Source organism: Pagrus major, chromosome 13, assembly GCF_040436345.1.
Source record: "Pagrus major chromosome 13, Pma_NU_1.0".
NCBI classification, from domain to species: domain Eukaryota; kingdom Metazoa; phylum Chordata; class Actinopteri; order Spariformes; family Sparidae; genus Pagrus; species Pagrus major.
In genome coordinates this window covers 8,422,124-8,490,358 of record NC_133227.1, presented here as the reverse complement: position 1 = coordinate 8,490,358, position 68,235 = coordinate 8,422,124, and the positions used below count along the sequence as shown (strand labels likewise).

Below are 68,235 nucleotides of genomic sequence, written 5' to 3'. Positions count from 1 at the left end.
CATTCCCATCTTCTTACCTTTTGGTTCTGGAGTCAGGGCAACTGGGCACAGTTTGTCAGCTCATCCAAGTTAACTGTCTTTACCAGCTTAGATTTCACAGCCATAAGAAGATAGATAGATTGATGCGTATAGCCTAGAGAATCCCTGTCAGAACACCAAGACAGACATTTTAAAAATGGTACTGTCACGGTTTAATTGGGATGTCTGGTCTCCTCACTGTAGCCTCTTGGGGCCACTAGTTGGGCTTTAAAGTTTAAGTCTTGCTGTTAAAATTTTACATTCCAAAACACTCCTCCTTGTATTTGTACTTCAGTAGGAATGCTTCGAGGGACATGAGCAAGACAAGGTAAAAAAGGATGAACTGGGATTGAGTTACACTCCAAAAAATTGGGTTCTCCTCCTCTACACCCATAAAACACTTTCAAAGCAAAGTTCTCCACCCCCGACACTGCTGACCAGAAATCTGCACAGATCTGACACTGTTCCGTTGTGTCATTAAGAATTTACAATACAGTTTTAACCATATATCAACTTGCTGTCTCCTCATGAATGTAGAGCATAAATGTATCATCTTCAATGAGGTGATCAGATAGAAATCATTTCAAGGTACTTGAAGGTGTAATATGTAAGAATTGGCCAGCTGCAGAATTCATGGACCTGGACAGGCCGGGGCTAGCTTGTTAGCATGCTAGATATCTCTGCAGCACAAGAGAGTGCCACAGACATGAGTGCTAAAACCCAAAAATAAGGTAGCATTTGTCAACTTCCGGTTCCCTCGTCTTGAAGTCAATTGGTCTTTTGAATGGGTTTTTGGTTAAATGCCTGAAATAAGCTCTGTGGTTATCACAGGCTTAAGAGATTTTGTTCTACGACATAAAATATGCCAGTAAATACCCCACTCATTCATGTGTCTTGAAAAAGGCAGTTGCTACCAAGTGGCTGACTGAGACTACAGAAGCTGTCGGAGACATTAAATGTCGTCACGCTGAGCACAGAGACTCACCTACTCACTAGTCTGTCTTCACGGGCAAACTTTAGTTGCAAACTATTCTAACTCTAACTGTACAACTTATGGATTGATCAATTCATTAATAGCAAACATATACTATAGTGTAGTAAGAAGCTTAATGCTGGTGACGTTGAAGTGAAAATACGTCATCTCTACGCCACTCTATACATAGCCTAGACGTCATAATGTCAAACCTGTTATTTCTTCACATTCTGTTGATATTTCAGTACATTTTTGAATGTTTTCGACAAAAAAATCTTACATTTCCAGATCCAGATCAGTACTCTTGATGGTCTTTTATCAGAAGGTTGTGAATGCGAAAGTAGTGTAAGTTACACTCTGTGTTGTATTTAGCAGCAGTACATTAAAATAGTCTCTCAAGGCTCTGACTGGTTGTAGTCAGACAATCTGTACAACATGCCCAGATTTTAATAATACATTGCCTCTAAAAATCAAACTGGTTCACTGAGATAACACTGTGCTCGCAGCAAAACCGAGCAGTGAATGTGGCTAACTGAGCAGCGCAGCATGTGCAAATGTGTGTTAACACTGGTCAGCACACCCCCTCGAGGTCAGCAGCCATGCAAACACACACCTCACAAATACACACATCCACACAGAGTTGACAATTAGTGTTCTGGTGCAATGTGCTGCAAAAACTGCAATTTGCTGCAGGTCACAGGGGTATTCAGGAGCCGAAGAGATCTCTGTGAGCAGGTGTGACCTCAGTGTGGAAGTATTAGTGTGTCACGAGGTGGGGGGGTTGGGGGTGTGGTGGGGGGGCAGGGTGCACCAGCAGGTCACGGCACATTTCCTTCCCTCTCATTACACCAAAGAAAGCAGAGCCTACCAAGACCAGTAATTCATTTTGTTCATTGTTATTCACAAATTGTGAATGAGAATATTTCCCATTTAGCGCCTCTGTCTGGAACAGTGGGGAGTGATTACCAGCTACAGCTAAAATATCGCTTATCAGCCTTTCATTTTACCCTCATTATTCTTCTTGGACCAGTGAATAAAGTTGTCACAGTGTTGTTACATTCTGACAGAAATCCTTGAGACTTCCATGACTTCCCCCGGAGGAAGTGATGCTGCCCTTATCAAATGGAGCAATGCAGCAAGGTCCCCTTACACTTTGATAGAACACTGACAGAATACTGATAGAAATCTCCCTTTGGATAGCAGTCACCCTCCTAAGCTCCAATTTAAGTCGTAAAGGTCACACGCGGAATATGACTGTAAAATTATTAATCATCTAAATGCATTGCAGGGTCTACAGGGAGCTTTCATAATACATGAAAGGGGAGAGCTCATAGCATGTGAAGGAGAGATGAAAATAAAGATATCTGGATAACAGTATTTTGTGATACTAATGACTCAATTTTGCTTTCTTTCTGATAAGAAATATTGCTAAACCAAGCCTTTGAAAACATTGCCATTCATCAAGTATGTGCATCAACAGGTTTATCAAAACACTTGCCTTATCGTCAGCATTTTCTTCGCCTATTTGATATGCACAAGGATGTAGCCTTTGGTTAGAGGATTCACACAGATTTCCCAGTTTGTTCTTATGATCCGTGCTAATTAGGTGCAGTTAGATGAAGCCATCTCCCTCACTGCCGCAGACAAACGAGTCATGAATTAGAAATCCAGTGTTTTGACATAACGTCTTACAGGAATAATATTGCTCGTCTCCAAAGAATAGGGTAAACAAATTTATTTAATTGGGAGTAATACAATTCCATTCACCAAAATTGCCTGTTATTTCTGTAATGCTTCTTTTTATCTCTTTAAACCAGCACTGAGCGTGACAACTTTATAGTTAGGTTCTGCTCTGAGACATCAACCACTAACAAGCACAGAGGGCGGAACAGGGCTGTTAGCTGAGGGCCGAATGATGTCAAGCAATCAATATATCATCTTTATTATATATTAGTGAGTTCAACAAGGCTATAATGCATCATATTTCTTCTGGTTAGTGGCTCACCTTGAAAAGAAGACAGTTGAGTATGTGTTGTGTAACAGATGGAGCTAAAAGAAATGTATATGTACATCATGGATGCTACATAAGCTGCGTTTACATGGACCCTAATATTCTACTAGTAATCAGAATAAACTAAAAGAATAAAATCGGAAGAGACTGATCCGACCCGACCTGATCTGAATGAATTTTCAACCAGATCGAGACTGGTGGTGTAAACCTTTGATATTCCGATCAATAGGAAAATCTTAACCTTGTAAACGCTTATTCAGATCGTTTTCACCAGGAGGCACAAAAACATGATAGGAGCAAAACAAAAACTGGTCTGATGCTTATACAACTTATTTGTTGGAGGTCTTAAAGGAGTTAGAGATTGTTGAACATGGTAGAAAGGCCTTTGAAAAGATGAAAGAAGCTGGAATCCACCGAACCATTCACCAAATCAAGAATCTATTTCTATATGTATGCTTAATTTGCTTATAGACACTGTACAACATCAAACTTGAGTTAATAAGAAAAATATGGTTCACATATTTACATAAATAGCTCAGGTGACTTGTAGTTGTTCAACCTGTGCATGTGTTGAATTATTTAATAAAAGTGAAGCTTATTCAAGAGAGAATTAATTAATCTGTTATTCTTTGTTGTGCTCCCTTGGTATCTTTCTTCCTGGATGATTTAGATCATCAGTGATGTAATCCAAAACCAAATGAGTCAGTTCTCTTCACCTCGACTTTAGAAGAATAAGTAATGATAAGCACTGCGATGATTTTGCGCCTAATGCAAATCTGCTTTGCAGAAGAGGTTTTCACCACAAAGCTTCAGCTACACAAATGACTCACTACCGTGTCTGTGTGTGGCTTCCTGTGAAGATAGGTCATCCTGTTCTCTGTCTCACAGTCTCTGCCCGATTCTTTAACCTCAGTCGACTGTCAACTGTTTCTGTCTTTGCTGAATCCCCCCGATGGATTCAGGCTGATTGATCGTAATGAGTTTGGGGAGCTCAGACATGGCTGGAAGTGCACTGGGAACGGCCTTCTCCCTCCTGCTCCTCGCCTCTATTATACAAGGTAATCCTGGACCACATGTGCTGGTTGCTCATATAATACACCAGCAAAGATGCGATATTCACCATGGGTTTGAAATGTGTATTGGCTTCTGATGTGACAAGCTGCCTGAGTATAATTCTCTGATTTTATCTGCCTGCATCCCAGCAGACTGTAGTATGTAATATCAACTGCAAAGTATAAGTGATTTTGTCTGATCACTTTTCTTGCTTCCAATGTTATCTGTTTTTTTGCTTGACAGGGTTCCAGGATTTAAAGGTGTTCCATTATGAAAAGATGGAGGCAGTGGTGGGTCAGGCCGTTGCGTTACCCTGTACTATAAACACCAGTTTGAACCTCAAGATTGTCAATATTGAATGGAGTAAGAATCTACATGAGATCACAAAGCTGGCTGTGTACAGCCAAGGACATGGAGAACATCTATTTTGGCCTAACGTCAGCATCCAGATTGACAACAAGACATTGGGCTCCCACCTATACCTTCGTGGGGTGTCAAAATGGGACAGTGGTGTCTATACTTGTGAAATGGCAACCTTTCCTCTGGGCAGCATCAGGAGAGAAACACAGCTGGAGGTCAAAGGTAAGATGAAGGCAAAGACATGCAAAGTCATACCTTCGTTCCTTAACCAGACGCTGCAGTCTGCACAGAATTTAACATTTGGATGATGTGCAGTAACTTTCTATCTAATTGTCCATTGCAAATAGTTCTTGTTGCTTCTGATTGCATCAGAGCGCTGCTCCACTGCCAATCTCAGCTGTTATTTACTTCTGAGCAAAAGCAATAATTGCAAGAACACATCTACAGTAAGAGCTTTGTTTGCAAGACTTTTCTTTTCTTCCTTCTGTTTGGCTTATTGTTTTTTCCCTCATCAGTCATGTTGTCCAGTCCAGCCTACATTCCCTTCAGCTGTGAGTGAACTGGAGGGATGTTATGGTCACAAAAAAGGCATTGGAAAACTAAAGGAGGTGTTGTTTATGTGAACTGACTTAAGTCAGTAATCTTTTGCTGACAGCTAGAACTGCAGTTGATTAATCAATTGGTCAATTGAAAAGAACATTAAAGCAATATTTTGTAACTTTTTTACCTTAAAAAACAGTTTCATAATCACGTTGATGGTACAGTGTCTTGTAATAAGGTGAATGGTGTCTCTACCACTTTTTTCTACACTATGTAACTTCAGTGAGAGGGTAGGATCACAGCGTTACATACATGTTTACTTCAAGATACAAGTTTACAACACATATGAGGAATGAGTTTTGTTTGTAGTTAGCACCTACATTACGTCTGACAAATTGTTACACATCTGGGATTTGTTTTTTACGACTGATGTTGGTTTTAGTTATTTGTCAAGCAAAAATGACAAACATTTGCTGGTTCCAGCTTCTTAAATGAAAAAAATGACAGTACATAAAGAGTTTTTGGATAAATGAAGCAATTTGAAGACGTCGCTTTGGGCTCTGGGATGTTTTGCTGAACATTTTTCATAATTTTGTGACATTTTTTAGACTATACCAAGGCTGTGGGCTAACGTTGTCTTGCCATAAGGTTTCTATTTGGCCTGCCAGATGCTTCTAGTGAAAAATAAGAAATACATTTAATTTAAAAAAAAAATTATAATATGAATCACTGTTTATGATGGTCTTTTTTTGTGAGGTAGAAAGGCTTTTTAAATATGCAGGATCCCTAATTATCCCTGAGCATGGCGGGCAGAGTGAGTGCAAAAGTCAGGCAATTAAGGAATCTTGGTAGTACTACATAAGCCCTGAGATGCAAGTGAAAAAAAAATTAAAGAAGGCAAAATAGTTTTTCATGTGTTCCCAAGTCATGAACAAAGGAGAGAAAACAATTTAGATCAGACTTAGAAAATAGATCGCCAGATTATTATGTTTTTTTCTCACTTTTTTTCACACTCTCAGGGCAAAACAATAGGTGCTTGCTTTTGGCCAGTAGTCCAACATTAAGTTTCAGTTTTTGCTCTCCAAGAGAAAAAGTTTGGCCAACCTTGGACTAAACGATTTATCGTTAAAATAATGGGCAGATTTATCAATAATGGAAAATAATCGCGAGTTGCAGCTTTTCTGGGAGCATTTTTGTGTTGCCGTTCCAAATCAATCTCAAATCCACTCTCTTTTAGATGCTGAAATAAAGTGTGATGCGAACAGCACTATCGAGGTCCACGCTGGAGAAAATGTGACCATTCACTGCACAGCGCTCCTGAATGCACAGTACAGGTGGACAAAGGTACAGTCAATCAGCTCATTTCTGCCATTCTGCTGAATTTTACTTCATTCACAGAACGTCAAGATGATTTGTTTACCTCTGACATCAACACAAAAAACACATCTCAATTTGAAAGGTATTCATGTGCTACATAATCTTGTTTTGCACTAGAACAAGAAGCTGGTGTCGGAGAATGAATCTCTGGAGCTCTCGTGGGTGACTGATGCTCACAGAGGGGCTTACATACTGACTGTCAACACAGGAAACAAGAGTCTGCAAAAAGAGTTTACCATAACAGTGCTCACAGCAACCACAAGCTTCGTGACAGGTGAGCATCATCGTTTCCCTCACCGCCACTTTTCTCTTTGTGTCGCACTCAATTTCAGCATTTCCTCAGGGCTGAATTAACAATCTAGCGGAGGGCCCGAGAGACTGAGTGACTTAATAAACTGCACTGGACCAGAGAGCTGATACTTGACTTTTGTTATTATCGTGTGGCTCACTCAATTTTAATTTTAATTAGCTGAAAGGAAAGAGTGAGATTCAAAGGATTTCAAAGCTGCCGGCAATGTTTTGAGAACGTACCAGCGACTACAAAACTTTAAGAGTGAAACTTTCAATTATTTGCTGCAAATCAATTGCCCCGTGGGAATCAGGGTTAACACAGATCTAAAACAGCATTCACAGTGTTGAAATGTAAAACAACCAAACCGCATGTCACCTGCCCCCACCGGTGATACAGCTTGGTGTAGTGCTGTGAGTAGGCTGTGTTTAAGTAGGAAAATAATCCCCGGTTGTCTACTGTCTCATCCTGTATACATGTTTGTAATGAGAATGTGAATACACAAGAAAAGACAGGGCAACAAGCCACACAGACGTCAGAAGTCACTTCCTGCTGTTCCTTTCTGTCTTCTTTCAAACCACAAGAGCAAACACACTCAGCAGAGTCTCTGCAGCGTCTGTGAATCATGGCATGGGGTGAGAGCACAATCTGTTGGACAGACTGGAGTAGTACAGCCCAAATGAAGGGTTGAAAGATAGTGCATTCAATATGGTTTTAAATAAGCAAAATGTCAGTCTTTCAGTTGTGACTCACAGGGGATGCAAGGTGAGATTAAAAATGGATCTGTCCAAGTGTATGTATGGGGTTACACATAGTAGCAGAGACAGATTAACTGTACTTGTTACTTAGATATACATATGCAGCATAAAACTGAATTTGCAATTCATGCCCAGCATTTTGCCTCAGGAATCCGTGCCCATGGCTTCACAGTCCAGGTTACTGAATGAGCTCTTTGCCTTATTTTACCTTCTGATTATGCAGAGTCCATGTTTTAATGATGTACCACTGTGCACTGGGTATTTTAAAGTTTTGTGGTGAATTACTGATACTTCCTCCTCTTTATTTCATCTGCCCAAGGTGAAACTTGTTAAAGGAGCAGATGTGGTAATGCTAACCTGGCTGTAACAGCTATTTCGAGTTCTTGTACTGGAACTCGGGTATGACAAGGGCTGGGTATTGAACTTAGATATTTTTATGACCGAACTGCCCAAATACCATCGTGGATCGAAAAATGTCTTGTCATTTGATACCAAATAGAAAGTTGATTAAGCATATTTCAACAGCATGTTCAATGTAGACTTCCCTGCTTTGCTACTTTCAGATCGTGAGACACAGTCAGCACCATCTAATGTAACTGAGGAGGGTTTGATCGACTCAACACACAGCAGCCCCACCACATCACCGACCCCTGGGCTTTCAACCGCTGACACCAATGTAACTTGGAGTATGGGCACTGATGCAACAGATGTTACTCCAAACCCCAGCAATGTTACGACCACACCTGGAGAGCATATAAATGATACACATATCAGTGTCACCTCAACCCCTGCCACACACACTGACACCTACCACTTCAACACCTCCACTGATCAAGAGGTAAATGCGACTCACGCTTCAAACTCCACTTTTTCTGACCAATCAGTGGCCAGCAATCCATCCACAACACCAAGTTATGGTAGTACAGAGTTCAGATCAACACAGGAGACGAGGAATGAGTCCATGCCACATACAGTGCATGCACCGTTCAATTCCTCAGCCAGCCCGGAGGAATCCAGCACCCTGGGAAGCATTACAGAAAACTCCAACAAGTCTGATGCAACCCCAAGGCTTACTGTCGGAAGTACGCCCAACACTGAAGGTAATAATAGCTTATAATAATAATAATAATAATAATAATAATAATAACAGAAAACTTCCCTTCCACGAAAGCAACATTTCAAGGATAGAATCTGTGACTCCATTAAGATGATCAGGAATGCATTATATTAGGCTTCTAAGTGCTGTATCGTAGGCAACTGGCCGTGTTTCAGATTCTTAAAGACCAGGTGTGAATGGTTGTTAAGCTGTCTGGGGAGGAAACTCAGTACTGCGTCTTAACAACCATTCACACCTAGACCCCCCTAGCCCTAGCAACCCACATGAAGGCCGGTTGGGTCGACAACCCACAAGTGGCCCTAACGACTCTGAAACTCAGAGCTCACATGTGTCCTGAACGACTCTGTAAGGACACTCCCACACAGATTTTAAAAGCCTGCAGCTCCCCTCCAGTTAGTTAGAACTGAAGCAGCCTTTTGGATGATAGGTGAAACGTCTTCAAGACACTGAAACAAGTCCAGTTGCCTACGATACAGCACTGAGAGTTACCATGACCTGGATGACTGAGAACCGTCATCAACATTATATTATGCGTTTCCTCTTTTTGTCTGAGACCCTGAATAATCCAACATCCTGTTGTTTGGCTGAAATGGGCTTTTTAGTGATGCTCTCAAATTGTTTTGGGCACATCATTTTCTCTGCTGCCAAAAAACGGCTAGCATTGTTTGTGGCTAACGAGGTGAGGCGAGCAGGTGCAGCAGCTGGTAAGTAAGACAAACTGTTTCAAAGGCAGAAAAATAACTGCAGACAACAGAGTTAAATGCTCAACAGGCAACTCCCCTTTGAAAAGTACAGATGAATATTAGTCGCAGTTTCTTCGCCTTCACCATCTGCATCTTCATCACATGTGGAGGCTTTCTCAGCCTCAGGCTAGCTCACCTCTTTAAGGTAGAAAGAGTGTCAGCTTCTACGGTTGGAGTCCGAGCAGTCCTGTGGGGGAGGATTGCAGGACACACAGGCAAAAAGTTTTTATAGTTTTACATTTATTATCAATATTTATCGGAGTCTGCTGGGTTTCACCAGAGCAAGCCGGTCAATATTTTCTAAACATATCTTTAGCTGTTGCTGTCCTCCAAAATGACACTTTTCCTCTCTCTGAATATGCTTCTTAGATACTGATGGTGCACGGAGTCATCTATTGTTGCTGTTAATCATCGTTCCAGTGCTGGTATTGATCGCTGTGGCTGGCTTTATCTACAGGAAACAAATGATACAGCAACGGTAAAACTCTTGTTATCCCTTCAAGCATCCTCTACAACTGCTTGCACTTATTCAGGGTCATGCACCGGGCAACCCTGAAAGACGTGAAAAATCAATGGAACTAAGTAACTTTCTAGCAATACCACCAGTTAATATTTGTTCTCTCTCTCTCTCTGTCTTCAGGATGGATTTGCCGCCTTCATTCAAACCCCCTCCACCTCCGGTTAAGTATACAGCTGCAAGACAAAGTGAGATTTCCACAGAGCGATTCCCCACATCAAGATGTAACTCTCTAGCATATGAAAACAGAATCATTACTCCTGACACATTGCACATTGACCGCTGATACATTACATGTCGTAATTGTGAGGATATGATTGAGGAATTGCAGAATTGTTAAATGTATTATGTTCAGTTGCGGTCAGTTTCGAAATGCAGTTACAAAACAGTTGCAGGCAATTGTGCAAATGTGGGCTGCATGTATATCTGATGTGGGTTCTTTGTTATTGTTTTTAAAATGTGTGTGTGTGTTTTTATATTTCCATCAAATGTTTTAAAATTCATGAAATGTTTATGGCTAGTTTAATGTCACTCTGAACGATTACACTGCAGGTGCTGGTGTTATTTACTTTGTTTTTATGACTTTTTTTTGCAATATTACACATTCACTGTGTCTGTCTAATCATTTCTTATTAAACTGCTATTGTATCATATGCAGCAATAAACACATATTCTACACTGTTGGAACAATATGGCTCATTTACTTTGTGTCCTTAAATTAAAATATGCTATTATTCTGTAATGTGATTGATGGTTTCCTGCCGACAACGCCGATAACATCCTCTAAGGTAGCTGTTTAGTGCTTGTGTTGCAAATTGAACGGAGGGTATACATCAAAACCTATTGTTGTCCACATGTACCACAGGCTGACACTTGAGTTTGCAAAGTTGGCCTTGAACCACAAACCACTAACGAATATAACGACCACTGGACACCAGCGTACACACAAATAGGAAATGGGCGTTAATATAGAGTTAAAACAATAAAGCTTTTCTATTTGAGCATTCATGGTTTTATTCTTATTTTTAATGTTTTATTTGATTATTTCTTCGATGGTTTACTTATGCAGATAATGTGAAGACCAAACTAAGTGGACGTAAATGTGTTTCTCTCTCACACGCACACACGTCTATTCAGCAATACTGAGAAAAAACCTCCCACAACTGCTTTTTTTTTCATTTCATTTTCCGACCACAGCAACAAAACCACAATGTACTCTGTGTATGCAAGACGTAAATTCCTGAGACACATAGCTCTGAAGACCCTTGCACACAGATTATCCATATAATGCATGAAGGTCTTTTGTACTGTACTCTACATGTGCTTGTTATGCATGGCACAGTGGGGACTCGTTCACCGTCTGGGAACTGAGAAGATGGCGTAACCCCAATTGTATTTATTTTAGGGTTTAGACCACTTCAAATCATGTTCAGTAAATTAGAGCTAGGACCAGGAGTTTGTTTGAATCATTCTGAATTTCTCCTGAGCGTTTTCGGGCTTTTTTAGGATGAAATGTTTTTTTCTCCTTATATATTTGTTTGATATGTGCAGACATCTCAAAAATGTACACACTTTTAAATGAATATTGAAGCTGCCAACAGATGTTCACAAACCATTGTCATGTTTTGATAGTTGTATGTTGATCTACAACATCGTATTGTTTTTCACAATGGTACCGAGACCGTGTGCTTCAAAATGAGGTTACATTGTTTCCTGTTTGTAACTGAAGAGCAGCCAGCGTTCAAAGGGTGGTGATAACACAGAGGTAACTATGGTAAAAATAGACTACAGTGTAGCACACCTCACTGACTGAACACTGTGATGCCCCAAAGCCTGAGAGCGTCAGACAGACAACCCATTTTGTTCAAGACGGCCGGAATATGACAGGTAGGATCAGACCAACCATTGGGACTTCTAAATATACATTTAGATTTTCAAACTTGTACTAACATTGCTACATTTAACATATACATGTAAATATTTGCGATTGTAGAAATGGTTTTACCTATAAAAGAGGAAAAGCTGAATCATTCTTAAAGCATGTGTCACAGAATATGGCAGAACAAAAGATGCAAGTAAAGACTGAATGATTAAAACAAACAACACAATAAGCGGACAATCCTAACTTTCGTATGTAACTGTATTCTGCTCCGTTTATTGTAGTTTAGTATTCACACATAACGTTGTTGTGTTGATGTCAAAGGAAGTATGCTTATCACGTGGAGCTCCTTGAAACTCTATTCAAACAAATTATTTATTTTACCTTGATAAACATTAGGACTCATTTACAGTAAAACTGTGGTTACAACAGGAAGAATGAATTTCCTGTTGAATTTTTCGGTATTGTTTGGCAGAAACTGCTATATTTCCATTAAGAAAAACAATCACTCGACTGGGTTTTTTGAAAAAATGTCCTTAGATCCATATGCAGTAACACACAGTAGATATTCTTTAAGCGTACGTTAATAATTTAAGAATAATATTCTTTAAATAGCTGAAACTTTCTGTTTTCTTCCAATCCCTCCTCTCAAAGGTCAGGGATTTCAATAGTCAAGCATTGTTGAAGCATTTGACTGCACGTTTGTTTATCACCGTTTCAAAAGTGATGACACATTTTAAAAAATTCTCATCTTTTCTGTTTGTTAGTAAGATGTTATTGAGATACAGAGGGAAATTCCAAACATTAGTAAGAGCTGATAACAAATCTGAAATTCAACACACCGACTTAGAAAACTCACTTTTTGATTCCAAAGGACAGAAGTTTGAGGTTTGAGGTGTTAATGGTCAGTTTGTGTTTGTCTTATAGATTGTAACTACAACAATCTAGTGTTGGCGCTGGCGCTGTTATCCCTGGCCTTCTTGTTCTCTTTTTGTCTCAATGTCATCTTCTGCATCAGACGAAGAGCCATTTGGTGCAGAGGTATGGATGGTTATTTATAAAGTTAATTATATTGTTTTGCTTTTTAAATGAAGCCAACATTGATTCTGACCCTCTGCCAGCTTTCTGTTAGTTACTAAATATTTTATTCATACACACACAGATGAGTGCAGCGACCCACACATTTATGACGGAGAAAGGTATGCTTTTTATTTGTTTTTATTAGTATTATTTAATCCAATACATCTTATTTGTAATAAGTAATAACATATTTTTTTCTTTCTTATGTAAAAATGACATCTTATTCTAGAAATAAACCGTGAAAATTGTTCCTTTATGTCTTTTTGAAGCCCGTCACAGGATGAAGGGCATTATATTCATAACCTCAATCATCATGAGCTGCAGGAAAATCCCCACAATCATCATGAGCAGCAGGAAAATCCAATATATGGCAACATCAGCACAGACAGAAGAGGTGAGCTCAGGCCTGCATTCTGTCACCTTTTAAAAGAAATGAGGTGAAATGAATGCGTTTTTCTTCTTTTCTTTTCTGAACGCCAGTGTATCACTTAGTATTTCACAGAATTAGGTTTGTATGCGTCGCGCATGGTGTCTACATAATTTATCTTTTAAATAATAATTTAATATTATTGTTTCATTTTTCTGTATTTGTAGAAATGTATTTTTGAAAATGCTTTGTGGCTAAGTCTTAGATACGTTTAAGTGTACGCTGAAATAAGCTGAAAGTTCATTTGGGGCGATTCTATGCAGTTTCGATAAAGACACTAATAATTGCATTTCGAAAAAATGTTTCTTGGGGTGCCCCAGTAGCTCAAATAATGAAGTCTGTGCCCCATGTGCAGGGAACTGTGTCCTCGCCGGAGCAGCCCGGGCTCAATTATAACCTGTGGCCCTTTGCTGCATGTTGTCCCCTCTCTCCCCGTCTCCTGACGCTGTTCACCTGTCCTATCAAATAAAGCCATGAAAGGGCTTTTTTTTTTTTAAAAAAACTGTGAAGATCCTTTTCTACCTATTGTTTAAATTTTTTTTTGAGTTCCAGTAATTTGCTGCTTTTTGTAGTAATTAAGTTGGGACATCAGCCTTTAAAAATCTAGATCATAGATGTGTGTGATCAAGGGCTTTACTTTGTGTTGGAAAGTGGTGGGGACACAAGGGCTCACATTAAAAAAACATTTTTAAGTCTTCAACATATGTGATTTGAGGCAATGTAATAAGGGGATTGTATAAGGTCAGAGTAAATAGTAACGTACGGGGAAAAAAATAGAATAACTGTGCATCAAAATTCATTCAATCTCATTTGTAAGTTAACATTTCATGCTAGCTATTTTTTTATATTCACATTTTACTAGTAATGCGTAATATGTATATGAACGTGGCTTGTGAACGTGGCTTGTTGAACAGACATTGTAATCTTTATGCACTCTTTGTCCAGATAAAAATATGATAAGACCTTGGGGCATCTTAGTCTATTGAGATATGTGAGTATAATACTGCTTTTGTTCACTAATGTGATTTTAGTGTTTAAGCAGGAGACAAGATAGCTTTGAAAAGCGATGCACGCCGCTCTTTGTGACCTTTTAACTAGACTGTCAGAAGGATTGTTTGAAAAGCAAAACGTATGCAGCTATTGTTGTGTAGACTTTGTCTCCTACAACTCCTGGCAGCAGTGCTAATGAAATACATTTATTATAATGGAGTAATAGTGTGTAAAACAAACAACCAAAATCATGTTTTACTTGCTCAGGTTCTGTCGAGGTTTGCTACGAGATGATGACGAGTGTGCAACACACAAGAGATCGTATGAAGGTATGTGTGACTGTGTATTCAGACTGCTGGGTTGCAACGGTACAATACCTCTCGAAGTTGCTGCATAGTTTTCATCATTTACTTTATGTGACCGCGTATGATGTATGTTATGTTATCATACATTTAACAGCCTGGGTAGGGACTGACGGCATTGTTGCAGATTGAAACAAAAGGCAAACTTGAAAATGCCTCTGTGAGCTGTGATACAAGGTTCATTTTTCACCTGCTTGATGTTAATGTTCTTGTTGTTAGTTCTGATTACACCTGACTTGCACATGTGTTTTCGTTGTTGTTATTTTTAAACCTGTTGCATCACCAATACGGATTATGAAATGAATTGAATATAACATGTGCTAAAGGATACAAAGGATAATTACAATATATTCTAAGTCTCTTGAATTGATTTTGCAAATGCTACTATCATGCAATATTTGTTGTTTCCTTCAGACTTCACACAGAATACTTGTTGGTGCACATTTCATTTTAAGAATACACGCACAGTTTAAGGCCACTGTGACAGATTTGCTTTCAAAACGGAAGGCAGCTCACATCGGAGACACTGTGGTCAACAGAGATGTGAACCAATGCACACGATCAAGCAAGAAATGTTCTAAAAATAAACTTGACTCTCAGAAATACTTGAGAACATACTGCCACAAGATTCCAGATATAGAATATGCATTCAAGATGGTGTGAAGTGCTGCAGCTTTTTTGTTCATCACACCAAAAAAAAACATTTAACCAACAGATTTTTGTCTTCATTGTCTGAAACCAGTCTCCAGAGCCTGACCTGAATTATGCCTCACTGGATCTGAAGCTGGCAAAAAATAAGCAGAGGAAGAAGAAGCATTGCCATCAGCAAGGCCAAGCTCAGAGGCGAGGCAAGCTGCAGAATCAGCTGTCACTCCACCTCACGGCCCCTGTGAACGCTTTCTTCGAGGTGGAAGCGGACATGGATGCTCAGCTTCCTCCCAGAGACACCAGCACCATGGTTTCACACAGTAGCATCTACCTGAACAGTCAACAGATCGCCCAAGAGACGGAGGACTTGGAAAGAGAAAGGGGTATAGACATGGAGAGGGAGATGGTGGGCTGGGAAGGTGGAAGTGGAGAATGGAAAGTAGAGCAAGAGAGTGAGGAACGAAAAGATTATAGTAGTAATGGGAGCGTATGTACACAGCTGTCAGAGGTGGAAGCTATTCAGAGTGTCCGAGAAGATTAGACAGACATCATATTAAGACTGTTTTTTTATTTAAAACTGTTCAGAATTGAATAGGCCACCTGAAAAAAGACCCCAAAAAAGTCCATAACTGTGCCTAGAGCAATGAAAACTATCTCATACTCAATATTCAAAGGGCTTGTTGAGCAATTTCCTTTCTGATGCAACTCCCTCTTGAACTCTCCACATTGAGCAACTGGGTAACAAAAGGTGTACCTCTCTGCGCAGGAGAGAAAAGGAAACTCTGCGTATGACATTTAGAGGTCAAGGGCCACGTGGAAATTTCTAAATTTGTCACGAAAGACGAGGAAAACAGCAAATCATCACAGGACACGGAAGATCTTTCACTGTTTTGATCAGACAGACATCAACAGTCTGTCTCATAGAAAGGTGTGAAAGGGGAAAAAAAAATCTTTACATCTGTTTTCCATGCTGTGGGTGGTGGCCAAGCCAACTCTCTGAAGTAAATGTACATGTACATGTGAATCTGCTTTATAGTCGTGTTATGACTGAAGAGAAAATTAACATAAATATAAAAGTGAAGGTGAGCAGAAGCAAAAAGGGGGAAAGCTAATGCAATGTATTTTTTTCCCTGTGGGCATATTGTTATGTAAATGTCACCCACAGAGAATTTTCCGCGTCAAAGTTATGATAATGGTCATTAGCTTTATAATCTACTGCACTTATGAGCTAATGCGCCATCTGCTTAAATGATTATTTCCCTTTCAATAATCCCCGCTCGGAAAGGATAATTTACTGCCCTGCTTTCTGCTGAGGGGACTGAGCTCTGAAGTGATGTCTGCAGCCCACTAACCGTTAAATGACAGTTTTTCAATAGCTGACCGTGGCCTACTTCCCCTCTATGGATTAATTTTTGGCCGCAGGCAGTTTGGATGAACTGTTGCAGACATACAGCATGGGGAAGCGACAAAAAGGACACACATGAGCAGAAAGGCACTATTGGTAACTGAATAATCTTATAATATTAATTTTTCAAAATATGTACCACTGCAAAAGAGACCAGCACTTTACCTTTGTCATATTAACGTTGAAATAAGTAACGTTTTATTGTAAGGAAAATAATAAAAGTAGATTCTGAAACAAGTGAACGTGATTGACACTATGTATCTGTCTCTACATTACATTTTGTCACTGTACAGGGCTCCAGGTTGCTACTACTTTGGTTGCACATGCGCCTGAAATACAGTTAATCATTTCTTTTTCTTTTTTTTTTAACAAATGAGGTCATCAAAATTCCTGTAATTTACATAATGTGATAAGAAATGAAACCTAAATTATGTGCTAGTGCCCCTAAATGAAAGAGCTAGGTGCACCAGTGCAATCAGTATGACAACTTAGTCTGGAGCCCTGCTGTATGTCAACTAGCTGGATTGCTTGACATGACATAATAAAGGGAAATTTCCTTTTATTCAGCTCAAACAGACAAAAAAGGTTTTAAGGTTCTTGCGACAGCAGATTGTGGAAGGATGAAAGGAAAAAGGAAACTCATTCTCAGCTTTGTTCCACCTCCTCTCAAAAACAAAGGTGTATATCAGTTAGAGTTACACAGAAATGATACTACAGTTAAACTGAAAGTGACATCTTAAAGGATAGGTTCACAATTGTTCAAGTCTGTCCTCATACAAAAGTCAGGTGCCCAACACTGAAACAGGTGTTGATAATGGAATCATTCCTTCTGTCCATAGTGGACATTAAAAGACCCCAGTGCACTTTCAATTGAAGTGATTCTTGTTCTAGTCCCTTTTCTGTGCAAAAATAAGTTCTTGACTTTCCCCAAAGCTAATGTGAGGCTTCAGCAGTCACATCAAGTGGATATCATCCAAAGTTATTGTCTTTTTGGCATAAAATTCCCTTGTGGTTTCCGGACAGTGTCTCCTGGCTGAGCTGCAGTGGAGGGATAATAACACAAAGAGAGAATTCTGAACTAAAAGAGACTTGCTCTGTCTATCTTAGACTGCTGAGGCCTCATATTAGCTTCAAATAATCTTTGGAATGAATTAAAAGTGTGTCCAGTATGGATAGGAGGAACGAATACAGCCCACCAAACCTGTTTTCAGTGTTATAGGTGTCATACAGGCACTTATTGTTCAAGATAGACTTGAAATATTGTGAACATATCTTAATGTATAGAAATGATGTTACAGGCTCAAAAAGAATATTTTTACAAATTAAGCTAGACCATCAAGTGACCAAGCTGCAATGACATACTTCTGATATATTGTGGCAGTAAAGGCTAGTTGGCATGGCATCCTTTCTTATTTACAACAATGATCTCTTAAAAAGAATGATGGGAGGGGGAGGAGGAATGGTGGGTTACAAAGGTCATCAGCTGGGGACATTTTAATGTATGGCTGGTTATTTGTTATGGCCTTAACCTTTAGGGTAGTGAATTATAACACCTGTCAGATTACACCAAAGTAACTGGCCAAAAAATGTGTACTTTTTCATTTTTTTCCTTCCATTTTTGAGAGACTGTACTATGGTATAAATGTCTTTGCATTCACCCAAACTCCTTCTTATCTGGGCTCACACAGTCTGTCAGGAAATTAATGCTCTCGGTTCTTGAAAGCTGCTTTTAAGGGTTTTTGTGTCCGTACAATGAAGCTCAGCTGCCTTTGCTACTGAGTGTTCGCTGTCATATCTACAAGGAGAATGTGAACATGTGTGCTTTTAAATGTTTGCTCATCTCCTCCATATATATATATAAGCTTATTACCCAAGTTAATTTCGACCAAATTATAGCCTAACAAAGTGAAAATGTTAACTTCCAGTTTTTTGTGCATTTCTATCAGTGTTTTGGGGGGAAAACATCTGTGAGTACTTACCTATTCAGGCTCCATGAAGACAGTTAGCTAGCTCCTCAGCTTTCTGACTGACGTTAAATCAGCATTAAACAGGCAGGTCACATGTTGTTGAGTGCCAGCAAGAATAAGGCTCTTATTAAATTGTTAATGGCAAACAGTGTTCAACTTTTACCATCTTGCTAGCTTGGAAAACGGACAACAACAATTAAGAAACAAGTTTCAGCCGTGGATGCTAGTGGCCAGTGCTAGCTTGGTGAGGGGGTGGGTGGGACTTGTAGGCTAACATCTCCCATCTCGTTTTTAGAGAATTAAACTATTGAGGAGAATATGGACAAATTAGCAAGACATTTGAAATTAAAATTAATATACTTAATTTAATATCTTTGTTTGGCTGCCAGAATCCAAGCTGAATAAATGGTTATAAGAAATATGTCTCTTGAAATGTCTTGTAATCACAATCATAAGAGCTGTTAAACGACTTGGCATGATAGGTTTTTCAACACGTACTTAACATATAATACTTGTGTAAATATAATATAAATTTAATATAATAATTCTATGTATCTATCCGGAAAAACAACTGCCAACAACGTCGTGCCGTACACACGAAAGGCCAAAAACGTCACGTTTAGGAAACCGGAAATGGCATCGTTTTTTATGCTAGCGAGTGAAGCGTCTTCCAGGGCGGAGACGATCTTCGTAACAAACATGGCAGCGCGCATGTGAATGTCATGCCATCCTAATCTATCACCCGAATCAGTTGATGCTTGGGTGCGATTATCGATACGTTGATGCTGACATGTAAAGGACATCTTGCGGAATTGTGCTTTGATTCACCTCAGACAGCTGAGGACCGGGAAAACTACAACTTACTCGATTTATTAGCTGACCGGCTCTCGATGGTAGCATTTTAGCTAACCAGTAGTGAAGACAGAAACATGATGGATCCTGACCAACAACTGAGAAACGTAAGTCACATTTATATGCAATGGCGGCTACATTAGTGAGCTTGCTTGTATACGAACAGCTTGATGGTGAGTTTGGGTGATTTTGTTTCTCACAGCTGCGGGATTTCCTCCTGGTTTACAACCGTATGACTGAAACCTGCTTCCAGCGATGCACCAGCAACTTCAACTACAGAAACCTCACCATGGACGAGGTAAGGATACTGGGAAACGTACATACCCTTCCAGCTATATGTGGAGACACTTATACATACAGCTGCGCCTCTGACTGTGATTGTATTCCCGTGCTTTGTGGCTCATCGCAGGTCCTTTAACTGCTACGTCTGATCATATAGCACTACAGGACATGGCCAAAAGTGTGTAGACACACCAACATTACACTCACATAGTGTATGCGAGTGTTGAATATCTCAACCTCTTGTCTAGGATGTCATTGTATGCTGTAGTTTTGAGATTCTCACCGATTGACACCAAGGAGCCTCGTCCAAACCTTGAAAAACAATCCCAGAACATAGTCCACATACTACTGGCTGAGCAAGCGATCATGAACACATTCTGTATTTATTCACTCATCACCTCTGATCACTGCTTTCTGTCCAGGAGCGCTGTGTGGACAGCTGTGCAGGGAAGCTGATCCGCTCCAACCACCGGCTGATGGGCACCTACGTGCAGCTGATGCCTCGGATGGTGCAGCGCCGGATGGAGGAGATGGAGAGCAAGGCCGCTGAAAACGCGAAGGCAGCAGAGGCAGCGGCTGCAGCAGCAAACGTGGGGCCTCCTGCCACAGAAGTCTTACCAGCATCTGAAAGCCCCGTCATCCCACAAATCTCTCCGCTGTTGACTCCCCCAGTGACTGATGTGGCACCAGACGCCCTTGGCTCATTCTCAAAACCAGCAGGATTAGATATTCCAGTTGGGCTGGACGCTGCTGTGTCCAAACCCACAACAGCCACAGAAGGCACATTATCAGCTGCCACAGCACTTACACCTGCGACTGAAGCCATGAATCCATCAGTGCTCAATGATGCTGGCAGCGGACCATCTTATAGAGCACGCTTTCCTCCGCCGCCAATAGCTGGGCCCCAAATTGAGTTTGACAGCTCAGCTCCTGTTTTTACGCCATCTAAGCCCCCGTCCATATCGGCAGATGTGCCTGTGACGGCAGTAGCTGCACCTACACTTCCTCAATCCATAGAGAGCCTGCCAGTCCAAGAGAGAGCTCAAGAGCTTCCACCTCCATCAAGTCAATAATAATTCCCAGTCTGGGTCAAGTTAAATACATGATTAATAGAGTGATATAAATTATAAAATTATTATATATGATATCATCATGTCATACAACCTTTTCTGGTAACATTCTCTGAAATGTGAGTATTTTCTGTGTTTTGTTTTGTTTTCATATTATACATTTCTGATGTTTTTAACCTGTTTTACAAAATGAGCAACTGGAAGACCTCACTTCCGACTCTCTTAACTCTCTGTTCACTTGTGATGGACATTTACATTGTTTTTGACAGAGTAATCAAATGAAAAAAACAATCTTTAATTGCAGATTTAGTGCCATTTGATCCCTCCAAAAAAAGAAATATATGGACAGTTTTGCGGGCAAGTGGAAAAAACAAGAAGGAAGCTGTTATAAAGGTGTGTGTATCTGTGTATGTGAGTGTGATGGTAATGCTTTTGCCAGTCAAGCTTCAAGCCCCAGCCTGCAGCCTGGCCTGATCATATAGGGAGTTCAGTTCAGACTTTCAGGAGGCAGAAGGGTTCAGTCTGATGAGACCTTAAACACACTCAGACCTGATGATGACTGTTTTGTAAAATAAATGCAGAAACGGGATAATCTTCAGTAATAAAATTGAGAGTATCCATGACTTTTTTCATGTTTTCTTTATCTAAATGCTTCATTGAAGACCTCCTGCATCTTTGGTTTGAAAACAAAGGCCCTCCTGCTGCCGGATGTCCTAACCCAGCAGTGGGTAGGGGCGTGTGTCACATGCTCTGTGAGTGTGAATCCAGTTCACATATCATCACCTCTCTCTCTCTCCTCCCATAATTTCCTGCCTATGCACCAAACACGCTATGTACTCTTTAATCAAGCAGCAGAGCCATGATAAGCCATCTCAAAACAGCATTCCCGATGGCTTCACTCCTCAACCACAAAGTTGGTTTCACTTTATTGTCACTTTGATATGCTTCTCAAATTTGTCTCGTGTCCCAAGACGTACACTGTTTCACATAAATAACAGAAAACATTAAACCGAACATATTTTACATCAGATATTATGAATAAGTGGCTGCGGTGCAATCAGTCTAATCACACAGGAACACGGAGGTCTGCTCTGGTTTGACAGACTGAGGAACAAATCAGATCCACAGTCTGTTCTGTCGAGCCTGTAGGACTGATGTTCTTCAGCACAGCTGAAATATATACTTCAAGTCAGTGAGATTCACAGCTTCTGTCAGGAACTGGATGCTAGAAGACAGATTTGGTAATTATGCAGCTGCACATGAGAGTATCATTTTTCTAAAGAATACATTTTTCAATATTAAGAGTCTCCTTTGAAATCGTTGACAATCGGTCTTGCTATACTGTAATGTAAGTGTGAGGCAGTTATAAGTTGGGAAAAAAGTAAGATGTATGAATTATCTCCTTAATTAGTGAACTATAGGGACAACCAACTGAAGGAAAAGTTTAATTAGCGTATATTAATGATACGGCAATGAGGCCAATCAATGTACAAACTTTCTACTGGAAAATATTGCAATTAGTACGCCTCATATCTTAGTCTTATTATGTCTGTAATGATGAAATTTAAGGGATCCTTATCAATAAATGTTATAAGTTATAATAATAAAATAAACTCAAACTCTGATGTCGGTATCGGCCTCAAAAATGCAGTGTCAGTCAATCAGGTTTCAATACAGTAGTCGTGGTAGGAGAAGTGTGGGTGTCACTAGCACTAACATTAACGATAGCTTCGTTCTATTCATGCGTCTCATCAAGTCATAAACCAGTACCTGGGGCCTGACAATGGAGCAGCTTGATGGAATTCAGCCATTGTTTATTTTATTATTCACACCTGTGCGAATCAAAAGGGCTTATCAAATCTAAATAAACATGATTGGGTGATTAAATATCAAGGCTGACCAATAAATCATCGAAGCTGATATGTAAGCAAATATTAGCTCATGATAGATAAATGGCTGTCGGTAAGAACTGCGGCACATAAACTGCAAATATTGACAGTACTATAGACAGTGTTGCCACTGCCAGTGCACAGTCTGGCCACCAGAGAGCACTAATAGATACACTTATAAGCCTGACTCACTGATGACATTTTGACATGTCACAGGAGGAAATGCACAGTCCTGTATATATATAATTATAGAGCCGAGCTGTCATTAAAGTTATTAGTGCTCCCATGGATACAACATCAGTCACAGTGTCCAGGTCAGTCAGAATACACCCTTTTACACTGACTTGTCAAAGCAGGAAAAGCACAGGTGTGACTAATAACTTTAACGATGGCTGCATTCTATTAAGTGTTCCAGTAAGCCTCGTCAGTGAGTGCACGTGCACGACACCAGAGCTCTGGAACTAGCTCATCTAAATGGAATGCAGCCATCATTAATGTTGTTTTCCTGCGTTGACAAGTTAGAATGTCTGCTGTTCTTTAATAAGCTAAAGCAACCATGATCAGATTTAAGATGTTATATTTGACAAAAAAGCTAATGTCAGAAAATATTGGTGAGGTTTCATTGGATATGTCACCCTCAAATTTGGCCCTGAAAAATCTGGTATTCTTCAGGCTCCAATATCAGCTCTGAGTCACAGGCCCTCTATATATAATGCCGATAAATCACAAAGTAAACCAAGAATGAAATTGATACTCATGGATTTTTCCTCCACCATATCCCTGAGGCCATCATGTCCTCATTTCTTTCATGTCAATGCATGCTGAACAAAAAGATGTAATTCCACAGGGAAAATGTGCCTATTGATGATGTGTCATCTGATCACAATTTTGCTGTGATATGCAGTTTTTATACCATGAATGTATCCTGATTCATGACAAGTTACAGTTAAAGATTCAGATCCTTTACTTAGTAGCAACACCACATGGTGAAAATACTCATTTTTACAAGTCCTACATTCAAAACCTTACTTAAGTTAAAGTAGACAGGTATTGTAAGCTAAATGTAGCCTGTTAAAAGTATCAAAAGTAAAAATACTCATTGTGCATTAAAATGGTCCACTGGTCCAACATTCCACTCTGTAACAATTGATCCAAATCAATACGTCAGAACCAGAGATATCTCCTTCTTTATCCCACATATTCTTCTTCCTTTTCAAAACCTGGCACCTACATTACCCACAATGCAACTCACTGAGTGACATTTGAATTTATCACATTACATGCAGCTTCCTCTGGAGCCAGAAAAGGCTTTATACTACTTTTTTCACATATGCAGCAGTACTCTCCAAGACGTGTAAACACACTTTGATGTGGAAAACTGTTAGTTAGCCTTTAAGAAGTCGAAGCATTTTCTCAATTCATAAAGGATTTTTTTCCGTTTTAGTTTTTTACTGGATAGCAAGGAGATGAAAAATTAATCTGAAAAGTGAACCAAGCAACCAGAGCTGTCAGACAAATGTAGAGGAGTAAAAAGTACAGTACTCGTCTCTGAGATGTAGTAGAGAGGAGAAGAAGTATAAAGTTGAATAAAATTAAAATGCTCAGTTAAAGTACAAGCACATTGAACTGAAGTGCAGTACTTGAGTAAGTGTACTCAGTTACACAGTGATGGAATGTAACTAAGTAAGTAAATGTACTCAAGTACTGTACTATTGTAGCCTACGCTTTACTCACTACATGTATTAGATATCATGCTACTAGTTACTTTGCAGATTGCATGCTGCATCAGAGCCAAAGTAGCAGTTTTAATTAATTTCTTTTATCGACAATCACATAAAAAAAAATTTAAAAAAAGAAACACACTAATTTGGAGAATGAGAAAAATAGTATCAGATACAATAATGTGCCAGGCCATTCATCAGTTGACATATAGTATACAGTATGTACATACAAACATGTTAAAATATGTAGGCTATAATTTACTTTTACTTTTTAGTACTGAAGAACATGTATTGCCAGAAAATGACTTGTGATACTTGAGTACATTTAATATCAGACACTCAGACTTTCCCTCAGGTATTATTTGTATGGTTCACTAGTAATATTTTAACATCATATCTTTACTTTTACTCTAGTGTGACTTCTGAGTACTGGAGAAACATCTTCTCACTGTTAATAAATAAAACCTGCCCACATCCTTCCTCCACCTCACCTGACCTCGGTATTTTCGCCCCTGCATCGCGTCCAGCAGGGGGCGCTGCTGTGCGGGTGTCCCGGGACAGCGCTGCCAGTAGCTCCCCTGACTTCTCCCCAGTAGCCCACATCAGCTCGGAGGAGCGGGGCGTGGACTCAGCCCGACGGTTCTCTGCTCCTCTAGACTTCAGCAGACGAAGACTTTGGGGGAGAAAACAAGGAACCGAGAGGAAAAATCGATCGATCCGCAGCCGGTAAGAGTTTGGACAAAGTTTGTTTGGATGTTGAATTGTTCTGCTTCCGTTGAGGTCGGGGAGTTTTCTGGAGTGGATGTGTTGACTTTTTAACAATAGATTTCAAAGTGATCCAAGAGGCCAGCCCATCCGATTCTACAGAGGAAGATGAAGCCAAGGGGGAAATGTGGGAATGTACTTACGTACTTCATGATTTCATCACGGTGGACTCTTTGTCTTTGTGTGTTTTTGTGCAGCAGATACATCTAGTCTGCCTTTACAATGATTGTGTAGGAAATATGTGTTTATAAAGACAAAGGAGAGCCAGGCTTCCACCTGAGGGGATGTTTTTCCCATCACACATTTATTTCACATTATGAACCTAATGCAAGTCATCCTTCTCCTGAATGCTCAGAGGACGGTGAGTGATGTCTGTTTACCTGCTCAGCCTGCTGGAAGATGCACAGTGCAATAGAGTATACGAACATTTATATTAAAGGAGCAGTATGTAGTTTTTTGGGGAAAGCTCTCCTTTGTTTTGTGTAAACAAACAAATTCAACAAACTCTTTGTTTTCATGACTGAGTAAACAAACTGATCTTAAAGGACAATACAATTTCATACTGTTTTACTTTGTTTATATGTGGCGGACCCTGCCACCTTTATAGCTTCAAACAGTGTTCTGGGGACCTTATTTTCCTCTGAGAACATTCAGTGAATTATAGATAAAATAAATAATTCTGAGTTTGCATTATTACCTCATTGATATCGTAAATATTAAAATTCTGAGTTTGAATTTCTTCTCCAAAACTACATAGTGCTCCTTTAACTTTGTTTATGAGGAAAAGCCTTTGATATGCAGTAAGGAGTCCTTGTTTAACACCTCTTTGTAGGCTACATGTTCCTGATCTCAAAAGAGACTGAAAGAGCAACTAGTCAAGAGAGGCGGCCTGCAGCATAACCATGGATGACATCTTCACGCAGTGTCGAGAGGGGAACTCTGTGGCCGTTCGTCTGTGGTTGGACAACACAGAGAACGACCTCAACTTGGGGTGAGCAGACATCTGCACAGACTTTTATCTTGAGAATCTAGCTAGCCCTGTTTAAAGTCTGTACGGCCTCCTAATGATTGGAACTGACTTAATAGCGAGCGTACCACATTTGGTATGGTGGGCGAGGGGATTCCTTGCTGGTGCGTGTGTGTGTGTGGGCGTGTGTGTGGTCACATAGTTTCCATATTGTGCTCTCCCTGCATCTCCACATACTGCTGAGCATCACCCAGCACCGGTAATTCCAGTCCAGTTTCTTTTTTTTTCTTTTTTTTTTTTCCATTTTCGTCTTGGATCTCTCTTCTCATGATGTCATCCCCAAAAACTGTGCGTGTGTGTTTAAAAGCAGTGGGTGATCTGGGGAGGTTACGCGGTGACATAAATGAGTCAGATGAGAGAATTTAGCCCTAAAACTCATCCTGAAAAGCACAGACTGATTTCAGATTATAGCGCTGCGCTGATGTAATCATTGGGAGGTTTATACTGATGATCAGACAAAACCACCACTTCGAAGATGCCGCCCTGTTCTCTCGGAACAATTTGTGACATGTTATTTATTAAAAATTAACAATTAATCAATCCAAAATACAAACTGTTAGACTGTATTTAAACTTGAATAGGATATTCAGAGCGCTTCTGCCTGTTTACATCATTTCCTTGCTGGAAGGGAGCTTGAAGACCTCACTGCTAAAGACCGTGGTTATCTCATTCTTGGGCCAGGCCATATATGTGCAGTTTGTTGACGTTGACTTTGAGGGCTGCAGAGCTGCGAGCCAACCACGCAACAGCCAAGGCCATTTCCTCTGTTCAACTCCATACAGGGCCAGGCCAGGCCCTTGCTGACAGAGCCTCTCAGGCAGCATAGCTGCAGCCCCGCATAAACATCTGAGAGAGCAGACCAGTCATTATGCAGCCTGGAGGCCCTTTGCTTTGGCTGACTGAAGAGGCTCCACTGTGTGAACCAGCCAATAATGCCTGATAAGTGTTAGATGTTGGTGGCAAAGGAACTGAAATGCTTTTTCTTTCAATTTATGAAGAAAAAAAGTTAGGAGTCCCCCCGGGACAAACATTAAATGCCATATCAGATCTCCCCCAGGATGTGTCTTCGAGCGAGCGACACAGGAAGACACAGGGAAAAAGAGAGAGGGAGAGAGAATGTGTAGCTGAGGATTCCACTGTGTATTTTCCGCTCTGTCATTCCTGAGTTTTTTTTTTCCCTCCCCCGTTACTTTTTATAGCACACAGTCAGGGTTGGTCAGACTATGAACTGTCTGTCCACAGCGCTGCCTCAGAATTGACAGAGAATGTGATGAAGTGCTGTTTCACTTCAGTGTGAGCTAGTAGTGCAGCTATTTCCTACAGGCTGAACAAGCCCTCCTGAGGTCGATTGGTAAACAGAGAGCGGAGTTTGCGGCTTTGCGTGGGGCAGCGAAGAGCCGCGGCAGCTGCCTTTGGGGTCAGCTAATGTAAATGGGGTCGCTTGGGTGAAGGGGCCAGTCACACGTAGGTGATATCTTGGCTCCTTGTAGGCTGCAGCAGTGCCATGTACGCTGTAGGTAGGCATTCCAGCTTACACGGACATATTCTATCTCTAGGCCAGCCGTCAGATGGGTTATAGGCCACCGGCAGCAGCGCGAGGAAGCATGTGCTTCAGTCTAAATAAAGACTGGTAGGTTGTGGGAACCTGTGTGTCAAAGAGAAAAAACCCACACAGATAGTGTTTTGTCAGCTGGGATATGCTCAGAGATCAGCCCCCTCCTACACACACTTCAAGTACATCTCCACCATGTAATAAAAAGTATTCTAATCAGGTCATCACAGCCAGTTTAAAGATTGATTGTCGTTTCAGTGATGACCACGGCTTCAGCCCGCTCCACTGGGCGTGCAGGGAAGGGAGGAGCGGCGTTGTTGACATGCTCATCATGAGAGGCGCTCGGATTAATGTGATGAATCGGGGAGACGACACCCCATTGCATCTCGCCGCCAGTCATGGACACAGAGACATCGTGGCGAAGGTACACACACTCAGGCATAGTGTGGAGACATCTGGACCTGGTGCACAGGTCCTCTACAGGTCCTTCAATAGTGACACAAACATTACATCTAGTTTTTATTTATCCATCTAATAGCCACATTCCTACAGAAAACCTACCTCTACACGGAACCACACATATACTACTTACCTTTATATTTACCTGCACTGCTTGAATAAGAACAAGATGATCAAAATCTTCAATTTTTATCTTAAAAAGCATTACGTTTAAGTATCTGATGCCTGCAGACAAGCTGGGTGCACGTGTTTACTCTCAATACTTCCTCTGCTGTACAATTCTTTCACTTTATGACCTGCGATGCCAGCTGATTCAGTGCAAAGCCGACCCTAATACAGTCAACGAGCACGGGAACACGCCGCTCCACTACGCCTGCTTCTGGGGCCAAGACGAAGTGGCAGAGGTACAGTACAACGATACACCCACAGACACTGCACTTCCTCTGGCACAATGTGTTGGCTGTAAAGGCCCTCTTCTGGGGAGAAAGAGCCACTACAGTGCTTTGTAAAGCAGTGGTACTCTGAACACTCCCAGTGCCTGTGCTTTTCATAACAAAAACCTATGCTTGAATTCTAACAACATATTTTAACTCTTTTTTCTTAGGACTTGGTGACCAGTGGTGCCCAGGTGTGTGTATGTAACAGATATGGACAGACACCTCTGGACAAGGCCAAGCCTCACCTAAAACAGCTGCTGCAAGGTTGGACCTCATTTGTGGGCATGTTAAAGGTCCCATAGTATGCTTATTTTCAGGGTCATACTTTTATTTTAGGAGTCTACTAGAAAATGTTTACATGCTTTAATGTTCAAAAACACACTATCTTTCTCAGACAGTCAACATCTCTTCACCCTCGGTCTGAATGCTCTGTTTTAGTGACTGTCTTCTCTGGGACCTTTAACACCTCAACACTCTATTTCCTATGAAAAGAAGAATCATTAAGTTGGCAAAATTAAAAAGAATCACCATTTAATTTTTGTGTTGTTACTCCTGTTTGTAGAAAAGGCAGAGAAATTGGGCCAGAGTATGACCAAAGTCCCTTATAAGGAAACTTTCTGGAAGGGCACCATGCGAACACGACCTCGTGAGTATTGAGAGAAAGATTCATCATATCAAAGAAAGATTCATCATATCATCATATCATCATATCAAATACGGACATTTGGTTGTTTATTCACGTTTTGGCTCTTTCAGGCAATGGTACCCTCAACAAGCAGGCCGGTATTGACTATAAGCAGCTTTCGCTCCTGGCAAAGATCAATGAGAACCAGTCTGGAGAGGTCAGTTGAACTTTACCGCTTGGTCAGGTCTTTTGTATTTATTATTTTTCAGCTCCTCGGGTGTGTAATCGACTATGTGCTCTGTATGCAGTTATGGCAGGGGCGGTGGCAAGGGGATGAGATCATCGTGAAGGTTCTGCAGGTGAGAGACTGGACCACCAGGAAGAGCAGAGACTTCAACGAGGAGCATCCGAAACTCAGGTAACCCACACATCAGAGCTCTGACAATGACAGAGTGTTGTGGTTGGTTTTCATTTAGCTCATCAGTCTACGGGCATTTGAATTGACTGTGCCGTCTTGTAAACACAGTGCTCGGACGTGATTGACTGGTGGCTTCTTGTGCAACAAGACGGAGAGGTTTTAATTTGAGAGCTCAAGCAGATGGGTTTTGGCTGGTGTGGTGAAGAAGTCGTTGGCAGCTGCAGTGTGAAAAACAAATTCCATAAACCTCCGTCCATCGTATTGAACATGAACCCCATTGCAACATGACATTTAAAGTATGTGCAATTTAGTAAGCCAAAAGCTGGTGTGAGCTTGTTAAGACTTGTTCAGCAGGGCCCCCCAAAAGGATGTCGGCTTTCAGTGAATCATTGTTGACATATTTATGAGTCTGTTACATCCCAAAGGAGCAACTCAGGAGCAGGAATTTACTCAGAAATCACCTACCTGGGTCTGATTACTCAAAATACATAACAGTGAATATCAAACAAGCAAATGAAAGAAGGAATTTTAGCAAATTAGCAAAGTTGTATTATTACCACCAACTTCATTAAGTGATGGAAACAACAAAACCTTAATAGGGCAGAAATGTGAGGAACCTTTGAGCAGCAGCTTGGCAGCAGCGTGCTTTAATGTTGGCTTCAGTTCTTGTTCTCTTTCAAAAAAAAGGAAGTACGCACAAAAGTACACAGAAAGATCCAGAGGCAACATATCATCTGACATGTATTGCCAAAATGAAAGGGCTTCAGATGCTGAAAGAGCTTGGCTAACTTTAAAGGGCCCAAGATTGTACAAATTTGTGTAATCACACAGATTGCCTGAAGAGGTTTCTTCATGCTTTCATGTTTTTTTTTCAGTTGGGCGTCCTCACACTCTGAATTTGTTCATTCCTTATCATCTGAGAAAGACACATTTGCTCTTAGAATAATTACTTCTTTACATTTTTTCCCTTCTTTTTTGTGAAAATGAAAAATCTCACACTTCCCTCTCGTCCTGTCGTGTCTCGATAGGATCTTTTCTCATCCTAACATTCTGCCCGTGCTTGGGGCGTGTCAGGCACCTCCATCCCCTCACCCCATCATCATCACCCACTACATGCCATACGGATCCCTCTTCAACATACTCCACCAAGGCACCAGTAAGTAGTTTGCATTTATGTATATATATAAATGAAAATCGCTAATTTGCCTCAAAGGAGACCTATTATGCTTTTTCAGTTGTTTTCCTTGTCTTCTTTTCTCTTGTGCATATAAGAGATCTTGAAAGTTAAAAAGGTCAAATTGTGCACCAACAGAAGCTCCTCTCTCCCACGGAAAACACTGCTCCTGAAACGCCTCATCACTAGTCCCGCCTTTAATCCTGTGACTTTGTGACTTCAGGCTACCTCAGAATCACACATTTGCATAATTTATGCCTAGCAGCGAGTTTGACGTTTAAGAATTGATTTAGCACAGCTGCTCTGTAGTTGTTAGCGGTACTGGGTCGGCGTGTGTGAGCTGACCAATCATAGGGAGACTGGGTATAAAGGAGGCGTGGCCTTAAAGAGACGGGAGCAGAGCCTTTCAGGCAGAGGGGGAATACAGTGCTGCAGCACTGGACAGTATGAGAAATCTGATTTTGGGGTATTTAAGCATTTAAACCTATTCTAGAAGTGACCCAAAATAAAATGATAAACCTGAAAATGTGCAGAAAATGTTTCCTTTAAAGTCTGTTTCAGCTCCAAAGAACAATGGCTGAGGATTACTACTGTAGCTATAGATGGAGCATCACACACCCATCTTAACTTTTGTCTCTTGCCTCCTTTCCTCCTCTGCCTTCTTCTTCTGTCCCTTCTTCAGCTCTGGTGGTCGACCAAAGCCAAGCGGTGAAGTTTGCATTGGACATTGCCAGCGGCATGGCTTTCCTCCACACCTTAGAGCCAATGGTTTCACGGCTTTACCTCAACAGTAAGCACGTCATGGTAAGACGCTGCTGTACTGTCTTTAAGCACTGGTGTATGATCAACCACAACTATAAACTAAACGATTTGAGTCTGTTACTGCTACTAACTAAGGTGATGCTGACTCTCTAGATGTTTGATAATGTGATTAATTTGCAGATCGATGAGGACATGACAGCCAGAATAAGCATGGCAGATGCCAAGCTCTCCTTCCAGTGTCCTGGTCGTATGTACTCTCCAGCATGGATGGCCCCTGAAGGTATTTCTTTGTCCTCCCTGCTGCCTACTTCCTCCCCCTATCATGCCTCCTTAGACTCTATGAGTCATCCAGTGAGGAACATACTGCACTGTAGGCCTATAATTTAATCCCAGTTCAGTGGTAGTCATGCTGTTCATCTGGTGTGTTGCCCATGTTACAGAAACCAAACAAACCCGATGACTAATTTGGTTCATGGTTTGACTCGTCCCTCTTGTTTCCAGCCCTGCAGAAGAGGCCTGAAGACATCAACAGAAGATCTGCTGACATGTGGAGCTTCGCGGTGTTACTGTGGGAGCTGGTTACCAGAGAGGTCCCGTTTGCTGACCTCTCACACATGGAGATAGGCATGAAGGTATATGGCCGCAAGTATTCATCTACCCACAGGCTCATAATGTATTTACATCCACATCTCTGTATCTCTTGGACAGACCGCACCAGACATCATAGCTTCAAAACATCCTGAAGTTTTTTTTTTTTTGCATGTTTACAGCAACTTTGTTTCTCGCCTCCCCCTTGTTGCTCAGGTGGCTCTCGAAGGCCTTCGGCCTACCATTCCACCGGGGATTTCACCTCATATCTGCAAGCTGATGAGGCTCTGCATGAACGAAGACCCAGCCAAGAGACCCAAGTTCGACATGATCGTCCCCATCCTGGAGAAGATGCAAGACAAGTGAATGCCTTCACAGCATTTTGTACACTCCTCTTACTATGCTTTTTTAAAATCATCAAACCACTCGTTATCCTCACTTCATTCATGTATCTGCTAAGCCACTGTAAATAATGTCAGAGACCACTTCAGCCACACAGTTCAAACAAAAAGTATTATATTGCTTTTCTTGTATAATTTAAATTTGAGGTATAAATGTTCTTTAGCCTGACTCTGATGCTCTTTTATTATGGTTGAAATATGATCACTGAGATATCAGTAAGCAAACATGTTGATCCGGTGTGGATTGTGTTCAGTGATGAGTCAGAAAACAGATCCAAAGAAATGTGTATAGAAACGACGCTTTTATACACATTAATGCAATAAATGTTTTATATTTATGAAGAACAACATCTGTCTTTTGTGCAACACTTAATGCTCACATCAGTTTACCAAAAGAAATTCTTAGTACAAGAAAGTGCTGTTGATGGAGATGATTCGGTTATAACTTTGGTTGTTTGGTTGCAAATTTCCCCTGATGAAGGCCACAAGATGGGGCTAAAAGCTCCAGAAAATTTTAAGGACTAAGATTTTTTTGTCTAACTATTATTTCCAAGGTCAATTGTGAATCATCAGGCTCAAGTCACAGGCTATGATTGCAGATATTACTGGCTACCACTCACTTCACACTAGAAGAGGTTGAACTACAACAAAGCTACCTAAGGAGGAAATCAATGTTGGTACACTAAAGCCACTAAAGCAAAGTAGTAGTTCAAACTACTTTGAAAAAAAAAAGTTGACAGTGTACATGTGATATGAAATTATAACAACATACAATCCAAAAAAGTCACATACCAGCAAAAAATGCAACTTAACTGAGTTTACTGCACACACGTGCCAACTTGTTCACAGGCTGTACATAAACCAAAGCAATAACAGACCTCAATGTTCATGGGAATGTGCACGAGCAGGTGGGGTCGTTGCTGTGGGCATCGGATGGCTTCACCATAGCAGCACCTTCTCTGAACATTAGTTAGCAATGATGGGTACTTATGACTAACTGACACCTAAGACATTCAAGATGTCCTTTCCTTTTGCAACGATGGAATGTCACAGAGTACAGATACTCAAGTACAATTTAGAGGTTCTTGTACTTCATTTGCGTAATACCTTTCTTTGCTACTTTATACTTCCACTTCCATATTGTTCTTTTTACTCCACTACATTTATCTGATAACATTAGTTACCAGTTACTTGCTGATGCAGTTTGCATCAGCGCCAAAGTAGCACATTTTTAAATTAATTAATTTTATCGACAAGATAAAAAAAATAAATACACTGATTCTGGTAATGAGAACAGTGCTGAATATCAGATCCAATATATGCCTGTATAATATACTTTTACTTGTACTTTTGATACTTAAGTTCATTTAATATCAGATACTGTAAGACTTTTACTCAGGTGCTATACTTATAGGCAGTGTTGGGCGAGTTACTTTCAAAATACAATATATTACATATTACTAGTTACCTTCATTTTTAAAGTAATATATTATGTTACAGTATTACTAAATTACTGATTAGACTACTTTTTAGTTACTTTCAACAAAATGCTCAAACAACCTATATAGAACAATTAACTAGCCTGGATCTTTTTAAATAAAGGAATGGCCTTGGACACAGGGATGAGCAAAGGAACAGATAGGAATATTTTCAATTGTAGGCTCAGTCATATGAAACACAATAGACCTATACTTTCAATAATGTAGCCTATAATGACATGACGAGACTAAAATCTCTTTTTCTATGCCTTTTTATTATAGTCCACAAAACAAGGAATGCATGGACATATGTGATTCAGGGATGTAATTTAAAGTGCCATCGGAGGACTAGGCTTCATCATCATCATCAGGGTCATGTTGGTGCGGATGGATTCTTAAAAAAACAAAAATAAGCACTTTAGTAGTAGTAATATAAACCCCACACTTTTTTCCAAAGCTATATTTTAACATTATGTCTTAACTTTTACTCAAGTATGACTTTTGGGTACTTTTCGACAGTAGTTAGTAGTGATCTACAAAAAAAAAAAACATGACGGAAAAGTAATCAGACTACTTGAATCACAATGCAAACCTGCAGTGTGTAACTTGTGTTTGTGATGGACATGTGCAGGTACATTGTTTTGTAAGTAACTAAGCTATTGTGAACACATGCTGGGGGGGAAACAAACAGCTGAAAGGTCATCACATTCTCCCCTTCGTGTGTAATTACCAGTCGATTAAGTGATCAAACAGCTGCGGTCTGTTACAATCTGCTCTGAATAAAGAAAGAGGAGGGAAAGAAAAAAAAGGGGTTGGACACGTGATGAGTCAGCTGACTGTCCGTGCCTTTCACAAGACGGAGCGGTGACGCTCACTCAGTCGCACCACAACAAGCTGTGAGCTGCACACCGGCCAGCACGCAGGAGGACACGAACAAGGGGCCAGCCACCTCGTCTCGCCGCACTCTGAATCTCCTGACCCGCCTGTGTTCACCAAACCCGGCGGAGGACGACGACGACGACGTTTTCGGTCGGTACAGTTGCAAAAAAAGAGCAGCTAGCTTGCTAATTTGTCAGCATAAAGTTGGTAGCCGTTACATTTCTTTCTGTGTCATTTCTTCTAATTGTTAAAACAACAACCGCTGAGTGTTACTTCCGTGACGGTGTGTTCACGTCCCCTCCTCCTCCTCCTCCTCCCCACACACAGGCTGCCAACACACAGTCCTCGGAGGACACCTGCTGCCGACCAGCACCATGAGGCTCCCCGCCCTGCTGATAACCTTCACCGTGCTGCTCACGTCGACGCTGCTCGGCTCCTGTCAGCCAGCACCCACCTCAGAGCAGCAGGGGCTGGTGTTCATCCAGCAGCTCAGCCAGCGGGAGGTCGGCTTCAACTGGAGAAACGTCTCCTGCCCCTTGTGCAAAGCTGTTTTCACCATCCTGGACATCGCCCTGCTGGTAAATGTCCCAACACGTTTTCTTACTAAAGAGGATGCTGGTGCAATGAGCAACTGTCACCTAACAGGTCTACATTATACATGATCTTTAATTCCTTATAACAAGAAGAGCTCTTTTGTTTGTTACTTAACCAACCTGTTAGTCCAGGAAGATAGATATTTTTAACTGGAGGCAAACGGTACAGAAATATGTAAGTAATGGGGAAAAAGAAACACAATATGCAATAGTGCATTTAGAAAAAAAAGAAAAGAAAAAGGGCACACCCAGATCAAACTAATGGTTTAAACAAGGTGGTGACTGATGCAGCTTTTTCAGGGCTGATACCAATTATTACAAATCAAGGAGGCTGAAAACAGATATTTGGAACCAATATTCATTTAATCTTTGTGTTAACATGTTGAACAACCGGCAATGAAATAATAATCAATTTGAGGTACTTTACTGCTACTTTTTTCTTCCTCTCCACTATATTTATTTGATGCGTTTAGTTACCAATCACTTTGCAGATTCAGATTAGTCAGTTGTTTACAGGTTTTTAATTGTGACGTGTTACCAATCAGATAGTGTTCTGGAGGGGACATTGTGTGAGAGGATGCTGCATCACAGCCAAAGTAGCACATTTTTAAATTGGTTTCTTATCAGCAGTCTGACAGAAAAATCACAGATACCGATAACTGGAAAATGCTGAATATCAGCCCAGATAATTAGTATAACCCTACTTTAAATCCTGCTTTCATGAAGTGTGTATTGTTCATTTTAGGTTGCAGCTGTTTAGAGAGTTGTTGATTCAACATCACAGGCACTCTGGAGGCTGTATTTTTAGGTGATGCTGGATGGCGTTCATTATATTGAGAGGTGTTTCTACTATCTGCGATCTTGTCCATCGCGATCGTAGACTCTGTACAGCCTCCGAAGTAAAATTGAATTGACACCACCTCTAACCCTGTTTCTGCAAAACGAAACATTTTAAACTTCATGAAGGTTGGAGCCGAGATCAAGATGTACGACCCTGATAAAGATAACTGGGGGTAGCGTTGTTCCTTTTTCTGTTCTCTGTTCGGTTATGTTTATAACCAGTTGACGTGTCTGACTTCCTCCATCTGCTTAGGTGTCAATGTTGTTGTCAATGTTTTCATTTTAAAAATATTGAGTTCAGCACAATTTATTCATTTAAAAGTTGTGATGTGAGAACAGTCATGTTAAGACAATAATGTGAGTGACTCAGATCCTGTTGCTCAGTGCAAACATACTTCTTTCAGATCATATTGAATACAAGGTCAACACCAATTAGGGATGCAGCGATTAAGCGGTTTCACTATAAATCAGTTTAAAATGTCATGGTTTTATAACTGAAGGCTCAGCTACACCTTGTTTCTGTTCACTCTCAAACAGGGACATTAAGGTACATATTCTTCCTATAAATAAGAATCTAATAATTGTTGCATCCCTAAAACCAATTGCACAGTGACTACACAGGGTCACTCAAGTTCGCAAACAAATGTGGCATGTGACACTAAGGCCCCATATTGAGAAGGTCTGGTTCTTGTTCTGCCACTTCAAAAGCGTGTTTTTAGCTGATTTAGCATGAAAACATGCTTGAGACATCTTGATCATATGGTCTCTTGGTTGACCTAAGGTGCTCCCTTTGTCAGCTAGCCACAGCCGTTGACCTGAAACACAGGATTTCAGATTCATTTTTCTTAAAATAAAAAGTGCAAATGTAACATGAATGCTGCCAACGTTCAGGAAGTGTGACCAATGTCATGCATTATATTCTGGTCTAGTCAGTAGGAATTATAGACACATTTTTCAGGAAGTTTGTGGTCAGTCAGTGAAGCATTTTTTTCCTGTTCTGCCTTTCTTCTCTCCTAGAGCGACACAAATGAAGAGCGAGTGGCACAGGCGGTAGGCGAGGCGTGTATCCGTCTCCATCTGGCTGACGAGCAGGTTTGTCGCCAAATAATCGAGTTGTTCAGGGACGACTTTATCCGGGCTCTGCAGCAGTCCCTCCTGTGGCCCTCTGAAGCATGCGCTCTGCTGGTGGGGCCTTCCTGTGGCAAATTTGACATCTACGCACCCTGGAACATCACTCTGCCGAAGGCCCCAAAGCCCCCTGTGACACCACCCTCTCCTCCCAAACCTGGTTCTCCACAGAGCAGGGTCCTGTTTCTAACCGACATCCACTGGGACCAGGTGAGTGTGTGCTGTGGAGAGAAAAGAATCACCCCAAATCCAGATTTTTTTTTTATAAGTTTGATAACATGCTAGAGCTTTCGTATTGCCTCAAAGTTTTTCTACAAGAAATTGTGTGCAATAAATGCAGTTTCATATTGATAGTGGACAGCTGATATTCAACCTCTGTGTTCAGGTCATACTCTACAAAGATACAAGGTTGAAGTTAATGAATTACCTGAAAGAAATGTTGCACTTTTCCCAGGAAATTTAGAGTGACTAACCAGAAAACAGTAGGCTGAATTCAGTCACCTGACTGCTTTTAACCATCTCCACTGACAGGAATATCTAGCCGGCAGCACTGCAGACTGCAAGGCCCCTCTGTGTTGCCGTAAAGATTCTGGTTCTCCCAGCTGGAGGCGGAGGGAAGCTGGGTACTGGGGAACCTACAGTAAGTGTGACCTGCCGCTGCGGACGGTGGAGAACCTCCTGGAAAACGCTGCCACAGCCGGACCCTGGGACTGGGTCTACTGGACCGGAGACATACCGGCGCACAATGTTTGGTCTCAGACCAGGAAACAGCAGCTGTCGGCACTTTCAGTCATCTCCAGGCTCATCCGCAAGTAATTAGTGTTTGAGTTTTTTGGTGCAAGATAAGAACATAATTGGGCCCTTCACTCATAAAATTGTGGTATTACTGCAGATTAACCAGCGCCCACTTGGCTGTCAAGGTAGTTTTTTTTTTTTTTTAGACAGCTGCTATTGGACTTTGGATTTAACCTCAAATTGGCCTTGTACTCTGACTCCAAATGTTGATAACATTCAGGGTTTTCTTGCTGCTGCTTTGGTCAGATGTTTGTCATGTGATACCTGGAATTGATCCTCTTCATCCTGTCTTTTGTCCAGACACCTGGGACCTAATGTGACGGTTTACCCTGCTATAGGGAACCACGAGAGTACACCAGTGAACAGCTTCCCACCGCCTTTTGTTCACGGCAACAGATCTTGCGCCTGGCTCTATGATACAATGGCAGAGGAATGGGCACCATGGTTACCAGAGCAGGCTTTGAAGACTTTGAGGTTCTTGATATTCATGTTTTTTTTATTCTATCTAAATGTGTATGGGTGTTGATGTTATTGTTCAGGTCAGGCCACCCTGTATAGAAGATGTATGTCTTGTTAATAAAAAAATAAGAAGTAAAAGAAAGCAAAGATTTAGATCTAGTTTTAAAAATAGGAACTGTTTGCAAACAGAAGTGGTTGTTTTCAGTTGTTTTCAGCATATTGTTCCCTAGAAACAGTAGATGTTTTTTTTTTTTTCCATGAGTGACCCCAGAGATGGAAATTCCCTTTCTGAATCCTTCTGCCATGTTTTTTTGGTTTTATTGTCAGATATGGAGGATTCTACACAATGGAGATTCAGCCTGGTCTAAGAGTGGTCTCCCTCAACATGAACTTCTGCGCTCGAGAAAACTTCTGGCTGATGGTGAACTCCACCGATCCTGCTAACCAGCTGCAGTGGCTGGTCCATACACTCCAGGCCAGTGAGGACAAGGGAGAGAAGGTGAGTCGAGCAGCAAAAACCAAAAGCTGAAAGAAGAATTGGGGTCAGTTTGGTCACGTCACATTGTAAAACTAATAAAACAGTCGGTGTGGTTTAAATGAGGCTCGGGTTCACGTCCTACCTCAGTCACATGCATCATTGTAGATGTTGATAATGACTTTCTCATTTGCTTCCCTTTAGCTACTGGTACTGGGCATGAGATGGCAATAAAAAATATTATTTTATGAGGGCAATAACCGTCCTCTACGTGATGTCATTGTCTTGTTTATGTAGGTACATATCATCGGTCACATCCCACCTGGACTGTGTCTTGGCAGCTGGAGCTGGAACTACTATCACATTGTCAACAGGTAGCCACACTGATCATTTAAACCTAAAGATGCAGGCACCCAGAGGTGTTAGAAATGGAGGTTGTACATCATTGTGTGTCTTTACACACAACGTTCTGTACATTCAGCAGTGGTTTCTTGTTAATGTGCCACTTTCAGCTGATGTCTCTTTTTAAGTGTGATGCCAGTATATGATATTCAATCCAGATTATCGGTAGGATGGGTCTCTTTGGATAAGTGCAGATGTAAAGATAATTATAGTCAGTTAAATATGTGGTTGACTTTTTTACCAGCAATGCTTCTTTCACTTCCTCTTTTGTTTGCACGGCAGAATCTTGTGTGGTGTTGTGTATCTGCTTTACTTAATGAATATGCAAGTTGTTTAGTTTTTGTTTTTTAAAGGTCAGTGTCCTACTGTGGTTAGAGTTGCATGTGGCACACTGACTTTTTGCCACCTACAACTTGTATCATCTCTCTTCCTTGTTTAAAGTCCCCTTCTAGTCAAAATTGTGTTTTTCTTTGTTCCAACAGTTGAATGTTTGAGCTTCACTGTGCTGAATGACGTATGTGCAGAGCTGTACTTGCATTCTTTACTAACCGTGTAAATTTTCTATGCTCTTTGAAAATCTTTTTTTTTTCTCAAGAGTAGGCCTGCGAGCATTGATCAGTTAGTTTTGAAAGCCAATCTTATTCAAATATTCCTTGTACACAGTGTGAAGTGGAAACTTGAAGTTTCCAATGTGCATGCACTGATAATGGTGTTAATAATAATAATAATAATAATAATAATAATAATGATAATTGGTGTTGTGTTGGTGTTATTTGTTGTGTTCTGTCCGAGTATTTGGACAGATGCATTGGCAACATTGTTGTTAAACTTTCATGCCAATAAAGCCCCATTGAATTAATGGACTTTACAGTGAAGTAGGAGACATCTTGTGCTCAGAAGTTAAACTTGTCAAATGCAAAATATTTGAATATTCATATATTCTGGAATTTTTAATATTGGGAGAATGAGTAGGTGCCACTTTAAGGTTTTTTAATGTGGTAATTATGCTTATTTTCTTTCTGCAAAAACCATGTCAGAGAATTTTTATGCTTGGAAGGGTTATTTTGACTTTTTTTTTTTTTTTGTAACAGGTATGAAAGCACAATTACAGGACAGTTTTTTGGCCATACACATTTGGATGAGTTTCAGATGTTTTATGACGAGGCGACCATGACACGCCCACTGGGAGTGGCTTTCATCGCTCCCAGTGTCACTACTTATATTAATCTTAACCCAGGTGAGTTCATTTAACTAGTTTTCCCAACATTTCAGAAGCAACACAAATATTGGTAAAGAAAACTAAATCACTATTTTTATTTTTTCCTCTTTCCAGGTTATCGTGTCTACTATGTGGATGGGAATTACCAAGGAAGCTCTCGACTTGTGCTCGACCACGAAACCTACATCCTGAACCTCACGGAGGTAAACCACAGGCCAGAAGCACCAAATACCCCAGAGCAGGACCCCAAATGGACACTGTTATATCGTGCCACCAAAGCCTATGGTCTGACCAGTCTCTTCCCATCCAACTGCGACGAGCTCATGCAGACCTTAATCAAAGATGACCGGGCCTTCCAGAAGTTCTGGTATTTCAGACATAAAGGACACGTGTCGGAGCCCTGCAAGGAGACGTGCAAAACTTCGGTGCTCTGCTTTCTGCGAAGCGGGCGGTACGATGAGCTGGAGCAGTGCGACCTCCTCAATGGTTTTGGAGGAAATTTGGCCCGGGCTGCCAGAAAAACCCTTTGTTGACCTTAAGTGTGGACTGAATGTCTGTGCGGGGAGGGAGCAATGACCAAATATGAAACCGAGCTGAAAAGTTTGTCCTGTTGCTGGTTGGTCAATGAAGACTGTTCTATTGAGTTCTGTTATGCCTTTTTCTTGTCAGTGATGTTTTACAAAGACATCAGATTGTGATCCGTAGCCTGCCTTGGGTGTGTCAACAGCTGTTTTGTAATGACAGTTGTGTAAAGACTGCTTGAAACTGTTCTGAAAGATGTTGTGCAGTTCTGCTGTACTGGGTGCCTTGTATCAGGGAGACTGTTAAACAAATCCGTACTTCACAATAATGTTGCAACTTTTTTTGCTTAAATGTTGTTCTGCTAAGGAATCGCTCGGACCAAATGTCGAAATTCTTCTCGGTGTCAATGTCCATGAGCATTTTCAGGATAGGCTTTATAAAATCCCAAAGTTTTCATCAGATTGTGAAACAAAGTGTTTACATTAAAATTGTCAAACTGTCCTTTTCACCTGTCCCGCCAGGCAATGTGAACATAGCTTTTGCTGAGATTTGAGGATGATAACTTATTGAATCTGGTGGATTTAGACCTCAGCCATCACTTCTCAGGTTGGAGCTTTGCAGAGTTGCTACATGGTACACTGTCATCACTTAATTATGATAGTCCTCGGTCAGTTTGTATGTGAGGATTTAGGTCAGTTTGTAAAGTATCTACCTTAGTGCGCCGGACTATCTGATTCAGCAAAGAGGTTGGCAAAGCTGAATGACTAACAGTATTCTAAATCTGCACTTTAATTCTTTGTTGGATAGTTCACGTTTTTAGGTTTAATAGAAACAAGCTCGATAGACCAGACCCTAAAGTGTGATGAGCATGGGACGAGTTTGAGATCTTGATCTATACGACCTGCGGTGAAACATGAGCATGACAAGTAATGCAACTTGTAAAATGAGCAATAATTTACAGACTGTATAAATTGTGAATAAAAGATAATATCTGATACTTGTGTCAGTTCATTTCGTTTGTAGTAGTTTCAAATGGAGTAAATACTCTGGGGATGAAATCATAGCAGCACTGGGAAGTAAACTTGATATGTACACTTACATTTTATTTTAGGACAGCCAAAACAGTCCTACACACATACAGATAGCAAATGATTCACTGGAAGACATGACAAGTATTTTCACATATATCATCCTTATCAATTTCAGTTTAAGTGCCACAACTCAGAGCAACACTGCAGTCTACAGGATTTGACTCGGTGGTTGAGCCCACTGCATTCAACAATATTTGAACATAAGAAATTTAATGCCTCTCGTTAATTTTTTGAGTTAGTGTTCAATCCACCAATTTCTGTTCACCATCCATCATTAAAAGTAAAATTGAAACAAGCCCTTTTGTCCCATTCGGGGCTTCTATTACGGATCTAAGAAGAACATGGTGACACCAAAGTCCTCCTTGTACAGGTCCCAGGTCTTGGGTTTGTGCGGGTTGTCCAGCTCGTCCCTGGGTAGAAATAGCCTGTGGAGAGTTTGGAGGTCAGCTCGAACGTCAAAGCAGAATATGAAACTTTGAGTCAAATGCTACAGAAACATACTTGTTATCCTCTATGAAGGAGGTATTGAACCAGAAGTAGAACGGAACATCTTCGTATCCTTTTGGCAGACCCTAAAGAGGAAGATGAAAAGAATCTGAATCATAGGCTCAGGCTAAACCCCTGCTTTCCTTACATGGTTAAAAAAAGTAAAAGCATGCACTCACGGCACTTGACTCAAACATGACCTTCACGTCCCCCTCAACCACAGGCCCATTCTGCAGGCTGATGACTGCAGCGTTGCTGCCCACATCGGGGAACACCTTTAAACACCAGAGAAGTGTTAATCACCCGTTCAACAAATGAGTCGATGTGACCTGATGAGTGTGTGAGACTTACTGTGCAGTTCTCCTGTTTGGCACACACACACTGAAACACCAGCTCTTTCTTCAAAATAATCTTCACCTTCAGATCGCTGCCATCACCTTTACCCACACCTAAGTAAGAGCGTAAAAAGCAGATATGAACACGGACATGAAGAGAAATGTAAAAGGATAAAAGTTACTTATCGGAGTGTCGCTGGTTTGCTGGGTTTCACCTGCTATGGAGTGGATGCGGATGCTCTTGATCGTGAGGCTTTTAGGTGGAGGCAGCTGTCTGTTGAACTTGGACTTCATGATCTCGTAGTACCCCACGTACCGGCTCTGTGGTTTCACAGACACAACAGAGTTAAAACATCTAAAATAAGGTTTTATGAGGAAATCTTATATTCATTTTCTCAACTGATAATCAATTCAAATCTTAAACGCACAGTTCAGCCAAAAATCTAAAATACATATTCTTCCTCTTACCATTGATCCTTCTAGATTGTTTTGATGTGAGTTGCCAAGTTTTGGGGATATGGGTCATAGAAATGTTTGCCTTCTCTTGAATATAATGGAACTAGATGACACTCAGCTTGTGGTGCTCAAAAAGCTCAACAGCAGTGTCTCATGACCCGGCTACTCATGCTAATCCACAGTCCTTGTTGTGAGCAGTTTCATGTAAGGACCATTTTCTTTCTCCGGAAACCACAAGGACACATGGTCAAGAGGCTCATGCTTGTGACAGTGTGGGATGTAAACAATAGGGTAGCTAAGTTGCTAACCAAACAATCTGGATGGATGAACAGCACTACAAATATGAAAAATATGTATTTTTTTGATTTTGGGGTGAATTGTCCCTTTAAACTGCCGAGATTAAAGGAAAACAAAATCACATGTATACACTGCGTGCATATATATATATATATATATATATATATATATATATATATATATATATATATATATATATATATATATATATATATATATATATATATATATATACACACACACACACACACACACACACACACATACATACACAGTATGTGTACGTTATCCTCTATAAAGGAGATATACACACACATCACACACAGCTGATAATAGTTTGACTCCACACTCCACTGCCACAGTTTAGTTTTTGTCCACTGGGAGGTGCCCTTCAGCATTATTTCTAATTCTACACAAAGTGGCCTTAAGTGTAGATGGCAACATTTCACACTAAATGCCACTATCAAAAAATAGTCTCTGTAAGTTTGTCCCCTCGGTAGCTTGTTCTCACTTGAGAGGGGGTCTCCACTCCCTGAAACTTGGAGCTCCGACTCTTGTCTGTCCTCCTCTCACCAAAATAGTCCAGACTGTCCTGGTAGACAAACACAAAGGAATCACAGTCTGGCTACAAAATGTTTTACCAATTCATTAACACTTGCTTGAACTAATATCAAAATTAAAGAGACATACCTGTGCACTCTCAGACTGGTCACTGTCGATAAGCCAGGTGCAAATCATAGTACCGGTGCGTCCTGTAAAGAGAATGGTAGTATATTGTCAGTAGAGGGTAAACTATGAGTGAAAGCTGCACCTTTTCAACAACTGTGCACTTAACTAATACCTTCAATCAACTCAAATGAAACACAAAATGATAATGAAACAAGTCACAATCTTTGGCATCACCTTTCCCTCCTTTACAGTGGATAGCGATGATGTTTTGGGGATCAGCAGACATCCACTCCCTCACGTTTGCTGTGTATTTCAGCATGTCCCTGAGACAAACACAAAGACAGGCTAGCAGGCCCTCTTGTGTAGCTCATATCTAAAGTGCTCCAGGATAATTATTACAAGTAAAAGTGAGAGGTGAAACAAAATGACACATCACAGCAGAATGTGTGACTCACTCCAAGGAGGGGACGTTGTGATCGTCAATGAACACGCGCTCGACCTTGTAGTGGAAGAACTGAGGGTCGTAGCCTTTCTCACCTGAAAACAAAAGATGACGTTTGTGTATTTCTACATAAAAAGGAATGCAGAACATGTGATGTGAGGCGTTGCCAACTTACTGCAGAGGTTGTAAACTTTATAGTGGCCTTCATGTTTAGTGTCTAGGAACCTTGCTACTTCCTGCACAGAAAGAAGAGAAATAGGTTACACCTGTGTGCATATGTGCGTACACTTAGAGGTCCAGTTTTTGTTGGAAGTCCCTTGTGTCAGTGGTGCCTATGGATGGATTAATTTTGAAATTGATGAGTTTAATTCAAGTGAAAGCAAGTGAGTGATGAAAGTAGGCTCATTTGATATGCATGTACCCAGTTTGTGTCAGACTCACCCTGATTGGATTCCTGTAGAACGACTGCTTCCCAGAGGAGGGGAAGGACATGGCGATGACACGGTCTAGAGAAGAATTGTGCAAAAAACATTCCACTTCAAGGGTGTGATTTTTAGTAATCAATTTGGATTGTACTTTCTGACATGCATGTATGGTGGGGGTTTTTTTCTTTGCATTATACCGCATACAACAACTACCTGTGACATAGGTGAGGTCAAGGTCAAATCCATCCTTCTGATAACGCCGCTTGTTCTCAGAAACCTGAGAAAGACGATAAATCAATCATCAAGAAGTAGTAGACAGCTTCTCTTTTGATGCCAACTCTAATTCCACACAGGGTGAACTTCACTACATTAGGTGATGAGCTTACCATCCTCCTTGTGACCTTCTCCAGCTCTTTCTTCTGAGCTGCCAGTCTGAAAACCCTCACCAGGATTATTATTCTCAGGAAACGAAGAAATGTCACCACCCTGATGAAGAATGAATGAATAAACACATCTTAACAGCACTGAGAGAGAATAATTCACCCTACATTTTTATAAGGCATTCTTTAAAATATGTAAAGCAATAATAAGGTCCCTCTATGTACCGGGGGGTGACGTTAGAGGTGGGCACTATGGTTGAAATCAATTTACATTACTGATCAGTATTTTAAGATATCACAATTAAATACTCTTCTGCTTAATATGAAATGTCCGGAAAGAAGAACTGTATATCACAATCTTACAGTATCATTCTGAAATATATCCATTGAGGCAATAGCATTAACAGTAAACAGAGCTCCCAAAGAAAAACTATTATTTTTTGCAGTATTTAAAAAGGCTCTACTGTACAGTAAGCTAAGCCACACAGTTGTATTTGCATTCGATAACTTTTTAAAGGCCCTGTGCACCTGCGCAGGTATTTTCAATTACCCTGGCTGGTTGGACCTATAGCCAAGTGGAGCTAATCTGGGAATTACATGATGTAACCAAACTCGATGGACTAACAAAAAATGACACAGGTGTAAATTGTCACACCCTAACAGGTGCAATAAAATTAACAGGAGAATGTGGGAGATGTTAATAACTGTTTGCATAGCATAGCATAGCATAGCACTGTTTGTACACAGTCCTGAGAAGAGGTCTAATCAGGCAACATAAATAAAAAGAGAGTGATCACAAGTAAAACGAAGCACTACACAGAGAAATGTCTGTCGTGTTCCCTCTGTAGCATTTAGCCATGCTCAATAACATGCCCAGCTCCTGACCCCTTCAACTCTGCTTCTGATTTGCCGTCATGCTTCTGTCACAGCAGGTTAAGCATGCGGTCCTCCAGTGATCATTGGCACGCCAAACTGAGTGAATATACATGACACATGACGTTACACTCCGCTGTGGTTTTGGTCATTCATGCTGCGAATCTGATCACCAGCTTATATGATTGGCCATTGCAATGTGACGTCGGGCTGTGTTTCTATAAAAGCTGAGTCAGTTTCAACTGTCACATCACAAAACAGACTACCCCCATTAAAATGAAAGGGAAAACCTGCATTATCGCCGCACCGCCTGTTTTGATGTGAATCCAGCCTTTTAGCTGGGTATGCAGGAGAAAGAAGGTACCTGGGGATGAGACTGGTTCCTGTCAGGTCAGAAAAGGTGTAGACCATAGTGACCACCAGCGTGATCACCACAACACAGGCATCTATGATGTTCAGCTTGGAGCTGAAGTAAACTTTGAACCTGAAAGACGGTTAATTAAACAAAACATGAGACGATTAACATGCTGCAGAGAAAACCAGATCATGCAACCAATGGTATGTGCCTGAATCTTGATTAATTAATAAGACAGAACTAGAAGAGAAAGTCAGTGACAGCTGTACTAGAGCTCTGAGTCATTATGTTTCCCAGTGACCAGCCCGAAACATGCCATACATTTCCTGTCCAGCTTCCTCTTCACAACTTCCTGTTTAACGGTTAATCAGTTGATTTATGCTGACACAGGACTGTGGGAATGTTTGCATCACTCTTTTAAAGCATTTCTTGTTCTCACTTTCACAAGCAAGCAGTTGCACGGGGGAAGTGCAGTTTCCAATATATTCCTATCTGAATCCTGAATTAACCCCCCACTAACAAAGCCTCAGCAAATAATTAACATTACAAGCTTCACAAAGGTAAGATTTAACAGAAGGCTGTGAGAAATATATAAGGATACATTCGATTGCACAAGCGCACTCACTCACCCCTCCACATAGACCCGCATGAGCACGTCAATGAGGAAGAAGAACGAGATGATGAGCGACACGGCCTCTATGGCATCTCCAACCTCTCTGCTCCTGGCTGGCAGGGAGAGGTCCACAATCACCAGCACAAAGTCCACAAAGATCAGAATCACTCCAAATATACTGGAGGGAAAAGACAGACAGCATCATGAGACACTACCAGGCTGGAGAACCATGATTGGCAATCATCTCTCTAGGTGACCCTCTGAAACACACTCACCGAAATCCAAAGGACATAACAAAAGGTGCTATCTTCTTCCGTATATTGCTGCAAAGGAGGAGACGGTGTACAGTTATCCATGGAATCAAATTTGCCGTATCGTCTGCAGTCACAAAGTGTATAAACTTACTGGTACATTGTGTCTGGTACCACGCTCTCATCCTTCCCATCATCAATCTCCACTGTAGCATCCTCCATCTTTGCAATGTTTCTAACACAGACAAGGGAAAGACGGGCAACATAAACAAGATCAGATCTTCACAAAATGGTCGGATTGAAAGACAAGAATGAAGCAACAACAAACAGCCATCTCACCCATTCACACCTGAATCCGACCCTGGATTGAAGTGGACAGAGGACATGATGTGTGTGTCTCCCTCCTCGCTTTGTTCCCAACTTGTAGTCTCTGCAGTGCAAAAACATTAAAAAACTCCCTTGCTGAGCATGTTGTTCCAATGTTACAGACAGGAAAGAAATACCAGAGGACAAAAACTTAAGGAGCTCTGAAATACAACGTTAGTGTTGCACAGAAACACTTCAAAAGGCAGGAACACTTTTATCCTGAAAGTCTGATAAGCATCCAGGAGCTCATTAGCCTTCAACTAATCACCAGTGAAGCAAGGAATTAGCAGGAAAGTGAAGGAAGTGCCCGGGAATCATTATTACCTCGACAGAAAAATGAAAACAACTCCCCACTTCCCTCCCACAGTCCTCCCCTCTCTCCTCGTACCGTTTGTTTACACGTTGACACCGAAATTAGCTCGAACCCTAAAAACTAGCTAAACTCGCAGCGGCTGCTTACCGTGCGGACAGTCATCCGTGAAACTCTACTTTGACTTTGTCTTGTGACTTCTTCTTGTGAGGACGGAGGAAAACAGTTCAAAGGTTAACCGGGTGGATTTTTTCTCTCTCTCTCTCTTTCTCTTCATCCACTATTCCGTCGGTGTTTTTGCAGACGTAGCGGTTTCAGACTTCCTGGAGCTCTGTGGAAAAAAAAAAAAAAAAAAGAAACGCTCGGTCCTTTTTTCCTTGTTACTCTACTCATCTGTCCTCTTCCGCTGACTGGGCCTGACCACAACCTCCATGTAACTGTTACAGAGCTGTTTAGCTGCGAGCACCAGCTTTAAAAGTGAGCCAGCAGGCAGCTGTGGTGCCCTCACACCTCCTCTCCTCTCCTCTCCTCTCCCCCCTCTCCTCTCCTCTCTCCTCCTCTCTTCTCTCCTCCTCTCCTCTCTCCTCCCTGCAACATCTGCTTTTCATTAAACGTACATTCCCAAACCAACCAGTCCTTTAAAGTTACTGCTTTCAGCTTAACCAAAGCACCAAGTGGTGTAAGTAAAAGTACTTTGAGGTACTTGTACTTGAGACCTACTTTAATATTTCCAGTGTATTTCAGGCCATTATCTCATAGAGGGAACTATTTTTTTTATTGCACTTCATTTATTTAATAACTTTAGGTTTTGATTATTTACAGCTTACACAATTAACCAACTCATATGAGGATGTTTGTGGAATGCAATTTATGTCAATATTAAATAAATGATTACTTAAGTAAATACATATGCCTATGAAATAAATCCTGACATAAATACAAGTTTTGAAAATGAAAACATATTTATTGCTTGGACTATATTGACTCATTTATATATTTATATTTAAGTTGATGTCTATTGCCCCATTTATTTATTTCAGGTTTTATTTTTGAATTTATCTATTAATATATGATCTTATATAACATAAGTAATGCACCACGTTCTAATCCAATATATATGCCTATTATCCCAAAAGTGCCACTCTGCAAAATGACTTCCTGTACTTCTTAGTAAAAAAGTATTTACATTTTGAATGCAGGACTTGGTTCATGGTATTTTTTCACACAGTGGTGCTCTTTAAGTATAACATATCACTTCTGCCATCCTGGATTGAACTTAAGTCCACATTAAAGTTGGAAGACACTGCAAATAGAAGCAAAACAATAGCAGGCTATAACACCAATGACACACTTAAAATACCCATTTTCAACCTTAAAAAATATGGTGGAAAAACTCAATGACATTATAACACAGACAAAGTTGATAAAAAAAAAAGATACAGTAAAAAATGTAGCTCATAAACACAGTAACTATTGTCAAAATACAGTATGTCAATGAAATCACTAACCAAAAACTAACACAAGGGGGAGCCAAATATACATCACACTTTCAACCTTAAAAACATAGTGGTAAAATGCAATGGAATAATTAATATAACACAGAAAAAAATGCTTAAAATGTATCTTACACACAATAAATATTGTTCAAATATATGTCAGTAAAAATATAAACCATTATTAATGTGATTTACTGCTTTCTGGATCTTTCGATTGTTGTTAGAATAAAATAATGATATCACACTGAAAAATTTGGAACTTGGGAGCACAGATATCAAACACTGAGCCTATACATACAGGCCGGAGCACAGGCACAAAATAAAAGAAATAAGTTCATGTATAAATAAGTTTAAAAAAAAAAATGAATAAGAGAAATAGGCTCAATATAAAGCCAGCAGTTTAATTAAAAGATATAAATACATATATGAACAAATACATCAATAAACATACAGTACAACAAACAATAAATATAGGAGTTTATTTCATATAAGGCAGATAAGGCGAATCTCATATACATACATGATTTAACTATGTAATGACAATTGACAGTTGACAAAATGATCAACAACATTTCTTCTCTGCTATCACTTTCTTTATTTAAACTTCTGCATAGCTTGGACTATTTTTTACTTTCTTGAAGTTTACATGTTTGAATGTGAACCAACCAAACCCTGTCTATAGGGATCAAATTGATTTCTGTTAAATGAAGACACTATGTCTTTTGTGAGCGCAGTGATAAGACATAGATCAATACTCACAGGAATGGTTCTATTTACCACAAAAGGAAACAAAAATAAGGTAGTACCTCAGGTATGTAAGGAATGAAGTCCTGTCAACACTCTGCAGGTCTGGGATCAGTTCCTCTTTCCAAATACTAGACTGCTTGATGGAGGAGGAAAATGACAAGCTAGCTCAAGTTCAGCGTCTGGCACGGTTGGTCAAAATCTGGATCCTCTAATGTGGACCATGCAGAACCAGCCCAGCCTATAAATAATACTGACACAACTTTAGAGGAAAAGAACACTGAACCTGGACAAAACAAGGTTGTGAAATGAAGGTAGGTGGAAGAATCGTCGTTTCTCTGTCGGTATCTGTGCACTCTTCAATCTTTAATATACATTGTTTTTATGATTTCAGACTGAGATTTCAGCAAGGGGTTTCTTCCTACAAACCATGCCGGTGTTGCTGTTGTTGGCCATGGTCTTTTCTTCACAGTTGTCAGTATGTAGCTTATCTTACTCTTTAAGGACATCAGGATCTCTCTTTTTGTATTGACATTGAAAATTGAATGTGTGGTTTAAAGACTGCAGGCAAGGCTGTTTAATAACTGTCATTCCTAGAAAGTCCAGAGAGTCCACATAAATAAAATCTGTTCTATTGATGCCTGGAGATGCAGCCCTGTGCTTTCACTGGCCCCTCTCTGGCTAACAAAATGATGTCTATAACTTGGAATCCTTTTTCTTCATTTAAGGCGGTGGACTCCTGCGGGCCAGAGGTTGCAGCTTTAAAGCGCAGCATAAGGAAACTGGAGAATAGACTCTTGATCGGGGCTTGGCAGGTCGAGCACTTGCAGATGCACAAATACTTCCGTCCCTTTCAGTCTTCTGTGTCAGATACAAAACCTGAACCTGACACAGCTCCCACTGTGAACCACAACAGCAGTGGGACATTAGACAGCTCTGATAACACACTGATGCAGCCACTTCCACCAGCAGGCAATTTAATTGTCCACGACAAAGGTAAGAATAGCTCACTTTATATCATAATAAAAAGTCAATGGTGGATTTTAAAAATTTTTATGCAACATAAAGTAAGTATATTATATGTGTCAATGGTAAGGATGATAAGCAGCCATCTTTAAGGCTTTTCCAATGCTATCTTCCTAGACTGTTCTGAGCTGTTTGACAGACTGAGACCACCAAGCGGTTTCTACCGCATCAGACCCAAATCACACCAGGACCCTTTTTTGGTTTACTGTGACATGGAGGATGGAGGAGGATGGACAGTGTTTCAGAAACGTCGGCACGGAAAAGTGGACTTCAACAGGTATTTCGTAAAACATTTATGAGTCCTAAAGTCCTTGCAAAGCTCAGCATCAGATTACAATGTAGGTGTTGATAGAGCGAGGAAAGATGTCTGCCCGATTCTCATTTCAGAGACTGGGTGGACTACAAAGATGGCTTTGGAGACTTCAAACTGTGGAATGATGAGTTTTGGTTGGGGAACGACCACATTCATTCTATACTCTCAGAAGGTCAGTAAAGATTAAAGTCCCCCTTTTATAAGTGGCATTTTATCTTTTTAATTGTCTTTCCGTTATTTCTCATGTTTTGCCAATATTTATTTGCACTGAAGGCCAGAACCTGGTGAAGATAGATCTGATGGACTGGAACGGAAAGAGAAATTATGCATTTTACGAGAACTTCAGGATCGCTGATGAGGCCGTAAGACACATTTTACAGTTCTGTTTCCTGGTCTAAGAAGTGACAGCAATTCCTAACAAACGTTACTTGCTTTAATCCTTATTCCAGGACAAGTATCGTCTCCAGTATGAGCTGTATAGTGGCCAAGCTGGGGATGCTCTGACTGGGGGTGGGGGGATGGTGGAGAACTGGTCCGCTTGCCTCAGCGGCATGCAGTTCAGCACCAGAGATCAGGTTGGTAATATATCCTGATAACACTTTATAGTAAGAACCTTGTGATGAGTCTTAGTTAAGAGGTAATAAGGCCGTAATAAGTCCTTATAAGGTGCTTATTAACATCATAAGACTGTATAAGCGTTAATTACAGCATCACACATCAAGCATGTTTATTTTTAGATTATAAGATCATTAGGCTTTTATAAACGTTCCTAGGCAGAATTTAAAGGTGCATTATGTACTTATGTGCATAAGCTTAGTTTAAAAAAATACAAAAAATAACCAAATTTATCAACAGAACGTGAGGAAATTTTTGATGTTATGTATTGTGTTACTGACATTAGCATGTTAAGTAGCTAGCCCAGGCCTGTCTTTTATCATAAAACTACTCCTAGCTCACAGTCCGGACCGCTAACTGTCTGGCTAACTTAGGCGACTAGCTAATGTCAGCTACAGTTAGCAGCAGTTAGATGTTACTCTGATAATATGCTGCCCCCTATTTATTAAGAGTATGAATGCAAGAGGTGGCACCTTTAAACTGGTAACAAGTTTCTTACTAGTGGTTCTAAAGGTCTTATAATCTGACAATAAACATATTTTTATGCTATCAAGACTTATATAGTGTTATCTTAATAATATTAAGCATCTTAAATTGACCTATACGGTCCTTATTACCTAATAACTAATGCAACTAATGCAAGCACAAGGACCCTAATTATGAAGTGCAACCTATATATTAGTGGAAGATTACTCACAATGTGCAGACGATGACTCTAATAACACTGATGTTGGTGATGCATATTGACAGGACAATGACCGCTACCTTCAGGGCAGCTGTGCTACGGAGAATGAGGCAGGATGGTGGTTCAACAGGTGAGACCTTTCAAATAAATCCAAGTGTTCATTAGCATTACCATACCATGGAGAGAACCTATAACTATATGGTTAAAAAAATGCTATTAAAAGACATACTACATCCATGACATTGTGTACTATCTTTCTATCTACAGATGTCATGCAGCCAACCTAAATGGGAAGTTCTATCGCACAGGGACATACAAGGGCCAGTATGACAACGGTGTGGTGTGGGGGACCTGGAGAGGCCTTTGGTACTCCCTCAGACACACCACCATGAAGGTGCGGCCTCTGGTTTTCTTGGACATCGAGGGCAGTGGAGCGGGAGGAATTTAGAAAACACAAGGCTTCAAATTCCCTGGCGATTGAGGGCAAACACTGATGTCATGTTTACACTCTTTGTATTTTAATTTCTCCCTTTGCTTCATTATTTGAAACAATCAGTATCTACTGTTTTCCATAAAGCATTGCTTTCTGTAAAGTTTATATTACCCAAACAATAAAAACAAGCAGCATCTCAGCCACAATGCCTCTTTGACATTCATCTTAGTCTGCTTACTATTGATCTAAACTGTGCATTTTGCAGAAAATACATGAAAAAGACTTGACATTGCTAATCTCACACATTACAAATTGTCCCTAAACTAAATCATAGGTAGAGTGCTTGTCACTAGAGTACAGTATTGTACAGTGGCACTTCACAGCATGATAAAAACATCACATTCAGCAGCACATAACCATAGAGACTGAGATGTCTTCTGTAGTGTTTTGAATACTGTCATTAATAGGGTTGTGTTAAACAGTGCATACAGACGTGGGTACAAGGCCATGTTAAATATGAAACCTAAAGAGGCACTCTGAAGGCGCACACTTAAGGACAAAAATACAGTATGCTAAATCATAATGCCTATCAAAATTCAAAATATCAACACAATAACAATTAAAAAATGCAATAGAAAAACATTGCTTTGAAACAGAAATGCTTTGAAAATATCTTTAAGAAACAAAAAACTTTTTTGCTCTCTCAAAGTCCTTAAATCTCTCACATACAACACAATTATTACTGATATCTGGGTCCGTGTCAAAATGAGGTTAAAGTCACAGATGTGACAGGTGATCTACTCCTCTTCCCCTACATAAGATGAAGACAGATCCAGGTCCAACATCTTCTGCTCTGCCTCGCTCAGCCTGAACGGCGAGCCACCACTGCTGCTGTAGTCTCCAGACATCGGCAGAGAGCGGCAGCGACCTTGCCTCTGCTCCAAGGATGACACACTAAAGGTGGAGCTGCGTTGCCGCCCCTTGACCCCAGAGCAGGACTGAGCTTCCTTTAATTTCCGGGCCAGCATATTCCTCTGGATGGGTGACGGGCCACGACGATTCCAGTTCAGCTCAGCCCGCTCAGCGCGATCTACGCTCAGGGTGGCAGGCCCTGTGGCTGGACCCCCAATCCCTGAGATTCCCCCTCCACCTCCTGTCTCAACGCTCCTTTGCCTTTCCCCAGTGCCATCGAAGTCTGCTTTAGTGTGTTTTGCACATTCAGAAATGCTGTTTGTGTTGGTCCCTGTGTGCTTGAGTTCACTGTTGTGAGAAGGAACAGCTGTCTCTATCCAAGGCTTCCTCTGAGGTCTGGATTTAGCCCAATCTGAGGCCCCATGCTCTGGAATGGGATAAGAGCGATATGGCTGCCTCTCCCATCCTCCTTTGGTCCAAGAACTTCCTTCAGGAAGGGTCCGAGATCCCACCTGAAAAGGATAATGTATGATATTAGTTAATTAAAAAGGCTTAAACAGACCTAAACAATATACACTCTACATAAACACATAAATAAAGCTGGATTGGTGACCTGGGTCATGCTTCTTTCTCTGAACTGTCTGGAGTGTGCAGAGGGCGGAGGCTGAGGTTTGGTGTCATTAAAACTGGATGTCCGGCGGAAATTTGGATTCCTATGATAGGAGTTTCCCATTTCTGCATCTCCTCCTCCTCCTCCTCCTCTGAGACCTGCTAACCCGCTCCTCTCCACCATCTCTACCCAGTCAGCAGTGCGATCACGCCATTTTGAGCTGCCCCTGCTTGCATGACCAGAGACATGAGGACCTAAGACCAGCTCCACTCTGGGGCTCAGTCTGTCCGGCGTGGCCCGAGGAGTCTGCGCCAGCGGCTCAGAAAACGGAGCTGCAATACGAAAGTGGTTGCAGTTCGCGTCGTCCTGGAGACCTGGAGGGAGTGTGGGATGAGCAGATCCAGTTGGTGTAGGGATAGGGGAGCTTGTGGGTGAAGCAGATATTTCTAACAAGGTGTCATGGACCGGGCTTGAGGAGACATGGTACAGCTGTGTGGCTTCTCTTAACCCCTTCTTCTTCATTTCTTTTAACTGCTGCTGAGCCAATCGGTACCTATAGAGACAATTCATTTTTTTTTAAGACTGGGGAGTGATAATATGTTTGACAATAATGTTCTATGTGTGATGGAAGTAAACAATTTTCTAAACATACCCAAATATTGTTGGCAACATCTTCTGACCTGAGGGGGACAGCCTTTCTGAGTCCTGTGAGACAGACATCACCGGGGCCTGTGAAAGAGGCTGGCTGCCCAGGATGGCAGCGTCTTTCTGGGCTACACCCACACCCCCAAGGAGGCCATGGCCGTCAGACAGGCTGGGTCTTTGGAGGCTGTGGCCACATATAGAAGCCTCATCTGAGAGCTTGCGTCCTCCAGGGGAATGCATGGACCCTCTGTGGACGGAGCTGCACTGAGGGGTGTGGCAAAGCTTTCTCCACACAGTCACCACAACAGTAGCCAGAATCACAGCCAGGCAAAGGGAGATACCAGCCACCACGACCATGTTACCACCGAGGGGCGTGTCTCCGACAGGTGCAGTGGGGAGGGATGGAGAAGGTGCAGGCAAACCTGGGGAGGAAAGGGAGGATGTTGTGTTTAAAATGAATATCAAGGAACAGAGAGAGTGAAAAAGAAAAAAGTAGATGAAGAGACTGACCCACACAGTCCTCCAGTGAGCACATGGACTGTTCCTTCACCATGCCAGTGCACTGCATCCCTCCCACACCTGAGGGCAGCAAACACTCACGCACTCGTTCCCTCACCCCCTCTCCACAGCTCACACTGCACACACTCCACGGCTGCCACGGGCCCCATGACTCTGCAGAAAAAAAACAGAGGATACTGTTCAATTGCAGATAAAAAATAGAGAGTTTACAGTGCAAGCCAGCAATAAAGCCAGTAGAAGTGTAACAAATCAGACCCTACCACATGAAGATGGTTAACAATCACGTCACATGACGTCAACCAGATATTGCTTTACCCCCTTAAATAGACAAAGCTGGGACACAACTGCCATTACTGTCCTTAATCTGTCAACATGACCATAAAGCACTTCATTCAATTGATTTCCATTTAATTTGGCAAGTGGCCTTAATCTAAATATAATGTGGCATATGCATATAAGTAAATTTAATGGTGTTGAACATTATAATTTCTTATGAATGACTCAATTGTGTGTCTCGGTTATGTGTGAAAGCAGATACAATGTGACTTTATGTGCGCGAGGGAATGTACACGGGTCAAAATAGTACCATGACCTGTCAGCTGCAGATTATATTTGATGATGCTTAGTTACACACTGCATTTTAGTAACATCATATAACAATTTCAGTGCAATAGCTAGAGCTGGAACAATTAATCAATTAGTTGTTAATAATTAAAGTACATGGCAACTATTTTGATAATTAATTAGTTTGAGTAATTCTTTAAGAAAAAAAGTTACAATTCTCTGATTCCAGCTTCTCATATGTGATTATGTGTTTTCTGGTTTCTTTACTCCTCTATGACAGTAAACTAAATATATGTTGGTTGTGGGCAAAATAAGACACTTAAGTAGGTTTGCTACAACAAAAATGTGACTAAATTGAAATGTCTTAAAATACTGATTGGATAAGTGTTCCAGTGAGTCAGCAAGCACAAAAGCAGGACCCTGAAAATGAAGCAGCTAAATGAATTGCAGCCATTGTCACTTCTAATTTTATCACTCGTGTTTTTCCTACTTTGAAGAGTCAAAATGTCGTCTGTGAAAAACGCCTCTTGCCTTCTCTTTAATGAGGCCATTCCTCAGCTAGTGACTGGGTTTTATCCACTACTTGACTTTAAGTGACAAAATAAGGATGAATAAAGCAATTATTGGGTGAATCCCCCTGCTCTATTGACACTGCTGAATTACAAGCAGAAGTGGAGCTGAAATGTATTCCTTACAGTTGCCAAATGTGAATGAGTCGCTCTTGTAAATCTCACCTGTACTCCGGTGAACCACCAAACAGGTCTGTGCAGGACTGGGTGAGCGACTGAAGTTGAAAACAAAGCGAAAGCAGTACTTATTCCTTCCTGGGTAAAACACAGAGCAGTTGAATTCTGTCTCATTCTCTCCCTGCGTCAGCCAGTTAAAGGCCAACGGAGGAGAAGAGGGCTCCTCTGGTCCGATCCCCAGCAGTGCTGCTCCACCTGCTCCAGCACCTGCATCCTTGTACAGCAGCACTTTCCCATTGATGTGAGCACAAGGTGGGGTTATCAGTTTAACAGTCATAGTCCCTTCACAACCACTCCTGTAAGCGTTGCCGTTTTCCACCAGCAGTTTGTAGGAGAAGATGCGGGACAGGTATAGAGCTCCAGAGCTCTTCACATCCTGTGCTGCATGAGGAGACCGCAGAGCCACTCTTATGAAGTCCCTTTCTGTGAAGGGGAAGGCGCAGGCCAGCTCAACACTCTGGGAACGGAGGGGTTTGATTGGGTGTCGCGTGCGGGCTCGGACCTTGTCGATGCTGTTTCGCCCTATCTGGTTGTACTCCATGTAGCTGACCTCCAGGAAGATGGCAGAGTCAATGCCACTGGAACAAGCCTGAAAGTGTTCATTAGTGGATATCCCAACCTGGGGAGAGACAGAAGAAGAGATGCATGTTAATCGTACTGCAGCACAGTAAACCAACTTAGTGTGTGAAGTTTAAGATCTTGTTTGTCTTGCCTGAAAAGATCCTGAGTGGTTTCCAGCCCTCTCCACAGCAATGTGGAAGGTGGGCCACTGCACCTGCAGTTCTGAACTCCACCACCAGGAAGTGCTCTCCGTGCTGCTGTCGTCCGTGCCGTTAGCGTGAGAAACAGCGGAGATGCTGGTCTGCCTCAGCAGGAACCGGAAAGTTCCTGCGTACAGGAAGCAGGAGCAGTTGAACTCCACCCTGCCGGCCGCTTGGTTGCTGGGGAGAGCCCTGGTCAAAAGGGTGGTGTTGGTGTCCGTGTTGACCAGAGAGAGGCTCGTGCTGCGGATGGTGCTGCTGTTGGATGTTGTGCTGAAGTCCACAAATACACTGGCGTTGCTCAGGGCAACGTGGAGGGAGGGCCAGATATTGAGCCCTGCAAAAGCTACAGGATAGGATGCACAGAAGATTTAATTAATATTGTTCTTTTGTCTATTGTTTGAATTCATTATCTGCTCATTCAATTTTCTTGATGTGAGACTGCAAGCTGTTGGTTACTGCTCCCATATGGTGCGTTTCTGGTTCAGTTTACTGCAGTGATTCAATAACGTGGCACAACAGATATCCTAATATCTGTTTCGGTGTGGACAATTAGATGTAAAGTTATCTAATTAACGTTTGGACTGGACGAAAAGTTCAAGTCAAATGGGGTCTCACAAATATTAGAAATCAATCTAGAAGAAACTTAATGCAGCGTATAGTTATAAGTTATAGTCCAGTAATAACACTAAATTATTGATATGTCTCTTGACATATTTCCCAGCCACAATTGATGGAATTTGCACTGCACAGCTAAATAATGAGCTCAGCATTTCATCAGAGACACTGTGGATCCACAATCCAAATCCAAACAATTTGATAACCATCAGTACAAGAGAGCTACATACAGTATGTCATACAAACAATACATTCAACAATAAGTAGTTAACTGCTTAGCAGCATCTCTGAGCTGGCACAATATTAGGAAAAGAAAAGTCATTTTTCAATTATTTTGACGAATATTGCGATCGTGATCGTCACAATTTGGGGGGAAGGGATCATATTTGCATTTCATTTTCCCTGAAAAAAATATTAAAATGATGAGGATGTGGTTTGAAATTGTTCCCTTACGTCTGAGAAATATGATCTGTAGGCCGGGACTGGAGCACCACAGTGCTTCATTTATAATGGTATAGAGTGACACATTTTAACCTTATCAAAAAGATTGCTGCTCCTGTGATTTGGATATTGCACTTGGCCATACTGCAAATTTGATGATCTTATGAGTCATTTATTTTGTTCTACTACAGAACAGTAGAATATGATTTTAAAAGCTGTCGTCTGGTGCAGTGTGTAAATCCTGTTGTGCAAACCTCACATTCTTAGAAAGCAAAGAGTAAGAGTTTGACCCTCTGTTACCCTCCTCTGCCTTTTCCTTCAGCTCAATTTCCCTCTCCCATTTGAATGAGGGCAAATAGGTTGCCGCAGTCCATTTAAAATACGTTTAGTGTTTGCCTAATCAATTAAAATCAATGATTCCTGCCAGCCTTTTTCAAACATGACGTTATCTTACTAAAGTGGCTTGGTGACACTCACCATATCCCATGAGTGCCAGCAGAAAGGGCAGCAGCGAGACAGCCTGTGGCATTCCGATGTCTGTACCTCTGTTTTCTCCTACACCGCATGACCGTCCTCTTCCACCACCCCTGACCTCTACATATCAGAGGGAGATCACAAAATAAGCAAGCAAAAACAAAAGAAAAGAAAAGAAAAGAAAGGAAAGGAAAACAAGTAGTTCACATGCAATAACCAATTGTGCTTGTTGCTGGGTCAACAGACAGGAGAAGGCTTGGAAGAAGTGGTGCACTGATCTGAGGTATGAAAAACAGGAAGGCTGGAGCGTGAAGCTGCGGCCATGAGTTCTATGGATTTACAGTGGCGTCTTCCTCTTCCTTCCATCTTCACAATGGGTATGGTGGGACAACAAATATTTGTGAGGTAGAGCCAAATCATTGTTGTTTGGTTGCTTGCGAAGGTTTTCAATGAGTGTGTTTCCTTTGAGACACAATGGACCCCAGAAACAAATCCAGAATTTTAGGATTTTGGGACCAGGACTGCTTTGGATTTATTTTTCTTCCTTTCTTTTCTTTTTTTTACATTTTACACCCTCATTCAATTCAGACCATTCGAGACTACCAGCCATGAACTACTCATGTCAGGTTTGAAATGAATAAAGTCACCACATGCTCTTCAACACTTCACCTGAAGACACTTGCACTTAGCACAGAGCCAACTCCCAACCAAATAGTTAGCATAGTATGAAAAGTCTTCCCCTTCATACTCAACTCAAATGTATCAGGAGTGTATGTGCTTCTTTTAAAATATATTATATCATTTTAAAGCCCTAGTGTCCCCCACATATTAAACTTAAAATTCTCTTCAACCTGGATATTCTGGAAGTATTGTTAGCATATGTTGTGCGCAGTTTAAGCTGCCTTTGAAACATGAAGCTAGTTAATGTTGTTGTTGTTTTTTTTATAGTAGGAAATTCAAGCTGCTCTACTCACATGTCTCCTTGTCTCAGCACAGCATTATTCCTCTCCAGTTTACCAGCACAACAACCCGCAATGACAGCCCCTACATGCGCCGGTATTAACACGTCTCCTGTGACTGATAAAGTGCTAATAATTTCGGTGACAGTCAGCGGGACAAGCGGGACAGAGTCCAACCGCAGCTCTCCGAGGGCGGATCCGCTCACAGCCACCTCACGGTCATCTGCAGGGCGATGGGCGGGTTGACTCTCTGTGTTGTTCCTCCCAAATGTACAGGGACAAGACAGACTACGTGCTGTGAGGTGCTGCTAAATTAACCAATAAGTTGCTTACTTTCAGAAAAATACATTTGTTTTTACTGTAAACTACTCAGTGATAGAAAGTAGTACTTTTACTCAAGTACTGTACTTAAGTATAATTTCGAGGTACTTGTACTTTTGTAATTCTACTACTTTATACTTCCACTCCACTACATTTCAGATGCAAATATTGTACTCTTTACTCCACTGATAGCTTTAGTTACTAGTTACTCTGCAGATTACATGCTGCATCAAATATTGTAGTTTTTACTCCACTACATTTGTTTGATAGCTTTATTACTAGTTAGGCTACTAATAAATGATGATTTGTGGAATTAGCTCCACATTTACCAGCTGCAAAATTAAAGTGATATATACATTAATGCATCACTAATTATAATAATATAGCCTACTAATTACAGTAATAAAGAAATAGTAAAGTAATAGTAATTGCAGTAATATAACTGATGAATACTTTTGCTTCTGGTACTTTTAAGTATATATTTAAGTAAAACATTACTCAAGTAATTGACAGCAGGACTTTTACTTGTACCACAATACTTTTACACTGTAGTGTTGCTTGATCTGAATACTTCTTCCACTGCTTCCCTTCACATTCCTGCCTGGGGGGATTGACAGGGAAAATGAAGCAAAACTATTTTCTGGTTTGGAAATGGTTCTTACTACTGTGGGTTCTGAATTTCTGTGATAAAATCTGCACTCCCACTTCCACTAATTCTCAAATACTGATTTGTCTGTACATGCAGGCTAATTTGCACAAGAATAAGTTTACATACAGGCTAAGAAGTTAAGGTTATATAAAGCAACTTATATGTCGTATAGAGTGAAACATTAAAGAGATTGTTATCAGTTTTAATAAGAGGCACGTGAGTCATTAAAAGACTTTCGGCACAGGTGCCTGAGGAATGTGACTAGGTGGAGAAATATGTGAAATTCAACAGATGGATGGATCCCCTCCTTCCAGTGGCAGTTGCACATAAATCTTTTTTTTTTATTATCTTTTAGATTAACTCACGATAGTCAGTTAGAATAGCAGTTTGTATCCCAATAAGCCCAGAAGGCCCTGGAAACATTTTATACAATGCATTCATGGTTGTAATCTGCAGAACTATTCATCTGACACAGTCACGTTAGCTTGCCTTCCCTCCCCCCTGCACCGCCGGTCCATCTCAGAATGCAAGACTGAGACCTACTTTGTGCAAAAACATTCATCAAAAGTTGTGTCGTACATGAATCCCTAATTATGATCAAACCTGCCTTTGAGCTCTCAAGACTCCCTGATGCAATTGAGTTCATCTACTATCAATAAGTGAACCACATGGTAGGCTAATCTAATCAGTTGTAGAGCACTGCAGACCTTCAATTTTTTCCTCCAGAGAAAGAGAGCAAGCAGAAAACAGGAAGCTTCTCTGGAGATGAAACACACTTTGCTGCTCGGCTGGGTTCACAATGGGAACAAAGAACTTTTCTATTGCGTGTGTAAAAAAAAGCCCTACAGGGACGCACGTGGGATTAAAAATATCAGTACACTGGTAACACTCACGGCAGCAAATAACATCTAGACATGTAGCTACTCAGACTTAGAAAATGCTCATATTTCATACATTCATACTTCTACTCTTTATGATATCCTGTAACAGTAGATATGGCCAGGGTGCTTACCTTTCAGTTTGGCTTCAAAACAGACACAACTGGAATCTTTATAACACGACCTCTGCAATGAAGGGATGAATTGCCTGAAGAGTGACATTTGGCAACGTGCCCTAAAAATTATATGCTGTGAACCAGACTGACAACATTTTATCTTGATCTCTTCTTGAGTGTATCCTCAACGAAAGAATACATTCAAAGACGCTTTGATGTACAAGACTGAGAGAGCAAAACAATATGAAAGGTGAAGTAGGGTATTCAGATCTGGGTATGTTCACTCCCTCCTCAGAAGATAAGACAGAATGGCGAGCTTGATTCCTCAATCATTTATTACATAATGTATTTTTTTAACTTAGAAAAACATGCGATCAGGGGCTATAGGCTTTTCATAACAGTCGACGCTACTTGTAAAAAGATATAAGCTGTACAGCTTATACGGTGCAAAAATATAAACCATCAAGACAGTTTTCCCAAACTCATTTATTACTAAATAAACCATACTCATCATTCCACCAAAAACAGCAAATTTGGGAACACTTTGCTGAATGTACAGTATTTGACATTTTTGTTTCAGGAAAAGTATCCTCTTGATAAGCTTTTCTTTTTTCTCTTGGGCTAAGATAGAGATTAGCTGGTAATATTTACAGTGGATTCGCAGAGATTTACCACCAACAGAACACCAACCATTCAACAACCAGAAGCAGACTGGACAGGTTCAGTGCTGCCTATCAGTTTACATATGTACTGCTAAAGAGATGGTTTTTAATGCATCCAGCTTATCAGTAGAGACAAGGGAACCAAGTCTGAGTTTTTTTTCCCACTTAGTTTGGGTCCTCATCACAAAAATAAACTGTAAACAGGTCAAAATAGGTTTGGGTAGAATCTCAAACCCTCAACAGAGTCGTCTCTACACAGGTGGCCCATCTTCTCAGCCAGCAACAACCTGGAGATGAGGATGGAATAGAGTATAGAAGACAAAGACGTGGAATAAACACGTGTAGCAAAAAGGAACAACATGAAAATATGTGAACATTCTCATGGTTTTAGGAATACTGTGAGGTAAAACTGACTGACTAACATGATGAGTCCTAGTTAAGTGTTTTATTGTTGTTCAACAGCTTACCGTTCTTTTGACAGAAGAACAGAGAGACCCAGAAGCTTCGCAAACTCCTCTGCTGTCAGAGAGCCTTTGTCTGACACCTGCAGAAGAGGAAGATGAAGAGATACAGAGATAAGCCAGGGGTTAAGATTAAAACTTGGACTGTGACTTATCTGTAGATATTTTTCAAACATATATCCAAGATGGCATGCTGTTTGGTCGGTGTGAACCATGTCAGTGTCAGTATAATGTTGTAATGGTAAAGCTTACATTGTCCAGTGCTGAGGCTATCATTTCCTCTTCGCTGTGAGACTGCAGTTGGACCACCATCACACCACTGTCAAACACCCGCAGTCTAGGAAGAAGACAAGACGGATGAAGGAAAGTCTGTGCAACTGTCTGTCTGTGTTTGTGTGTGTGTGTGTGTACGGGGGGGGGGGGAGATCCGGTCAACAGATTTAGACCGAGTGATCTTTTTTATTAAGTTAAAATAAGGAGCTGGCAAAAGAACAGTGACCAGTTTGGTGATACGAGAACCAGCCTGGTAAGGAAACAGGCCAGTGTTTCTTTTCAAACCCCAGGAAGTGACAGGATATGACAGTTGCAGAGGGCTGGACACCACTTCCAACAACAGGAAGCCAGGCAGGAAGAGCCTGGCCTCTGAAGCAGGCGCCAACCCTGCCCTATATATTCCTTTAATAAAACACATAGCCTGGTCTGTATACACAAATGAATGTATGAAAGTGCACACAGATACGTTAAACAACACAAACTCACCTCAACGGGAGCTTCAACGACTCAAACATCTTGCACGCGTTTACCAAATCTTCTGGAGATAAAAGCTGTGAAAAAAGAAAAAAAAAGGGGAGGAACCTCAGTATCTAACAGGCCACCAAAGAAATGCGTGTATACTGCGTGTGTGTGCACTTATGTGAGCGTCACCTCCATCCCTCTGGCACGGTTGACGAGACAATAAACCTCAGTGAGAGCCATCATACCCCCACGCTCCTGAGAGAGTAGGGAGTGGTAGAAGGAAAGAGGGAGAAATAAAATCAGGAGGAGATTAAAATAGAAAAAATTATGTGTTTTCGCTGATCCGATCAGAAGTGGACAAGTCAGAATGCCCAAATAACTAAGAAATTGCCATAGAAAAAAATATCAAGTCTCTTCTAATTCATCAGCTTACAAAATTGGGACTTTGGGATTTTTCCCAGGAGCAACAAAGAAGTAGCCTATTTTGGACACCGTTGACTGTATTTGTAGAATTTGACAAGATTATGGTCAATAAAACGCACTCTACTTTCTTGAAATGAGTGTAAAATTAGTTGAAAGAGAGTGTTCAAACAGCTGCTAAATGCTGGCTGGTAAACGATCATAGTCCTTGCAGATGAAACACATATGACACATAGAAAATTCACACCTACCTCTAGAGGGGCCTGTAGCATATCTCCCAGTTGCTTAGCCAGCTGCAAATGGTAATGTGTGCCTGATCCATGCGTTTCCCTGGTAACAGGGTTGGCAATACCCATGCTCAGTAGGTACGACTTAAACCGAATTGTCTATAAAGCAGAACAGAACTGTTAATAACGTACGTGGTCCAGTGACGTAACTATTGTTGCATGTACAATGATTTGAAACTCTGTCCATTTTCCTCCTGTTTCTGTTTGCAGTCCGTACCTCATCTTCTGTTATGTCTCCCTGCTTGTCTTTGATCTTGTTGGCTATAGATCTGGACAGCTCCACCATCTCTTTGGCCTGTCAGTAGGAGAGGACAATCACTCAGCAAATCCCTTTGCACAGATGAGCTTAGCACAGGTTTCACGTCCAGGTTATGAGGTTTAAACAATCATACAGTATGATTGTCAATACATTCAAAGACTCAAAAGATAGATTTATAGATTAAAAATACTTTTTAATCTATTAATTTATCTTTTGTACAAAATCAACAATGTGGGGCAAATGTGAACATTCAAAAGGACTGCATTACTCACCTTCACCATGAGCTTACTGAGGTCCTCAAAAGCCTGAAAAAAACAAACAAAAAAAAACCCCCCCAGAAATTAATGGTAGTGCTCAAAAATGTAATAGTCAATTAAATAAACCACAAAATATTCTACAGAGATAGTTTGAATATCATTCCACAGTGCCTAGACCCCTCCTCTGGCTGATGATAAAACTCTCCCCAGCCCTGAATCCCCATTTGTTTCAATGCCACACCATTAATAATGCTACATAAATATCATTTTATTTAAGTCATAAAACATGTATACATGTATACAGTCTGTCCAACAGTGGCTGTATAAACTCATAACTTGTGTTTATAGTTTAACTTCATGGTTGTCTCACGTGTCACAGCGGCTGTGGTCAGTTTAAATTCATGTCAGTTACAATAAATTCCAATAGTTTTTATGGCAGAAAAAAAAAAAAGAGACCAACACACTCATAGAAACCTCTTAAACAAAACCACTCTGTATTCTCAGTATGCTCACAGTCATTTTTATCAAAATACAGCAAAAAAACTTCCGCTTGAAGGAGGTTAATGAGAGGACATATGTAAAGTTTACTAAGCAATTCCCAATCTAACGCATTTCTCAGCATTTCAGTACTTCTGCTTTACAGTACCTCAGAGATATTTTTGTCTGTTTCTTTCCTCTTCTCCTCTATCTTCCTTTCAATGCCAACAATCCCCACTGCGCGAGTCCTTCCTGCCTACAAGACCACGAAGGAAAGAAAAACATGTGTATTGAAAAACACAAGGGAAGACAAACAGTGAGGAGAGAACAAATTATAGTTAAATGCTGTTACACTTCATAAATGATTTGTAGCTACTATGATTTCATAATGTTTATCAAAAAAATAAGATTAAAGTAATCTCATTTGGAGACACATGACACTAATGCAAGTGAAATAAGTTTAACAACTTACACAAAAGGCTGTTTTTACTTTGGTGCAAGTCCTGCTGTCAGATGCAAACTAATTTCATATAACAGTAAATGGGAAAGCAATAAACAGACACTGCTTTTTCAAAATCCCTAAACAAGATGCAGAAGTTCTGACTATTTTATCTGTCAAACTCAAGAATATAGTGACAACACTGCCATCCTGTGGAACACAATTTGTATTGACGGACATGTCATTCCCAAGTACATCATCTATTGAAAGCTGATACAGTTACAGTCCCTGACAAATCACATAACCAGCCGATAACTAACTAATACAAATTCCAGAAATATAAGAAAGCTGAAAGGAAGAGATTCTAGTCAAATGAGGTGGAACATCTGTTAAGCTTCTGACCTGAGAGCCAGTTCCTGTGGGGATAGGTTGTGCAGCTGGCGTATTCTCCCATCTCTTCTGGGTCATTTCCTCTGTTAGCCTCCTGTAAAACTGCACAAAACATAACATGTCAGTTCCAGGTAACAAATAATCAAACACAATCTTTCTAATGACGGCTCATTATAGGGTGAGCAACAAGAAACAAAAATGTTTTTCCAGCTACTAGTATAAGTGGGTCTACCTCAATCTGTCCATGTTCTTTGAAGGACAACTTGATGAAGGAGTACTTGCTGTGTTGGTAGGGACCTGGCTCCTTGTTGGCAGGTGAAGCGTGGAGGTGGATGACGATTTTTGCACTGCAGGATAAACAATGCAAAAATGAAATGATGACGATAAAAACAATGTACTATTTACATTTTCTAATTGTAAACTGAAATTATTATTATTGTCGTTACAGTGTCACCAATGAAAGTTCATTCTTGACCATGGAAATAGTGGTTTGACAAATAATACATAAAATAAAAAAGAAGAAGGACAAAAACAAAACACCATTAACTCAAGCTCCACTTATTAGCTTTTTCCAAAGCTTTCAATCAGAGGAGGGATCAGCTATGACCTTCTTCCCAAATACCAGTTATGATAGTAACAAAGCTCTAT

At 40.8% G+C, this 68,235-nt stretch overlaps 9 protein-coding genes across 10 annotated transcripts in view; 6 read left to right on the top strand and 3 right to left on the bottom strand.

Moving 5' to 3' along the window:
* The first annotated feature begins 3,913 nt into the window (after positions 1-3,913).
* LOC141007425 (uncharacterized) lies at positions 3,914-10,438 on the top strand. Its single transcript, XM_073479789.1, has 7 exons — positions 3,914-4,060; positions 4,299-4,637; positions 6,193-6,299; positions 6,450-6,606; positions 7,943-8,479; positions 9,609-9,717; positions 9,880-10,438. Exons 1-7 carry the CDS (start codon positions 3,979-3,981, stop codon positions 10,040-10,042), a joined length of 1,494 nt encoding a protein of 497 aa, XP_073335890.1. The 5' UTR covers positions 3,914-3,978; the 3' UTR covers positions 10,043-10,438.
* A 3,943-nt stretch (positions 10,439-14,381) lies between these two features.
* Positions 14,382-16,698, top strand: LOC141007644 (uncharacterized). Its single transcript, XM_073480020.1, has 2 exons — positions 14,382-14,461; positions 15,237-16,698. The coding sequence occupies exons 1-2, from the start codon at positions 14,423-14,425 to the stop codon at positions 15,681-15,683; spliced, it is 486 nt and encodes a 161-aa protein (XP_073336121.1). The 5' UTR covers positions 14,382-14,422; the 3' UTR covers positions 15,684-16,698.
* A 2,504-nt stretch (positions 16,699-19,202) lies between these two features.
* Positions 19,203-21,341, top strand: timm10b (translocase of inner mitochondrial membrane 10 homolog B (yeast)). Its single transcript, XM_073479531.1, has 3 exons — positions 19,203-19,473; positions 19,569-19,664; positions 20,071-21,341. The coding sequence occupies exons 1-3, from the start codon at positions 19,444-19,446 to the stop codon at positions 20,719-20,721; spliced, it is 777 nt and encodes a 258-aa protein (XP_073335632.1). The 5' UTR covers positions 19,203-19,443; the 3' UTR covers positions 20,722-21,341.
* Positions 21,342-24,961: 3,620 nt separating this feature from the next.
* On the top strand, positions 24,962-32,875 carry ilk (integrin-linked kinase). Its single transcript, XM_073479021.1, has 13 exons — positions 24,962-25,054; positions 25,926-26,084; positions 27,931-28,096; positions 28,440-28,535; positions 28,736-28,832; positions 29,131-29,214; positions 29,325-29,410; positions 29,502-29,611; positions 30,640-30,767; positions 31,468-31,589; positions 31,728-31,827; positions 32,049-32,179; positions 32,352-32,875. Exons 2-13 carry the CDS (start codon positions 25,996-25,998, stop codon positions 32,499-32,501), a joined length of 1,359 nt encoding a protein of 452 aa, XP_073335122.1. The 5' UTR covers positions 24,962-25,054; positions 25,926-25,995; the 3' UTR covers positions 32,502-32,875.
* Positions 32,876-34,853: 1,978 nt separating this feature from the next.
* On the top strand, positions 34,854-42,321 carry smpd1 (sphingomyelin phosphodiesterase 1). Its single transcript, XM_073479020.1, has 9 exons — positions 34,854-35,043; positions 35,221-35,471; positions 37,344-37,664; positions 37,986-38,266; positions 38,550-38,723; positions 39,036-39,207; positions 39,481-39,557; positions 40,677-40,822; positions 40,919-42,321. The coding sequence occupies exons 2-9, from the start codon at positions 35,268-35,270 to the stop codon at positions 41,335-41,337; spliced, it is 1,794 nt and encodes a 597-aa protein (XP_073335121.1). The 5' UTR covers positions 34,854-35,043; positions 35,221-35,267; the 3' UTR covers positions 41,338-42,321.
* An 82-nt stretch (positions 42,322-42,403) lies between these two features.
* Positions 42,404-49,212, bottom strand: tpte (transmembrane phosphatase with tensin homology). 2 transcript variants are annotated; one of them, XM_073479404.1, is made up of 19 exons: positions 48,826-49,212; positions 48,339-48,429; positions 48,154-48,234; positions 48,024-48,071; positions 47,765-47,926; positions 47,145-47,264; positions 45,914-46,013; positions 45,741-45,804; positions 45,544-45,608; positions 45,278-45,338; positions 45,116-45,197; positions 44,895-44,983; positions 44,682-44,743; positions 44,503-44,583; positions 43,454-43,559; positions 43,255-43,352; positions 43,083-43,178; positions 42,919-42,989; positions 42,404-42,842 (listed from the first exon to the last, which is right to left on the bottom strand). In XM_073479404.1, exons 2-19 carry the CDS (start codon positions 48,383-48,385, stop codon positions 42,740-42,742), a joined length of 1,536 nt encoding a protein of 511 aa, XP_073335505.1. In that variant the 5' UTR covers positions 48,386-48,429; positions 48,826-49,212; the 3' UTR covers positions 42,404-42,739. The 2 variants fall into 2 exon arrangements, with proteins under 2 accessions (XP_073335505.1, XP_073335506.1); XM_073479405.1 differs by lacking the exon at positions 48,826-49,212 and adding an exon at positions 48,754-48,812.
* A 1,902-nt stretch (positions 49,213-51,114) lies between these two features.
* fgl1b (fibrinogen like 1B) lies at positions 51,115-54,037 on the top strand. Its single transcript, XM_073479952.1, has 9 exons — positions 51,115-51,229; positions 51,310-51,393; positions 51,644-51,911; positions 52,059-52,218; positions 52,329-52,426; positions 52,528-52,616; positions 52,704-52,829; positions 53,620-53,684; positions 53,822-54,037. Exons 1-9 carry the CDS (start codon positions 51,224-51,226, stop codon positions 54,000-54,002), a joined length of 1,077 nt encoding a protein of 358 aa, XP_073336053.1. The 5' UTR covers positions 51,115-51,223; the 3' UTR covers positions 54,003-54,037.
* Positions 54,038-54,050: 13 nt separating this feature from the next.
* thsd1 (thrombospondin, type I, domain containing 1) lies at positions 54,051-61,383 on the bottom strand. Its single transcript, XM_073479951.1, has 8 exons — positions 61,252-61,383; positions 60,281-60,397; positions 58,696-59,090; positions 57,972-58,602; positions 56,665-56,826; positions 56,162-56,576; positions 55,513-56,062; positions 54,051-55,411 (listed from the first exon to the last, which is right to left on the bottom strand). The coding sequence occupies exons 2-8, from the start codon at positions 60,330-60,332 to the stop codon at positions 54,785-54,787; spliced, it is 2,832 nt and encodes a 943-aa protein (XP_073336052.1). The 5' UTR covers positions 60,333-60,397; positions 61,252-61,383; the 3' UTR covers positions 54,051-54,784.
* A 2,284-nt stretch (positions 61,384-63,667) lies between these two features.
* vps36 (vacuolar protein sorting 36 homolog) overlaps positions 63,668-68,235 on the bottom strand; it is a 5,347-nt gene continuing 779 nt past the window's right edge. Inside the window, exons 4-14 of the mRNA XM_073480113.1 lie at positions 67,820-67,934; positions 67,600-67,689; positions 66,928-67,014; positions 66,297-66,329; positions 65,983-66,060; positions 65,730-65,864; positions 65,248-65,313; positions 65,083-65,147; positions 64,576-64,660; positions 64,330-64,406; positions 63,668-64,149 (exon numbers count right to left, since the gene is read on the bottom strand). Of these exons, the coding sequence (XP_073336214.1) occupies positions 64,068-64,149; positions 64,330-64,406; positions 64,576-64,660; positions 65,083-65,147; positions 65,248-65,313; positions 65,730-65,864; positions 65,983-66,060; positions 66,297-66,329; positions 66,928-67,014; positions 67,600-67,689; positions 67,820-67,934 (913 nt within the window). The 3' untranslated portion in view covers positions 63,668-64,067. The remainder of the gene's footprint in view (positions 64,150-64,329; positions 64,407-64,575; positions 64,661-65,082; positions 65,148-65,247; positions 65,314-65,729; positions 65,865-65,982; positions 66,061-66,296; positions 66,330-66,927; positions 67,015-67,599; positions 67,690-67,819; positions 67,935-68,235) is intronic.

What these genes read in the sequence shown, in the direction of transcription:
- LOC141007425 (XM_073479789.1), top strand. Translation starts at nt 3,979, where the DNA reads ATGAGTTTGGGGAGCTCAGACATGGCTGGAAGTGCACTGGGAACGGCC. An exon ending in CCTCGCCTCTATTATACAAG is followed by an intron (nt 4,061 to 4,298) that starts GTAATCCTGGAC and finishes TTTGCTTGACAG; the next exon opens with GGTTCCAGGATTTAAAGGTG. An exon ending in AAGTACGCCCAACACTGAAG is followed by an intron (nt 8,480 to 9,608) that starts GTAATAATAGCT and finishes TATGCTTCTTAG; the next exon opens with ATACTGATGGTGCACGGAGT.
- LOC141007644 (XM_073480020.1), top strand. Translation starts at nt 14,423, where the DNA reads ATGATGACGAGTGTGCAACACACAAGAGATCGTATGAAG. An exon ending in ACACAAGAGATCGTATGAAG is followed by an intron (nt 14,462 to 15,236) that starts GTATGTGTGACT and finishes GTCTGAAACCAG; the next exon opens with TCTCCAGAGCCTGACCTGAA.
- timm10b (XM_073479531.1), top strand. Translation starts at nt 19,444, where the DNA reads ATGATGGATCCTGACCAACAACTGAGAAAC. An exon ending in CTGACCAACAACTGAGAAAC is followed by an intron (nt 19,474 to 19,568) that starts GTAAGTCACATT and finishes TGTTTCTCACAG; the next exon opens with CTGCGGGATTTCCTCCTGGT. An exon ending in GAAACCTCACCATGGACGAG is followed by an intron (nt 19,665 to 20,070) that starts GTAAGGATACTG and finishes CTTTCTGTCCAG; the next exon opens with GAGCGCTGTGTGGACAGCTG.
- ilk (XM_073479021.1), top strand. Translation starts at nt 25,996, where the DNA reads ATGGATGACATCTTCACGCAGTGTCGAGAGGGGAACTCTGTGGCCGTT. An exon ending in TCAACAGTAAGCACGTCATG is followed by an intron (nt 31,590 to 31,727) that starts GTAAGACGCTGC and finishes ATTAATTTGCAG; the next exon opens with ATCGATGAGGACATGACAGC. An exon ending in ACATGGAGATAGGCATGAAG is followed by an intron (nt 32,180 to 32,351) that starts GTATATGGCCGC and finishes CTTGTTGCTCAG; the next exon opens with GTGGCTCTCGAAGGCCTTCG.
- smpd1 (XM_073479020.1), top strand. Translation starts at nt 35,268, where the DNA reads ATGAGGCTCCCCGCCCTGCTGATAACCTTCACCGTGCTGCTCACGTCG. An exon ending in TCCTGGACATCGCCCTGCTG is followed by an intron (nt 35,472 to 37,343) that starts GTAAATGTCCCA and finishes CTTCTCTCCTAG; the next exon opens with AGCGACACAAATGAAGAGCG. An exon ending in TACTATCACATTGTCAACAG is followed by an intron (nt 39,558 to 40,676) that starts GTAGCCACACTG and finishes TTTTTGTAACAG; the next exon opens with GTATGAAAGCACAATTACAG.
- tpte (XM_073479404.1), bottom strand. Translation starts at nt 48,385, where the DNA reads ATGTCCTCTGTCCACTTCAATCCAGGGTCGGATTCAGGTGTGAATGG. An exon ending in TCGGATTCAGGTGTGAATGG is followed by an intron (nt 48,235 to 48,338) that starts GTGAGATGGCTG and finishes TGTCTGTGTTAG; the next exon opens with AAACATTGCAAAGATGGAGG. An exon ending in GGAACCAGTCTCATCCCCAG is followed by an intron (nt 46,014 to 47,144) that starts GTACCTTCTTTC and finishes ATTCTTCATCAG; the next exon opens with GGTGGTGACATTTCTTCGTT.
- fgl1b (XM_073479952.1), top strand. An exon ending in TTTAATTGTCCACGACAAAG is followed by an intron (nt 51,912 to 52,058) that starts GTAAGAATAGCT and finishes CTATCTTCCTAG; the next exon opens with ACTGTTCTGAGCTGTTTGAC. An exon ending in GGAAAAGTGGACTTCAACAG is followed by an intron (nt 52,219 to 52,328) that starts GTATTTCGTAAA and finishes TTCTCATTTCAG; the next exon opens with AGACTGGGTGGACTACAAAG.
- thsd1 (XM_073479951.1), bottom strand. Translation starts at nt 60,332, where the DNA reads ATGCCACAGGCTGTCTCGCTGCTGCCCTTTCTGCTGGCACTCATGGGA. An exon ending in GGTGGTTCACCGGAGTACAG is followed by an intron (nt 56,827 to 57,971) that starts GTGAGATTTACA and finishes TTTTTTCTGCAG; the next exon opens with AGTCATGGGGCCCGTGGCAG. An exon ending in ATGTTGCCAACAATATTTGG is followed by an intron (nt 56,063 to 56,161) that starts GTATGTTTAGAA and finishes TTGTCTCTATAG; the next exon opens with GTACCGATTGGCTCAGCAGC.